The 72,089-nt window shown below is 33.7% G+C and overlaps 1 protein-coding gene across 1 annotated transcript; it reads right to left on the minus strand.

Moving 5' to 3' along the window:
- Positions 1 to 397: 397 nt before the first annotated feature.
- On the minus strand, positions 398 to 52,403 carry LOC137929830 (uncharacterized). Its single transcript, XM_068772943.1, has 14 exons — positions 51,767 to 52,403; positions 31,407 to 31,519; positions 24,449 to 24,589; positions 9,975 to 10,504; positions 9,278 to 9,503; positions 7,447 to 8,089; positions 6,631 to 6,807; positions 6,091 to 6,253; positions 5,885 to 6,000; positions 4,880 to 5,096; positions 3,278 to 3,398; positions 2,527 to 2,681; positions 1,304 to 1,448; positions 398 to 885 (listed from the first exon to the last, which is right to left on the minus strand). The coding sequence occupies exons 1-14, from the start codon at positions 52,401 to 52,403 to the stop codon at positions 694 to 696; spliced, it is 3,576 nt and encodes a 1,191-aa protein (XP_068629044.1). The 3' UTR covers positions 398 to 693.
- Positions 52,404 to 72,089: the final 19,686 nt, after the last annotated feature.

Here is a 72,089-nt window from a genome sequence, read left to right on the forward strand (position 1 = left end):
ATTAAGAGATGATTTTCTTTTATAAAGAGTCCTATAGAGTAGCAGCTAGTACTTTGTCTGGGTCAATGGTTCCGTCCAAATATGACATGGCTGCCATCAACACATCTAAATGTATCCTGAAGGCCCTGCCTCAAATTGGCATCTGATTAGATGTCAACGAGTATACATATCACGATTAAAATTATTCATCTTGAATAAACATGGAAAAATTTGACTTTTATAAGTCTATGCGAGAAAGCTTATCGTCATTCATATCTCTCATTATTTTAGCATCATATAGGCATCGCTTCGTTCTAATTTATTGCCTTAACAGTTTATATATCTCTTCGTGAAATTGTGTTAATAAAAAAATTGTTTATATTTTATAAATAAAACTATTCTTAAGTACCATGTTTATTTTTTAAGCATTGTGAAATTGAATCTTCTTTCGTCTTATCCTTGTCATATTTACTTCTGTTCATTATACTTGGTTAAGTGTAGCCTGGTATGGAAACATTAAGATGGTATTTTGGAATATCAATGTAGCTATCACTAGACTATCTACGTTATCTCTATGTAGTTAGAATGGGACAGTTGCCCCGGTGTCGCTTATTTAAAAATCAAACATCAAGTAGCCAGAAGTATAATTTTAAGTTAAAGTTACTGTCCAGGGTATGTAAATCTGGATGTAGTGGATCAGCTCCGGAATCGATTTTAGACGATAGCAAGCGTGGTGGTGGTGTTGTGGTCATCTCGCACGTGGTGCAGATCTTGGTGAATGCCAGCCTCCTTTAATATCCTCATCCTCGGCCCCAGTGGTACTCCGAGAGCTCTCAATTTATCTTCTCCCACGTAAGGCAGTTCCGCTGCTCCCACTTTCTCTTTTTCCAACAGCGCTGCGTATTTCTGTAGAAATAAATAAAAAAATATAATAGGATGAACACTAAAATTGTCAATATATCTGCCACATTTATCTTAAGTTTTTAACACATTTATAATATTTTGAATGGTTTTTTATTGTTAAGAGAAATAATTCTAGTAAAATTATTGTAGCAATAAAATTAAAATTAAAAGTTTATAGTTGATCGAAATATATGAAACTATTTATTGAGTCATTTACATTGTCAATATTATAATGTATATATGAAAAAAATGTTAAATTATATATAGAAATGGCTACTGTTGTGTTTCTTCTAAGCTCTCCTCTGCAGATGTTCCGAACCATTAGTAATTTACTTATGTTAAAATAATTGATGATTCAAAAGCTCATGTAAATGCCTAATTGATTAAAGATATTATGAATTTAATGTGTCTTAAGCTTTACCTCGTAGCCAAGCTTTTTAAGAAACAGCCTCATAAGCGGAGGTTCATCTCCAAAGAATTTCGTTAAGCGCTTCACTCTGTCAGGATTACTGAAGGAGTACGGGTCGAGGTGTCTTTGGTGACCTGAACGAATGAACTGCTGTGACCTGTGAATAAGCAACAGTAAAGCATATGTTATTAATTTGTAAAATTTCTAAAACTTAGACATTAGAAAGGTATATTTGAAAAGGTATAAAAGGATTTCCAAGTGCTTAAAATGGTCACTTTTTTAAACGTATTGACGAAGGTAATTTGAATACTTGGTCTGTTATATTTGACGAAAGTTTTCTTCACATACATGTGTTATAGCTCCAATCTTAAAATAACAATACCGTTGAAATATAACTATTGTATAGTTACTTATTTATATAAATATGATTATCTAAAAATATGAAATTTAAATTTAAAAATAGAAGATTAAAGCTTATTTCTAAAATGCAGATATTAGAAATAAAGTGCTATACTTTATTTGTGAAATGTGATAATTATAAGTTATGAGATAAAGTGTTATACAGTACCAGGCGATGAAAATTTCATATCGAACTTTAGAAAGAGACAATCGGCTAATTTCGGCTTCGTAGTGCGTTATCTCTATCAAACGAAAAACAACGACTGACAAAACGTCACATAGGTATTGTGGGACAGAGATAGTGCTCTACGAAGTCGAAATTAGCCAATTGTTTCTTTCCAAAGATCGATGTGCAATATTTCTCGCCGGGTATCTTATTTATGAAATTTACAAATTAGAATTTTACAACGTTTTACCGTATTCCTAAAATTTAGTAAACAGAAATTTAGATATAAAATATCATACCGTATTTCTAAAACTTGGAATTGAAGTGTGATATTTTATTTATAAAATTTAGAAATTATATATTATACCTTATTTGCAAATTTCAATAAACATTTAGTACATTGAAAACATACTCTTAAGCATAACAATAAGTAGCAAGTAAAAATTTATTAAAACTGCAACTGCTGGATTTACCGGCAAAGTTTTGAATAAAATTTTACTAGGCGTTTTCTAAACTTTCAGATAGTTAATGTTGCAACATAAATTAATTGTATTTCTTAATTTCATTTATTATATTTCTTTCTTACTATTTATTATTTAGAACTAATAACGCCACATAATTTTTTGTTTTCTTTTTATTCTTGTTTGTCTTGAACTAGTCTTCAACTCACTTATACATGTGCCGCAGAGCAGCGATCTCTGCACGTATGTTGTCCATCTCCTGCATGACCAGATGCTGTGTCCTCATCTCGCTGGACAGGTGGGCGACTGACCGTGCCAACGTCACCACATGCGACTCCAGCCTCTGGAATCTTTTATTGATACCCTGGAAATTAATTAAAAACCAATTAATTACTGATTTATAAAAAAAAAATTATAATTTAAAACAAATATCATCATCATGTAAATCGATGAACGCTGACTTCCAGTCATAGGCCTCCCCAAAAATAATCACGATGACGGTTCATCAGCTGCCCGTATCCAACGATTTACAGGTGACCTTGATCATCTCGTCATACCACCAAGCCTCGCCACATCTACAGGAAATATTTCATTAACCCTTTGGAGTCTGATTTATTTTTCTTATACTTGTGACATATCTGATGTCGAGTTTTGTGTAAATGTGGATACTATATAAAGAAATGTTAGTTTTATGAATGCAGTTTACGCCCTTTTTACGCTAAGGGTCATGTGTCCCATTAGACATTTTAGGTAGGACATATTGAAACCAGTAGTCTGAAAAAAAAATGGAACACGTATGTCTCGATAGACTCGAAATTATTTGCAATTGTCAGTAAAATTTTGAAAGACCAATTGTCGTCTCTTGTGGCATTTATGACAAATCTGTTTAACTCTTTCCTATAGTCAGAATCTGTAATATGTATCTATTTATTTATGCTAAATGGTAATAATTTGATATACCTTCAAGTCATGTTTCTTTCTATGCTCATTGGTACTGCGTCTCTTATCCCTGATGGGTCGACTGCTGACCGAGCTGGACGGAAGCGAAGACATGCTGCCGTACCTTCGCTTCGATGAAAGCCTCCTCGTGAAAAAAAAAATTATATCGTGTTATTCTAGAACGATCTAGATCAGGGCTTCTTAAACTTTTGTCATTCACAACCCCATTTATGATTGCGAGTTTCTTGACTACCCCATACAAATATAAAAGAAAAATAAATTAATATTTTTGATGATTTATTTATTAGGTAATAATATACATATACATATGAAGAGATATAGTTTTTTAATTCATTTTGAAACATACAAAAATCTAAAATTAAAAATTGCACAAAAAATTATAAAATTGTCTTTATATTAGTTTAAAACCTTCAAGAAATGCGCGTGTCCAGACACTGCAAGTCCAGTGTATTCCGCCACCTCTAGTGGTGTTATAAAATGGAATAAATAAATATTTGACATTAAAGTCTCTCGACCCCAGAATTTTGCTGCGCGACCCCATTTGTGGTCGCGACCCATAGTTTAAGAAGCCCTGATCTAGATGATAAGCGTGTTCGTTTTAATATCGCTTGGATATACATATTTTATTTCAGGATACATCCTACATCTGTGATTTTATATTACTTAATTTAAGAAAGCAATTACATTTAATTTTGAATCGTCAATTATTTTAACAATATAAAATGGTCAGTACAGTCAGTTTGTTATTAAGCTACCGTTGCTTATCTAAATAGAGCCAGAACTCAACAGTTGCTACATTTAAATTAAATTTAACAATTTTTGATGTATACATTGTAATATCAACTCTGATGAACTAAAAACTTGAAATGATGAATGTCTAATGAAACAAACTTAGAATTTTTTAAAAAGTTTTAAGGTAGAGAAAAATTATTTTAAACATTATTTTCGCTGTTTCTAATAAATAAACAATTGTTTTTTATTTCAAAGTGTCATCGTCGTCTACTGCTAGATATAGGCCTTCCATATAGATTTACAATACTTGGAACTGACATCTAGCATCTTTCGATGTTCTTAACAAGGTTCTGTACACATTATTTATTGTTTCAAATATTTATCTTTCTTGTACGTCGAAACGAAAATAAAAAAAACTCTTAGAGGATATGTATCACAAAAATATCTAACCAAATAAATACAATTGAATTGTCTGTTTGTAATATTAAAATAACTGCTTTTTACGGCCTGAATATGAATATATATACGACACTTATACTGAAATTACGTTTTTATAATTTTAGTCTGTCTGTCAATTTGTTTTGGTTAATCCCGGTGATGTCTGGACAGATTGAGACTTCTAATGGCAGGTAGTAGATGTAATAATGAGTAAGTTAGGCTACTTTGATTTTAGCAAATTCTTGAACAAAAAAAAAACGATATTAACTTTTTTTTTAAATTCCACGCGGACGAAGTCATGGGCATAGTAAGTTTTAAATAATTTAAGTAGAGGTGAGAGAAGAAATATACTATTTACATAGTTTTTATTTGAAAATATAGTTCTGCTTTGGACCAGAGGAAATTTGAGTGTGTTTATGTCTGTGCTCTCACCTGGCGTCCCAAGCTAGTGGCTGCGCTGGTGCTGGTCTTCTGACACCGAGCAGCTGCAGTACTTCAGCATACATGTTCTCAAGTCCACGCAGCTGTCGTCGGATTGCACGCGCATCGCCTCCTGACGCGTCGCTGTCAGACCTTGCTCCCAGGAGTGAAGATAAGTCAAGACTGCGTGTAGTTGTGGATGTCACGTCTGTTGTGTCCAGCCCGAATACTGGAAATTCATTGTAATTATTAGTTAATGCCTTACACCAGGGGTTAGAAACCTTTTAAATCAATGGGCCAATTAAATTTTTTTTTAGCGCGACGTACATAATGTAAACTTATTAAATATTATTAAATTACATAACTTTATTATTAATAAACATTACATTAAGAGAGTATACAAATTTTAATACCAAATATAAATAACATCAGTCAGTATATATTTCATAATTAATTTTAATATAAGTAAGAAAAGGGCCAATATTTAATTTTTTAAAACAGTCTCTGTGTTTGGCACTAATCGGTGTAACGTAACTCTTGAAGATACCCTGTGGAGGGGTGAAACACGTGTTGAGTGATTTGGTGGTGGCAATTGTGTGATTCGCATTGTTTGCCGCATACGCATTTATCAGCGGGCTGGCGGGCGGTGCACTTTGTTGCACGACTACCACTGCATGAGCGGAAGTGGCTAAATATTGGTCCTTTTCTTACTTAGAATGGACTTCCGCAAGGTAACGCCTGATTCCATTGATTTTAATATGTTTTGATTTGAATAATGGAAACGCTATTTTTACTATATAATCATTACATTGTTTAATATTTCTGGAACTGTTGACCTTTGATAGAATGTACCATACATTAATTTCCAGAAAAGGATTTCCTAAGCTTTCGAGATTTTACACCCTAGTTCCTCTATGTCTAATCACCATATATATAAATAAGCCTTACCGGTTAATATATTGAAAAAATCTTTTATCTCAATATGAATCAAATATTAATCTACTTTTGATAACTTACGGTGTTTCTTGTAATGGTGGTCCCGTTTGGAAGAGTGTTTCTTATGGGAGTGCCACCTAGGAGACTCCCGGCTTCTTCTACGCTCCTCAGGATACTCTGATGAGCGACCAGGTAGGCTGGAATAGCAATATTGATACAGACACTCAATTTTAAAATATCGTTATGAGTCAGAAAAGTTAGTACATAGTACAAGAGAAGAGTTTTACCTATTTCGCTTGTGCAGATCAGAAGAAGGAGATAGAGGTGGTAATGGAGGTGTAACAGATCCATCGGAGCTCGCGGAGGAGTCCAGGCGCAAAGTAGACAGCTTCGGTTCCAGTATCTGACGTAATTCGCATTCTACAAGATCTGCCCACTCGTTCTCACCACCTGGAATGTAAAATATATTTAAAGTTTACATCAGATATTTGTCAGTCTTTATTTAAATGTCATCGAGTATAAATCAAAGCAGGCCACATAGCGCTGGGGTCTTTTTCGTGTTTCCCAATCTAAGCAGGAACTTTTACTTTCTGATAAACATGGGCTAAGTTCAATCTATATCCACATTTCTACTTTGGACTTCGTGTTGTCAATACCTTCAAGACCTACTGGCTCTAAGAAAAATCCCACAAGGTCGTCGAAAAACATTGGAGGCAGGCCGCTTCTAACCGATTCTATAGGAAGTCTATATGATAGGTCTATGTCCAGCTGCGACTTAACTGATAAATCTGATCATAGTTTAAATCCACTATTACACAGGTACATACTTGGTCCAACTTGTTGTTGACTTGTACCAGGTTGAGGCTGATTCCTCGGATGTATTACGGCATCCGAATCTGCTGATGTATCGTGGGGACTGGCTTCAGGTCTTCGGCCGCTGGAATACGCAACGCTGCCTCTACCCGAGTCCACGTTGGATGACTGACCTCCGTTCTTATCATAATCTAAAATTTGATAATACTATCAAAAATCTTATGAAGTAATAATGATATAGCCTTATTTATTAATATAAAAGAAACTACACCAAACACCATGGGCTTATGGAAGTGGCTCGTCCGTGGTACCATGCCGAACAGGTCCCTATGCACACACACAAATCATACGCAACACACATACATACACACAGGCGGATACCATTCCGTTTTGAATAATAAATTAAACGTTTCCATATGTGTCTGTCTATTATTGTTATAGTTTTTGCATATTTGTGTGTTAATTTTTAGTGTTTTAAGTTTAATTACTGTAATTTTAATAATAATTATTATTAAACTTAACTATTGTACTTAAATTACAAATTTTAGCGATAAAATTGACAGTTCTGAGATGCTGATAAAACTCAACAGTGTTGTGCTTCTTTCTAATAGGGTCTGATTTAGTAACTTTCAACTTGCTTGCAAGTGAAATGAAATTACTGTCGCTACTCGCCGATGTGAAATGATACTTTTAAAGAAAAAGATATTTTAATTTATTTAATATCGAATATTTAGATCCTAGGAATCATTACTTTGTATCACAGTCTCTATTAAGCCTTTTTATGCATGTAGCGTTCACTTCTAGATTTAAAAATAACATTACTGTAGTACCTGAACTAGTACCTGAGCCATTAGCTCCTTTCTTTCCATGAGCTTTCAAATCTTCTATTCTGTTAGGAGTTTGTCTGGAGGAAGAAGGCTGAGGATGATACGTTTCAGCTTTACCACTGGAGTTATATACACTGTCTGCAGACTTTTGACTTGCACTTTCATCATTTCTGTCAGGCCCCTGATAACTACCTGCTTCTTCTTTATGCCTATGTGCTAAGGAATCTGGTGTTCGACGAGATTCTCTGTTACTTTCTGGTGTTCTTCTATAAATTTGTTCTTGTAAGCGTTCCTGTCTGTTTGATTCTATCGATCTTCCGCTTGTCCGAACCCGTTCCTCGTAGTTGGTACGTTCTTGCGCTGCTAATCTTAACCTAAATCCACCATCATCTGATTCTCTTTCTTCTATGGTATTCCTTTGTGGGCTATTCTCTATAGGTAGTCCGTCAAGAAGATTACCATGTGAATTTCTTCTTGATCTCTCGTGAAGTTGAGGAACATTAACCTCTTGCCTCTGAGGAGGTTCATCTAGCAGATGTGGGTGTGATGCAGCCCTCCTACCTTCTATTAAACCTCTTTGTCTTATTATTTCCCTCTCTAACTGTTGTGGACTTCTCAAATCGGGTCTTGAATGTGAATTGTCAAACTGAAAATGAAAAATTTTATTACGAGATTTTGTCATTTTTATCTAGGTTTGCGATGTATTGTGGTTTGTGATGTATTTCCGGTTTCATAAGTAACAATGATCTAATAAATTAATTGGCTTTACTATGGACATAAAATCTATTTCAGAGACACTCGAATCCCATCAAAAGCAAGTACATGGTGTAATTGCAGAACACCGCGTGGGAAGAATTATTTAATTGTTGGGAACAATTGTTCTTTGTGTGGATGTCGGTGATTGCACTGAGAATAGTACGGGGTCAAGTGAGAAAGGCGTTGCAAAGAAATTGTTGCTGTAATTTTTAAACCAACTCTCTTGATCATAGGTTGTGAATAGCACTATATTTATTTATTAATTTACAAAATGACATTCTGGCAAATAATCGCCGTGAATAGAGACATAAAAACTTATAATAACAATATGAAGAATTTAAAAGCAGAACTAAAGTTAAGCACAAAATATATCTATTATTGTTAATGTAACTGAACTATCAAACGTGACAAGTTCATAAGGAGAGAAAGAATTAGAGATATATAGTGAAAAGAACACTTTTCTTTTCCATACCAACAAAATTGTAATGAGCTGGTCATATCTCGAGGAATAAAGACAATAGGTTGACCCTAAAAGTGACTCGTATGAAAGGACCATTAGAAAAAAGAAATGTCGGTAAACCAGTTAAATTGTAGGCTGGTTATATTGTTGCAACGGAAGGGCACAACTAGATGACATTTACTAAGAACAGAAAATTCTGGAAAGTGAAAGAGGTGGCCTTCACCCTAACGGGATCCACATCGAAGAAAAAACTAACCATACTAAAATTTGATTAATAAGTTAATTGTACTAACAATATTGACTAACATTTGAAATTTAAATTATGTTGAAATGGAAATAAAAACAAGGTTTAATTCATTATAAAAAACTAAAAAAGAGTATGATGATTTAATCAAACAAAAAATATTTATGAAAAAGCTTTACGCAAAAATAACAATGATTATTTAACCACTTTTGTTCGTTTTTATCTAATTTTTATAGGTCTGCCAAAAGCTTGTAACATTTCACAATCCAAAATCTATAGAAAAGCCAGTTTTAAATATTTAAATCCTATCGTATATAAATAGATGAATATATAAGAAATATACTAGGCTCATCGGGTGTAACAAATAATTTTACCTGATTTGGAGGTCCAGATTTCAAAGACGTGAAGTTAGCCATAGACCTTACATCCATGTCTCGCTGATAAACCGCACTGCGCCTTCCAGGTGGACCGTATTGCTGATAAAGGGCATCAGCTCCAAGAGCCTGGGGACGTGAGTGCGGTGACGCCAACATCTCTTGTGATCTCGCTTGTTGGTTTAGCATCATGTGCTGTTGGACTATTTGTTGTTGCATCAACTGTCTGGAACGTGAACATGCAAATTGCATTTAAATGTCTAAAATGCATATATTTGAAATAATTTATAATCTTTTCACTTCATACTTGCAGTCTACTGTTGTTTTTAACAGTGGTATAAATAATTCACGTAAAATTTATGAGCACTCAAATTTTAACGTTCGAAATTATATAACCTTATGCTTAGCTGGTCTAATAGAGCGAATTGCAAATGAAGTAACAATTTAGACTCGCATACAATGTAAGACAAGTGAAAATTAGGAAATATTAACAAAAGTAGGAAATTTCAAGCATTTGATATATTTTTTTTTGTAATTAGAACAACTAAACAGTTATTAATTGTTGGCATATAAATGGAATCTTTGACTTCGATCTAAGAAATATTCTTAAAGAAATAGACTACCATTGCTAAAAGTGAATGTATTTATAGCAATAGTTTAAGTTGGAAAATGAGCAATGTTTGTGTCAGTTGCTTACCTATGCGGAGATGGGCTGGGATATGCTTGATTATGAATATTGTTTGTCATTCCATGAGAGTACTGCATATCAGGTCTCGCCTGTGGCATGGGCCTTCCGTAAATCCCTTGCTCAACCTTCCTTGTCGGTGTATCCCTTGGTGTTATTTGCTCTGGTTCAGGCCTCTTTCGCTCTTCAATATTATTCAGACTTGGTTCCTCGCTTTTTTCATTGTCATTACTATCTTTGCTTTTAAATCTACTCGATATCATATCTTTAAGTGTGTGGTATGTCTTGCTAACAGATTTTGCACTTTTGGGTGCATCTCTAGTGTTATCTTTACCGGTTTCAACTGTGACTGTTATGTGATGTGAATTGTTTTGTACGTCGGCTTTGGTTCCGTAGTTTTTGGCTGGTATAGGAGGTTTCGGTGATTCGTAGTTTTGTACGTTTCTCGCCACTGCACCTTGATTCTGGTTTTGATGCATAGTGTAACTGTAATTTTGATCGTGATATTGTCTGAAGTCACCCGAGGTGCCGGCTTGTTGGTTCTGTAAAGAAATATTTTACTTCATTTCATATATTAAAAAAAAATAATATCTATTTGTCAATTTTTTACGAACTAGCTTTTTTTGTGTGGAACAGGGATGTTATAATTTTAGGAATAAGTATGTCAGATTCATTTTTTATTAACATTAGTGTTCTTTATACCTTTACAGTATATTTCATGCTTTTTCTTTCTTTCTTTCATCCATCACAAAGTTTTTTATTCCATGAGCATTATTGTCATTCATCCATCGCCTTTCATCCTTCTTCTCCATTCCTAAAGTATCACATTATTATCTAATAGGATCAGGCGTTACCTCGCGGAAGTCCATCCTAACTAAGAAAGAGACTAATATATATACTTTATGACAATCTTATAAATAATATTAGGAAATATATAATAAAAATGCAATCGTTAAAGTTGTAGTACTTATTCATTTAAAATAAGGATATCTTCATTAATATTTTTTTTTCAACAATATTCAGGGTCTTTGTACAAAATTTTGTAAAACATGTCATTGATATGAATAGCTTTTTAAAATATAATCGAGAATACTGAGGTACTAAGATGTATAAAAATATCTAAAGCCTTACTAATGATCCATATAATATATATAGGTTTCTATAACATTTAAATCATAAAAATAGAAATCAAAAATAGATGAGGCTGTGATATTATGGGATTTGGAAATTGTAACGTCAGATTTCGTACGAGTCGCTTGGTCCAGAACAATTGAGGACGCAAAAGAAGCGTTTGAAAGCAAGTGTGTTGTTACGATAGTATTTTATGGGAACCGAAGTAACAATTGCGTATTGGCAAGAACTTCTACGCATGAAGAAATACGCGAACCTGTAAATCTTCCACAAATGGAACATAAAGGGGAAAATTATTCAAATAACTGTTTTGTATATACATAAGAAATGTATGGCTTTAAAAACAGCATAATTAAGGTCGCGGTAAGTAACTGGTATCTTGTCGACCTTTGGGAGAGGTTTATGCCTTACAACGGGCGTCTATCTATCATCACATGATGATGACGTGAATAATTCTTTCTGACATTAATACAGTGTACATACAGGCTACGTAGGTAGTAGAACAGATAATTGCTTGTGCTTTAAGGTTTTGGAGTGGAAACCATAAAGCAGCAAGCTCAGCCTACCACATCCACTTACAAGATGAACAGACGGCCTTGTTGTGGTTGTCTGAAGATCCGAAGGCCGCCTTCAATCGTTCCTACTGGAGATCTATGGGTAGTTTTATGTCCAACTGTGAAAATCTTTATCTGATGATCATATCAGTGAATCACTTTGAATTTAGAATATTAATATGTCGATCATTGGAAATATTTTTGACCTTTGCATGACTCATGTGGAATAATAGTGAAGTGGTTTCCCGTTGTAGCTTTTAGGTGGTATTTGGGCTCTAAGGACACTTGACTCTTCCGGATGGGTGGTCCCACCGGGTGTATGATAATAACCATTTGTCTAGAAGGGGGTATCCGGGAGCCCAATTGGTCGGCTGTCGCCATACGGTGCGTATTGGTGAAGATGACAATTGGTCCAGCTGAGTTGGTATTTGCTGTTGCTTCTTAACCCCCAATGAATGAATGCTCTTACTCCGCCAATCATTGAGCTACATGATGAAGCTCAGCGAAAGCAGTAGGCGCACCAGAACCGACAGGATATGACCACGATCATTCCTCAAGAGTTCACGAATAGAAGCAGAGGGGACAAGTTTTAGGCTTTAAAAGAGTTTATGTACACCATTTAGATTACTATTATTCATGTTAAAAGTATTGTTGACAATAGAAATTATTTGATTTCTAATAAATTTTATATATAATAATAGCTTATATACATATATAGTATTTCAGTATATTAGTATGACTGATAAAAAAACGTTGCGGATTCGGTTCTTGGCGACGTCGTATCAATAAGAGGATATTGCTAGAAATTACTAATATTTTAATACGAAGTATGAAAGGAACTAAAACGTATAAGCACGTGTCCCAGCAGTGGGAAATCACAGATGCTTTTAATGTTAATGAAATATTTAAAATTAATAGAGATGAAAATTGATTTTATTTATATATTTGTGGACATGTTAATATTAATCCAATATCGTTATAGGGATGGTCGATTTGATTAAAGCTTCTATCAAATTTGACTGTTCTGGTATTCTCGTGGTAGTACGAGTATACTATTTATCCATTAAATGTATGTAAAATAAATAAGTAAATACTAAAAATTTAAAACATTTAAAAATAAGTTCTTTCAATTCGCAATTATAAAGGAGGTAAATAAATCAAATATCATAGTTTTCATGAAGCTATAGCTAAACTATTTATGATAATAAAAATAAATTAAAAATATTTCGTACGTTTTCAAGAGCGAACTCGACCATTTTCTATGAACTGAACATTTCGACGATATCACTTATATATATTTCACAATTACTCTGTTACAATTAACACTTTTCACTGTTTTACGTGAACACAGGTTTAATTAAAAAATCATTACTTTTATGTGCTGCACAATAATATCTGTGGAACTACATATAAGGCAACAGAGAAGCGATGTTTGTGGAACTGTGCGATAAACAAAGAACATTTCGATTGTGTATCACAGTTCCCGGTGGTGTGGGGCTTGTGCGGCGTTCTACTGCGCGACCGGATGCGTGTGCGCATGTGTGGTGCCAGGGAGCTTACTCGCGTGCCGCTTCGCTAAGTCGAATTTATCGGATCGAACACGACAGTACTACAGTGCAATGTGTTTTATGAGTGCTAGTTTTTATTACTTATAAATTTTCTAATATCTAATAAATCAAGGGAAAGCTAATGTTAAAAAAATTTATAATTTGGAGAGATATTTTGTACTGGCAATCATTACTTACACAATTGTATTAAATTAGGGAGAAATACGTATACGTATCGGCAAGTACAGCGTTGGACATCCACTCACAGATGAAGTCCATCAACCCTATGGGAAATTTGTATGTGGAAGGTAATAAACCTTTTTATTTCAGCAGCGCAAAAGATGATGATGTCGATGATGACGTCATCACTTATATGAAATCGATAAAAATATCAATAATATATCCTTCAATACGTCTTTCAACTCACAACGTAACAATGTCTTCAAAGAATCTAACGCTCCAGCGGTTTTAATGACAAACACAATTCTTCTTCCATCCTCTATAAATACTCTTCGGACACAGCCCTAAGTATTCTTTTTCTTTTATTTTCAGCCCATGAATGCCCAGCAAGGGATAAGCTTCCCCCAAAGAACGTCAATGACCTGTCCTGCGGGTACCGCATCCAGTGACCTGAACTATGTCATCTGTTCACCTAAGTGGGTCTACCCAAGCCACGTTTACTGGCTCGTGGTCGCCACTCGAGAACCTTTCGGATCCTAATGCCAGCAGAAAGTATTTAAGTATTATTACTTAAAAATTTAACCAACAAGTTATACATACACTTGTACTCCTAGTGTGACTGCAAAAAGAGACTTAACTTTTTTATCTCATTGCTATAGTCCAATTTAATATTTAATTTTTTTTATTAAATTAAAAACTCCGGTAATTGCTCAAGCTATATAAATAAATAAAAATATCAAGAATTATAATATGTATCTACGTACAAAGGTAACTTATTTTATACGAATATATTCTGAACAAGTCTACGAGATGTCCATCAGTAGAACTGACAAGCGTTCAAAGTTTCTTAATTGCTTCAGTGAGCCACCATACAGTTTTCAATGGCATCTTTATCACGCATCAGCGATTTGAATTCGATACACTCCGTCCATGGGCTTATTTATGGGTTACTTTCACCGGCTGATAATGTTCGACTCTCAAAATGTTGGGATCGTCCGACTAATGTATTCGCTCATGGAATAGACATAGAGAGAGCTATGTTGAAAATACTTATGTAATATTTAATATTAATACATCATAATTCAAAACAATTAGGCAATTTTAATGATCTTCTTTCGAAGTTATTTTATTTTATATACAAAATCAATTTTCCAAACTGAAAAAAAGAGTACGAAAAGTTTGAAATTTTCAAATTATGTAATTCAATTTGAGGTTCGAAATCTTACAAAAAATTGTTGTTTCAGCTCATAGATGCCTGTCAATCATACATATGTATGGAGGATATACCATAATCGCATCACTTGGCAGGCGAGTTGGCGCTCACAGTGTGGTATTATGGTACGCAGACGACGCTGTTACCCATCCCTTGGAAGTTTGTTTTATGTGCAATTATGATACTGTACAATTAATGCACAAAGTGTGTATTATTCAAAATTGTATCGCGGGAATTGAACCCGTGATCTACTGTCGCAAGTCTCAGTCCTTTACCGTATAATTTTAACATATTAATATAGATAAATAAAGGAAAAAACGATTAATTAAATAATTATTGTTATATAATGGCTTGCTGTGACTCGTAATTATTACAGTGTGTTCTGGATGGATCTACGATCTCTTTTTGGTAAAGTTTTGTTATAGTTTGACTTTGATTCATTAAATGTTCTTAGTAGGATATTTATAATGTAACAATTGTAACTAATTTTATACTTCTAAGCTTCTAAGTTTGTACTTTCTCACTGCCTTTTGTTACTATTTATTTCCAATAAAGTAAATAAATATATACAAATATTAAATATAAAATTGTATAGAATAGTATATATATTTTAAATAGGTTTTTGTTGAGAAAAACATTGAATAAACCAGTAATCTCTAGTTTGGGTGGTATTTATTGATTAAATATGAAATTAATAAATTTAACACCAAAACTAACGGATCCGCGTGTTAAATGACAATAGAAATTTGCAGCGCGTGAACTGTCAAACGCAAACGTTTCAATCATTGTCATAAAAAAAATTCCAAAGTTTCTAGGCAATATATTTTTTAGAATAAATGAATGTAATAGACTATATTGTTTTAATTTTACGGCATTCCATTCGTTATGCGTATACTTAATTATTTAAAAAAGCAATGTTTATATAAAAAAAAGAAAAATATATACAATAAACATGTTAAAATTACACGTAGCGAGACGGCACCTGCCTTCACCGTTGCTTCGACGTAGGCTAGGCTCACCGAAGGGACGCGACATGAATTTATATTGCCGCATAGCTCGCTGAGGAAGGGTTTCGTTCCACGGACCGCTTCGACCTGTGTTAACTGTGCGATGTGCGACAAGGATGTCAGAAGTCAATTATCAGGTGTATTCTTTCACACGACCAAAAACAAAATTGAATGCCCCTGGATCTAAATTAACCGTGTGAATGTAGCCTAAAATTGTTGTAAAGCTTCCATTTTTACTATAATTTATTCAAATTTAATAAAGTTTGATTCACTGTGACCACATGTGTACACGTGAGTTCAATAACTAGAATAAAGTTGAAAGCTTTATATGGCTTGCTTCATGTTAAAACTACAGGCTATCCAAAAGATTCCTAAACTTAAAAACGTCTACAATAAATTCAGACGGTTTTGTTTTATTATTTGCACTGCATCCTCAATCTGCCGTATTTCAAAGTAAAGCAATTTATTTTAAAGTTTTAAATTAATACTTTGCAATATTTAAAAAGTTTATGTTCTATGATCTACTTCAATTTACATGATTCAGAGATCTAAATATAGTTACGGATATGCTATTGTTTCTGTTAAAAATTTTGCTGCTAGTTATTTTGGTTTTGTGTAGCTTTTCCGTATTGAAACTAATGTTGACGCCTTTTGAAAAGAGTTTGGAAGAAAGTTGCTATTGGTTATCAGCGATTGGTGATTTAGATTTAATTTCATGACTGACTTTACTTCTATCAGGCTTAGACTTTGTGTCATCTATATTGATTACGATGGATGATCGTACCGCAGTTACAACGAAGACGTTTTCATGAAGAAGGACTACACCCATGTAGGTGTATAGTGTTGTTACTGTAGTGTAGTGCAAGTTGGGGAAGTGAGGACTACTCGGCGGTAAGCGACAGGCGGGCCGACCCTTACCGCTCTTGCCTGCTCATGCCTGTTCGGTGCATTGCGTCCGACGAGGGCTCGATGTGTGTTTTGTGTCCTAGCGTTGCGATAGTTACGGATATTGTATACACTAAAAAATGTGTAACATATATAAACAGATATAATAGGTACACAAGTAAGATGGAATTCTATATATGTGCAACATATATACTTCGGAGTATTATGTGAACTTTGACGTCATTACATTTTGGTAATAACTAAAAAACTTCAGCTCGAAAAGAACATTATCATGGTATAAAGTTAAAATATATTAAATAAAAACTAGTGAAAATCCTACGTAGATATGTATTTGGTAATTTTACACGTTTTAAATCAATGCATTACTCTTATAGTTTTAATTTTTAATTAAAATCGTTTATGAGACTTAACAATAAAAAAAGAATTAAAAATAAATAAAATTTATAATATATTGTCGTAAATATATAAATAAAATTAAATTTGTAAAATTTAACTATATCATTTTATATTATAGTTAGTGGTGCTTCGTATAAACTAATTTTCAAGTAATTTTCGGAAATACGGGTACCTTGGCATGCGGTCGACTTTCATGCGACCGGTTTTTTCCGAAAAAATCCAGATTCGTGACGTCACAACATCGGTACGGTCATTAACATCGCATTATGAACTTCCCCGTGAGCTTTATTACCAAACAATAAGATTGATAATCTAACGCTTTGGTCAAATTGTGTAGACATTGGTGTAGACCAAAATCCCCGCTAACCGGAGCATTGGAAAATAAATAACATATTTTACGAGAATCGATCGCGTTGTGGACTATACATTGACGATTTTACATGCTGTTATTAATATTATGTACCACAAACATCCGTGATAGTCTTTGAAATAGAGTCGCTTTAGAAAATACTCGTTAACCGCGGGAAATATTCAATTAAAAGTAAACATAAAGTGAATATACTATCACAAGAATGCATGTCTCAAATTTGGATACAATTATAATATTTTAGCAATAATAATTTAAGATTTAAATCCAACAATTAATATATATACATATAGAATATTTGATGAAAAGTATAAATTTAAAATAAATATTGAAAAATATTATTAAATAAAGTTATAAAATTTCTGAACCAAGGCATGTATTTATTGACCACTTTTCATATAATACTAAGACACATGAAGCAGTTTTTTTATGCGATATTTTTATAAAGTCAAATGTTAAAATATTTATACTTTACATAACATTTATATTTTACTACGTTATTTAAGAATCACATATATGACACCATTTTGTAAAAAATTTAGCGCTTTTCAAAATTAACTATAAAATTCGGCCGCTTGTAAATCTCTGAACGCAGACATTCAGTTATTATAAATAGAAGCGTGAATGGAGTTTTTACTAACACTTCTCCCAGTACAAATGCTGTCCGAAGTAGAAATGTTAGGCAATAGCAACAAATTAAGTCGATGTTCGATCCTTTCGGATATAAACGAGTAGGAATGTATATGTAGTGCCAGTCCAAAACCAACTTCCCTTCGGAGATCTTTGAGCCAGATCTAGAAACTTCTATCGTTAATAGGGATACCGCCTGGTATGAACCAGATAGGCTAATGTTTAAAATAATACCACAGTTTTTAAGTCAAACATGATAACTCCGATTTAATTTTAAAGATATAGGTTAGGTTAGGTTAAGTCCCTTCGGAGTCTAGAAAGATTACGTCTATCCCGGGATTCCCCGCAGCTCACGCTCACCGAATGCCCTGCTTGGGAGTCCAAGCGGAGCATCCTGGTGCAAGAAATCGGGTAGGACCTTTCTTTGTCACTTGCAGTAGCGGCAGTACTGGCGAAGAGGTTCACTCTTGGGTGTCATGGCGCATAAAGAGGCAATCGAGCGGGTTCTGGAGAGGGTTGATCTTGCCCGAAGACGGTTGCGACGAGGTCCGGGTCCACTGGAATAGGGCTAAAGTATCCCTTGCCTGTAAGAGGCGACTAAAAGGACATCGTCCACTTAAGCCAATCCAAGAAGGACAGCAACGCGAAGTGGTCTCCTGTTGATACGGGGGAGGTGCAGCTTATCCTCGGGATGTGTCTTGGCATAGTATTGAAGGGCAGTTGCAAGTTCTGTAGGATATCCGGCGCTGCCTTCAAAGTTACCGCGACCATCTAGGGATTTCTAGTGAGTAGAACATCTTATAGCTTTATTCTTCCCTTAGAGTGCTGGGTTTCTTGTGTCTACATTGATGACTCCCTTCTCCCCGTAACATAAAAAGGAGTCTTACCAGAATAACTTATGTTGTAAGTTATTCAGGTAAGTTTCAAATCATGTCTATTCATGCGGTAAATGTCTTTAAAGTTGAAAGTTTGACGCAAATCATAATGTTTCCATGTTTAAAAAATATTATTTAAAAAAAATCAAAATGAAACTCTTTCAAAATATGATCGATATAATGAACGTGACACATATAAATATTAATTTATTTTGAACAGATCTGATCGAAATATGTTTTTTCAATTTTTGATATAATCGATGTGCAGTTCGAAATAAAAGTTATAATTTAAAATACGTATATAATAATCTTTTAGAGTTATTTATGTAATTATCATGTTTTGTTCTTTGACTTCTCAATTGAATTTATTACACATTTTAATCATATAAATTGTTATTTGATGATGAACTGGAATGCACCACTGTACGCGGATTTCAGACCTGTATTGCAAACCATATTACCACGGTATCACCGCATTATATTTTTAATGGGTCCACTTTTAAAGTGGTTTAACATAAATCAAACCTGCCACAGATGATAAACACAAATTTATGCTAACGACTCAATATATGACAGTTTATAAATATAAAAACGGACGGTAGAGTAGCTGTGTATATTAATAATGTTTATTTATTGTAATAAATTATCTATAGCTGGATTATTATATGTTTAATAATAAAAATTTGGACAAATATAATTTTGGAAGCCAGACACTATTATATATTTGCCAGATACATTCTTTAGTCTGTCTTTATTACTAACTAAAAAAAAAACAATGAAATAATCTTTGTTTTTAAAAATCCTAGACTAAATAGATTAAATTTTTAACTATAATTTATTTAGTATAAATTAAATAAAACTTTATTTGTTATTGCATGTATTGAACTACTTAAAAGTATAATATTACGGTTTATTTAGTTTTAACCGTTTGGCAGCCATGCGGCGCAAAAGCGCTGCGTCATTTTATCTCTAAAACCGCGACGGAGCGCTTTTGCGCTTGAATTTCAGTGTTGTTTCTTCTAGACATGCACTCCCCCCAATGCTACACCCATAACTTATTTTGTTTTTTTTTTTACCACAATAAAAATTAAAACTATTATAAGGGAAAAACGTACGAAATTAATTATTAAAATTATTTGATATAAGTATAAATAAGTGTTTTATTTGAAGTCAAGTCAAAATATGTTTCGCAGTTTTAGTGCATTCTTGCAAAAGATGCTGAGCAGTCAAGCTATTTGCACTTTTAAATCACGATAAATATTTGGAGACAATTTGTTTTTTAATGTATATAAATTCTTTTATTATTAAAATCGTGCTATTAAATACAACACAAAAAGTTATGTTCTATGAATAAAAAAGCGACATTTAAAGTTTATTATTTTAATATTATTTGATCTATGCTTTAAATGTTTAACATGTATTTTATGGTCGTTCCTGTATCGAGAGACTGTACTGTCAGAAATCACTGGCCAGTCGTGTTCGCATTGTAAAAAAAAATGACACATATTTCCCAGTGATCATTTTTTTAATTCATTAAATGTTTAATAAATATTAATAATCCATAAACGATCCTTTACCACATAGAAGAATGTCAGAGGATTACAATTTAATAGAAAATTCTAAATATTTAATGGAATCAGACGTTACCTTGCGGAAGTCCATCCTAAATAAGAAAAGGACCAATATTTAGCCACTTCCGCACATGCAGTGGTAGTCGTGCAACAAAGGTCACCGCCCGCCAGCCCGATGATACATGCGCATGCGGCAAACAATGGGAATTACACAACTACCACCGTAAAATCACTTAAGACGTGTTTCATCCCTCCACGGGGCATCTTCAGGAGTTATATTACACCGATTAGTGCTAAATACAGAGAGCAGGTGGGACTTTGTTACACGACTACCACTGCATGTGCGGAAGTGGCTAAATATTGGTACTTTTCTTATTTGTATTAATATTGTTAGACATTTGTGCGCGACTGTACTAAAGAGGTTACGACCCAACGGTCGCGCCTGGACAACCACCTCGCCTGTTAAGTTGTAGCAATGGAAACACTTCGTAACTAATTTCATTTTACGCGGTAGTAGGTTCGTAATGTAAGTTGATTTAGTTTCTTGTTCATTCAATAACATGACTACTTACATAGATTATTATATAAAAGTATGTATACATCTATTTACATTCATATATATAACATTTACTGTCAATAACACTACATGCGTGGCGCGTGGAATTTAACAAAAAATATATTTTTTCAATAAGAGATATTTTCTAAAATTAATGTTTAGTTACCCCCTTTATTACATGAGGTACTTGCCAATATAAGTCCTGTCAAAATTGGTCGTGCCATTTCAGAGATTAGCAGGAACAAACAGACCGACATACGGAAAAAAAATTAATATAATATATATGAAAATTTGTATTTCTTTGTAATTTAGGAGACTGTCTCTTGAAGTTACAAGAAAAAAAAATTGTATTGTTTCTGGTGTAGTTTTGTCGCTCTCTCTCTCTCTCTCTCTATATATATATATATATATATATATATATATATATATATATATTTATATATATATATATATATATATATATATATTCATAAGTATGTAGTAAAAAAACGGTTATTATAATATTATAAAACAGATATTGCTAGGGCATCATTAATGTAGAATAAGATACTTATTTTTTTTACTCAAATACTGTAATGCAAAAACGTGGGCAAAAATAACGGGAATAATTAACGTAAATATAAAACAAAGGCACGGACGATGATATCTGTGGAGCATTGATTTTAATAAAAAAAATTACAAACAGACACTTTAATTTTATATATTTGTATTGATGATTATTATGTCAATCGATAGACGCTCAACGTAAGGTATCGGTCTCCCTCATAGATTGTCACGATATTTCGTCTTGCACTGTCCGCATCCAGGGACTGCCCAGGACTTATGTCGTCGGTCCAGCTAGTTGGGACCAGCTCACGCCGCGTCTACCGACTCTTGGTAACAACTCAAGAACCTATCGGCCTTAGCATCCATCTTTATTCTTTATACGCGTTCATTCTGTGGTTGGAAACTGCCTTCCGTGCACGTATCTGCTCCTAAAAGCTAGCCCAAATGTAAATGATGGTAGCATCACTAGCGGCGTTCAAATTCAAATCCATGTTCGAATTTTGAAATTCGAATGCGCTCGAATTATTTAAGAAAAAAGTCTTGTGGCGATACTGGCCAGTAACACATTGCGTTTATAAATGAACGCTACACATTATTTAATTTACATTCTGTCACATCAATCGACACTCTTCTGTTATATATCATAACTTTTTTATTAAACGGTTTTATTTAGTTCGACCCGTACGGAATTTATTTGTTCATTTATTTGGGTCAAAATTAGAAATTGAAATTTAAGCACCTTCCCGTAGCCATATTGATCTGATATTTGGTACACACATTTAATTTAGACGACAATACAATATAATAAAATCAATAACATTATAAATCTAAGATGGCCGCCGAAACAAAATGGCGGATTACATATTTTTCTATAACCCCCTCAATATGGGTATTAAATAAAAGGGCTACACTAGTGAAACAAGATGATTATGTCAAAATTTAAAATTCAAGATGGACGTCGTTCCAATATGGCGGACTAGGTACAAATTTTCCCACAACCACCACAATATGGATATCAAAAAACCGTTTAACTTAAGTTTTTTAAATGTATTTATTCAATCCAAAGATTGTTTGTTTATAAATCGCGGTAAACTATTCTTCTGTTTTATATAAATTTTGCACAGATACACAATAGATTATTTCAAACGTAAGCATTTACCTAAACAACAATAAAGGCGTATTAATACTGTTTACAAAATGATTTTTATCATTGATTGAAATTGATGCTTGAGGAAAATGCTATTAAGTGCTGTCAGGGATTTCCAAGAAGCGTCAGTTAGGCTTCGCATTGATATGAATTAATGGGGACTCTAGATTATACATGAGGCGTTCGTGGTACGGAAGGCTTTGAGTGATTGAACCTTAAGTACTTTCACACGTTTTATTCTCAACGAGGCTTATATAGGCTTATTTAGAATATTTCAAGGTCGATGTGTAATAATTACACTGTAAGATTGCATTTCACTTAATTAATAACACGTTAATAGACTGGTTTTATCTTTAGTTACATATTTTTAAGGTAAATAAAACGCGAAGCTCTACTTTTCGTATTTATCAACATTTTTTAATTATTATAATCTATTTTTCACAGATATAGGCGTACGTACAGTACTCGGCGATTAATATTGCACATCGACCTTTGGAGAGAGACAATCGGCTAATTTCGGCTTCGTAGAGCGTTATTTCTGTAGCACGGAATACAACGACTGACAAAACGTCACATAGGTAGTGTGTGACAGAGATAGTGCTCTACGAAGCCGAAATTAGCCGATTGTCACTTTCCAAAGGTCGATTTACCATATTTATCGTCAGGAACTAAACCTTTGTTTTTATATTTACGTTTAATATTTCCGAAATATTTTTTTGCTTTTGTGTTTGCATGTTCTTCAGTCTCTTAATCTGTTTACTAACTTAAATCGTAAACTTTTTAAAACTAAGTTGAAGTTAACTAATTATAGCGGTTTTTTTTAAATCATGGGTGTCTTGTTTGTTTTTAACGACGACCTAACATTATTAAACCATCAAACTTTGTTAGTATTAAATTAAAACACGCATAGAATGAAAAATGGATGAACAACTTAAAAATCTTATAGATCTCATATAAATAAAAATTTATTTAAATAACCTCTTTTATTATTTATGCACTTAAAACATTACCTCCGTATAATATAATACGGATAGAATAAATAGGTCGAATTATAAATACTTCGATCTAAACGATCTATAATATATATTAGAAAAAAAAATTGTCAAAAAATCCATGTGTTAATATTTATGATTTTAAATAATAAATTTTAGAAATATATTGCTACATTTACTGTATTAAAGATATTAAGAAAACTATCACAGAAGAAAACCTGTCAGATTTTTTTGTTTGCAAGTTTAAAAACTTAGGTACTGCAAAAACTTAGTCTGTGAAAGTTAGACGGTAAGGATAATTTTTCTTAAGGATATAGACTTATCCTTGTGTTCTAATGGCGTGAAAAGTCTGGGCGGTAAAAATGAACACCAATGCGGTGCAAAGAATTCTCCACAGGTTAGGTTAGGTTAGGTTACTTTCACCTTTCGCGGGAGTTTAGGATGGGGGCCCTAAACTCCCACTAGCTTTGGCGACTCTGAGGCGGACGATGGTTCGACGTGGGCTCGAACTACCGTAATAGCACCACGAGAGTTTCTGGGGTAGAGTATCCACGCATACCCCGAGACGGGCTATCGAAAAATAGCACGGCGCGAGGGAAGACCGCGTGGCGATCCCTGACCGGAAGATACCGCGGTCACCCGTTTAGCGCAGAGGGCGACCAGCGAGGGAGGGGGGTTAGTGGGTAGGAATCCCACATACCCCTGTCCTCCCCTAGAGGCAGGGCATCTTGAATACCGGAAGATTTCCCCCACCAAAACAAAAAAAAAGGTTACTTTCATCTTACCCCTGCATCGCGACAGATTTAGGTAATTTAAGAAATACTAACAAATTACTTTACTAATATAAAAAAAATATTTTTAAACATACCTCAGCATGTGTCCACGCGGAGAGTGTCTTTGGCGGAGTATCTGGAGCAACTGCTCCAAGTCTCCCCCTTTTCCTCGCCTCTTGCATGATAGGCACCTTTGAATTCTTCTCTCCAGATGATAGTATCACTTCCCGTTCAATCTGCAAATGTTAGATTGTTTATTCTACTTTCTCATTCACACACACAATTGCTAGTACTACAGTAATAAATATAACCTCTAAATATTTAATAGAATCAGGCGTTATTTTGCGGAAGTCCATCCTAAGTAAGAAAAGGACCAACATTTAGCCACTGCCGCACATGCAGTGGTAGTCGTGCAAAAAAGCACCATGCACCACCCGCCAGCCCGCTGGTAAATGTGCATGCGGCAAACAATGCAAATTACACAACTGTCACCGTTAAAAAAACGTTAAATCACTAAACACGTATTTCACCCCTCCCCGAGGCATCTTCAAGAGTTATGTTACACCGGTTAGTGTGACAGACTATGCATTGTTTGCCGCATGCGCATTTATCAGCAGGCTGGCAGGCGGTGCACTTTGTTGTAAGACTACCATTGCATGTGCGGAAAATTGCTAAATATTGGTCCTTTTCTAAAATATAACCTTAATTTCGGTAATTTAAACACACTTCCAATGCAACGTTTTAGATTATCACTGTTTTGAGACACTCTATATAATGTAATACGTTCTGAAGAAATCCGAACGCACGGGCGGTTCTATCGATAACTCATTTCATTCAGTCTATTTTAAATATTTCGTCATTTTACAAGGCCATTTCAACAACGTTTATATGAAGACTTCATTGAGTTGTCGCTTGAATAGACGATTCTGTTCTAAGACAGGGGTGTTAAACTCCCGGCCCGCTGAAGAGAAGCTTAAGAAATATCTCCGGAAATAGGAAAGATTATATCAGAGAAAAAATATCAAGTTTCGCGAGGTAAATAATAATTTAAGTATTTGTGTTTATAGAAATGCACTAGTTAACATTGATTTTCATACACACCTAAAGTAAAAAATTGTAAGTTTTTTTTAGAGTTTAACGTCACCGTCCTAAGATTTCCTGTTTTTAGGAACTTTACTAGTATGGTGAAGCAGGGATTATATATACAATTAATAATTTTTCACTGAATATTTTTATTGTAATTCTTCTCTCTCATCCTTCTTGATATCTTCCATTCATTTGTATTTTTTTACTTTCGCTCACACATACACACAAATCTTGCATTAAAAACGGAATCAGATTTTTAAATAAAATGCCGCAAATCATTAACATACTATCATTAACGAAATTAAAAACGCAAATTAAAAATAAATTGACGGAAAGGCTTATTATTCAATTAACAAATATTTAAATGAACAGAATCCTCGTGACGTCTGATTATTTGTACAACTTTATTAAAAGATGTGTTGTTGTGGAGATTCTTCTTGTTTTTTCTACACAACTGTAACACCTTCCGAAGCAGAGTAGAGTCAAAAATAAAATTTGTAACTTCTATAAGTTACAAACCTTCAACAAGGTTCTAGTGTCTAGGTTCCTAAGCAGAAGTACAAAAGTCCGTATTTACAAAACCGTCATACCACCAATATTGATGTATGGCTGTGAAGCTTGGACGCTAACTTTGAAAGAAGAACAAAAACTGCTAGTGACGGAACGCAAAATCATGCGGAAGATCTTGGGACCAGCGAGAAATCAAGACGGATCTTGGGAGGCTCCGAAAGAATGCCGAAATAGAGACTTTAGTATCACATCCAAATATCATTGGCGAATATAAAGCTCAACGAATCCGCTGGCTTGGTCACTTGGAGCGAATGGGATCGGATCGGAGCGTGAAGGTAGTGTACCTGGAAAAACCGAGGGGTCGAAGACCAGTGGGTAGACCCAGGTATCGCTGGATCGATCGCGTCGAGGCAGACTTGCGCGAATTGAATGTCAACCAATGGCAGACGATGGCGGAAGATAGAAGAAAGTGGAAGTCCCTCGCTTCGGAGGCCAAGACCCACTTAACTAATGGGTTGTCGATCAACAGCAGTTCTGTTAAAAGTTACAACGTTGAATAAACTAATTTTATATTTATCTTTATATAAATAATATGAAAAGAGACTCCGAAACTGTGTCGGTAAAGCATCATCACTTTTTATAAAACACTACTGCAGTTTTTTTTCGACATTTGTATGATAATTCGTCGCCATTAACGATTTAGTTCCATTAACATTGCGTACGAATTATGAATATCATTTTTACTAAATACACTGAACGCATATTTTAAATTTGGAATTAATTTTGTATTTGCCTTGTAATGTTTTCTCTGTCATACTACACGGCCTAATATGTATATAACATTTTTTGATTATTACATAATCCACACTTTTTTGAATTATTATATGAAATTGCATTTCACACGTTGCGGTGAGATGCCGATCGACCAGTAGATCAAACGCCGAAAGTGGAACTGGATAGGCCACACGCTCCGAAGGGACCCTGATCACATATCGAGGCAAGCTCAAGAATGGAATCTTCAATCAAAGCGAAGACGTGACCGCTCTAAGCAAACCTGGCAGCGGACGATCACTGCAGAAGTGAAGGCAGTTGGAATGACGTGGAGCGAAGTAAAGCGCGAGGCTCAAGATCGCTCGAGATGGCGACGTACTGTGGACGCCCTCTGCCCCATCTTGGGGACATAGGAATAAAAGATGAAATGATCCCACTTGTCACAAAAATTCCAGAGGATGGACAGCTCCTATATTGCACCTAATATATTTATGGCATTGACGTAATTTGAGGCACTGATTTCACGACAATATATAAAAACCATGTGATATGGTTGAAGTATCACGGGCAGTAACAGCCCTGTATATCGCGGGTTCGATTAACGGAATACAATCTTATATAATTCAAAATAATGCATTAATTATATAGGATTACCACTGTTCACAAAAATCCCAGAGGATGGATAGCAGCGTCCTCTGCGTACCATAATACCACACTACAATGACCTGGTACAATGTTATGGTATATCTACCTATAGATATCTTTGGGGTAGACTTATACCTTGTGGTCGTCTACTGTCTGAAACGACAACAATGGTAACTGTAATATAAGATCACATAAAGTTTGGTGTACTTTGTGAGAAAACGCCAGAAGGACCCAATTTTATGTTAATTAGAATCACATATATATATATATATATATATATATATATATATATTTAAAAGCTAAGGTTGTTTAAAATGATTTATGATTTCAAGGAGAGCACATTAAATTCGCACGGGTATTTTCTGTTACTTTTGCAATATCCTTAATAAAGTTATTAGTACTTATATAAGTTACTGTATTACATTTCTTTCTTATGACATAAAAAATCTGACAACAATAAAAGGTTTTTTTTTTAAAATTTACGTCTTTTGTATGAGAGAGTCTTATTTATGTAGAGTTAGTTAAATCTAATATATAAAATTTCCATGTCAATGTTAGTTACCGTACTCCTCCAAAACGGCTCGACCGATTTTTACCAAATTTTATATGCGTATTCAATAGGTCTGAGAATCGGCTATTATCTATTTTCCATACCCCTAAGTGACAAGGGTTGTTCACCCTAAATTTTTTCTTAAATTTTTTGTTTTTATTTTTTTATGACACAGCTTACAAAAATACATACAACCCTAAATTTTCACCTCTCTACGATCAACCCTTATTTTTTATTTGTAAATTAAAAACATTATTTTTTTTGCAAAATGACGTTTGCGGGATCAGCTAGTGATGTTTTAAAGCCTAGAATAAGTAACTAGCTTTTCATTATATACTATGCTAAGCTTGCGTACATCGCTTTTTTAATTTGTTACTGAATTCCGTTATAGTATTTATTTTTATTCTGTATCAATCATCATTATCATTTCAGACGTGGCATGTGGAGACCAGCTGTATCTTATCAGTGGACGTCCTGCGCTGCGTTTGCTGTTCCGTCGTCTTCATTCCAGAACCTGAACTCCTCAGTGGGTATCTGTTCGTGCGATGTGGCTTGCCTATTGCCACTAACTTGCCTATGGCTATACTTTTTTGCCACCTTTAACCTTTACCGTCTATTCGAAGGGTCTTGTTTATATAAGGTAATAAGTAAGAAAAGGACCAATATTTACCAACTTCGGCACATGCAGTGATAGTCGTGCAACAAAGTGCACCGTCCGCCAGCCCGCTGATAAATGCGCATGCGGCAAACAATACTAATAACGCAACTACCACAGTTAAATCACTCAACACGTGTTTCATCCCTCCACGGGGCATTTTCAAGAGTTATGTTACACCGATTAGTGCCAAACACAGAGTCTGTACTTTGTCTTTACTTCCTATTTAAATGTCCGATCGTCCGGTTTTGGGTCTTATTTACATTTCATTAGATTCTAAACTATTTCTATATTCAATTTTTTTTGCTACGTAAAATTTTCTATATTCTTATTACTTTACTATGTACTAGCTTTTGATACTCGAATGGAAAGCCTTACAGCACCTTACACTATCCTAACACAATTTTATACACTTAAAAAAACTTATTTATTTATTAATTTATTATTCTCTATCAATTAACTGTCAGCCAGTACAGAGGTAAATTAATAAAGGTAGGCAAAAAAAGTTAATATCATAAAAGACAAAAAAATAAAATAAAAATGTTAAATTAAATTGAGAGAGATTATAATGACACCTTATACAAATATACCAATGATTACTAGTATAATTTAATGTAAATATACTATTACATATATAAAGATAATAAATAATAAAAACGAATTATCGTAATGATTTCCTCTGCTAGTCAAGCGACATTCCTAATCATCTTCATATCGAGAAGGAGCATGTTCCGGAGAAGAATAGTTTGTATTGTGAAGAAGTGAGTAAAGTCGGTACATAGGTGACATATAAAGACTGTGATTTAACACCTATAATCAACCATCCTGTATATCAATAGAATGTATGTTTATTTTTGTATTTCATTTATATATACGTTTTATAATGAAGAAGTGAGTAAAGTCGGTACATAGGTGACATATAAAGGCTGTGATTTAACACCTATAATCAACCATCCTGTATGTCAATAGAATGTATGTTTATTTTTGTATTTCAGTTATATATACGTTTTATAATGAAGAAGTGAGTAAAGTCGGTACATAGGTGACATATAAAGGCTGTGGTTTAACACCTATAATCAACCATCCTGTATATCAATAGAATGTACGTTTATTTTTGTATTTCAGTTATATATACGTTTTATAATGAAGAAGTGAGTAAAGTCGGTACATAGGTGACATATAAAGACTGTGGTTTAACACCTATAATCAACCATCCTGTATATCAATAGAATGTATGTTTATTTTTGTATTTCATTTATATATACGTTTTATAATGAAGCAATAAAATTGTATTGTAATTGTATACGTGTCGTATACATTCCAGCAATCGGACACCGACGTTGGACGCGAGCGAAATAAAAAAAAAATAACAAAACACTTTCAATGGTTGCCCGTCACTGATATAATCTTAGCCTTGTTAACGACCAGATGGCATGTGAATAAGACGGTGTCAACGACCTTGAGAACTAGTTTGTCTAGATTCTAGATTGTCCCCGAGCTGCGGACCTGCGTGACGGAAGGTATACTCTGTTTATAAAAATAAAGAAAAAAATCACTTCAAGTACATAGAACATGTTTGTGACGAACGAGAGGACAGATTGTCCATCAATATACAGAGTAATTGGTCATCGTTGTAAAAGTTTTAAATCATTTTGAAATATGCTAGATTAACTTATTTTTACATTGAAATGTAACTGGCCAAAAACTTCTACCAGTAAAAAGTCTGTACCGACAGATATTAAACAAAAAAATAATTTTAAAAAGTATTTATTCGAATTTTAAAAATACGGTTTCTGCGTATTAATTTTTTTGTTATTTTTGAAAATTTCTTTTGGGACATTTATTAAGTGCAAATGAACTATACATTCACCCTTTAAAGGTTTTACATGTATATACATATATTTATTATTTCGCTTGCTTGCAAACTGCAACATATTGTTAATTGTTTGCATAATGCTACCGAATTTTTTTTGTCTGCTTAAACAGGCACTCTATGGAGTGACAAGGTACAAGGCTAAGCTTTCGCTGTCCCTGAACACACGCTTAGCACTCCGAAGAGTGATGGAGAGGGTCGGACCTCGACTTGGTCTGCTATTACATCGTTTCAGACCATATACGCTCACTCTCAGGTATTGGCATCCCTTTAACATATACATATAGGCTCATGGGTCAGCAAATGCCTTTTTTCGTACAAAGTGAAGTAATATTATAATAATAATGAAATTTATTTATTCTTTTCGAAATTTCTCTCATCAAGAGTGGTTAGTTATATATTTACTATTAAAAACGTAATCATTTAGAAATATGGTCGTTTCAGCCCATAGACACCCTCACACACACACACACACACACACACGCACGCACACACACAAATGCGCGCGCGCACACATACACACGCACGCACACATCACGCACACACACACACACGTACACAAAATAACTGCCACGCCAGGCAAGTAGGATCGAATTCGATGGAATATACGCAATAAGCTGTTGGAGGTAAGTTACCAGCCGTGGTCGTTTCTGCTCCATCTACGATTGAATATACGTGATTAGCAGGTGAAGGTGAGCTACCACATGATTAAGTATTTTCTCCTTAAAGGCTAAGTGAATGTGGTGTTAAAAGTGGTATCTAGATGATGTATAATATTGTACACAAAAACTATTTACATTTTACATTTCTATCGGAACGCAATGGCAGCGTCATTTCAAATTCAAATCGGCATTCGAATACGAATGCACAAGAATGAGTTAGGACAAATAATGGCCTGCTATACGAAGAATGAACGCTACACGTTCTTAACTGTTCTGAAATAGATATAAGAAGGTAAATTACCGGGAATTTGGCTGAGTGCGTGTGCAGGGCGGCTGCGGGGGGCGCGGGGGCACCGGGCAGGGCAGCCTCGGGCGCCGGTGGCATCCTGTACGGCGGCACGCCTTCGACCGTACCTGCAAGGGAAATAATTCGAACATCTATCAATAAAAATTTAAGATTTTGAATACGGCCCTTTGTATCTTAACCCTTAGTGATTTATCTGATTATTTATCGATTCGTACTTCAACGCTTTCGTAAACTCTCTATTCGGAATAACAAACTGAAAATTTATTCATTCATATATAAAAAAATTAAGAAAGTAAATTTATATAAATAATATGGTTTTCACGTGGATAATTAAAAAAAAAAAATGTCACTGTGGTGACAATCAACAAATCTAAACGTACACACTTCTTGTATCTACACCATCAATTTGTTAAAACTTGCTATTATATTATAGTTGATTATTTATTAGTTTATTCGCATAAACGCGTTTCATAAGGTACATCTAGAGAAAAAATCTGTGGCGTGAGATCTCTTCTCAGAGACCACAAGATGTCTAGTCGACGCGATATCAGATATAAAGGATATCCATCTTTATGACAAAAAAAATAAAAAAATAAAATTAGTTTATTCAATATCGGAACTTTTAACAGGAACTTTTATTGATCGCAAAGTGTTATAGTTGTGGAGATAAAACAGTAAGAAACTCCACAACACATCTTTTAATAAAGTTCAACACGGATTTATACATGTAAACCATTTCAGATATAGCCTAAATAAAATCAAAATAATCAGACGACGTCACAGCCGAGAATTCCTATGATTTAAATATTCGTTTATTGAACCAGGTTCTGTTATTTTAGTCAAAATCATGTAGCTGTGAAAAAAAACTGTCTAAAATTTAAATTCGCTCGCCTGGGTCCACCTTGTATTAATCAACTCTAATAACATATAAAATCAAGTACGATTTAGTGAATTATTCACTAAACCTTAGCATAGTTAATTGTAGAGATCTAATTGAAGGTAATGATGTATAGTTTGATGCAATGTACATACAAGTCACGATTAAAACTAATGTTAACGGCAGACTGTTTTTTTTAATAATAGCCTTTGTTTTTAGGGCCTTTCGTTTGTGTGTGGGCAGGGACGTTACAGTTTCGATTTAAATATTTTTTTACAGTTTTGTATATTTATTAATCTTGCTACTCTCTTTCTTCATAACTTCTTATTACCTTCCTAACACTCTTTATTTCTCTTTCACACATCACCTTTTTCTACTTCATCTACATTCCTGGTAACATTTGGTTTTTATTACAGCATCTTTTTGATTTGATTGTCATTTGGTAGTTCATTACGTACTTGGAAGTCGTTGTGTACTAGATGGAAAAAGGTTGTTGATAACGAAAGTGAACATATAATTGATTAGAAATAAAAACTTGTTAAAAATGTAGTCGTGTAAATTTAACTTAAGAAAGCGACATTACTTTCCGGTCTTCCTAATATAATGTATTTTTTTTATCAATTTTAATTTACAATCTTTATTTGTACTTTCACTTTTATTTATTTATTTACAACGATTGTTATTTTGATATTATATCTTGTTTTTTGTTCTTGTATTTGATTCGATCTATGGAAATAACGAACTTATTACATTAAGTTATATTATAACATAAAGGTATTTCTAACTAGAAACTTTTCTTTGCCTAAATTGGAAAATACGTTCCAATGTTTTTATACTTGTTAGTGACATGGAAATTGTTCAAATGATCCAGTTATTTTCACATCGCTTTACATGAAGAGTTGTTTTAGAAACTCATTCGAAATCACTCCATAAATTACTAGCTCTGCACGCAAATTGCAGGCTACGTTTCCCTATGTTTAAATTAAACTTCTGGTAATAAATATAATTTATTTATTTGGTGTCTAGTCATAGCCTAGTGGGAAAGAACCATTGATTGTTCATTGCAGTTTCGATTCTTGGAATATTCTCGAATATTTCATATTTTTTCCATTGCAAGGCATATGTCTCCCCCAAAATCCGCCACTATGACGGGTCCTGATTGACTTGAATTGAATATGTAAATGACTACTCGAATAAATATATTTTGAAATTTAATTATGTGCACAGTAGTGTCACCGTACTGTTTCAAATGATAACAATAAACAGATGATAAAATGGAGTAGATATTTAAAATAAAAAACCAATAATTAAATCTTTGTCCATTTCAGATGTCACAAAAAAAACTAAATCAACTTAGACCTTTAGTCGTAAATTATAATTACAGTGCTTTGTTTCAAAACCAGCCAGAGCTTGCGTGGGTGATGACTATGGTCAAGTCACGACCATATCTATGGTGTTCTAAAATGTATAAATAAAATGTACCCAGCGATAAATATTGCACATCGACTTTTGGAAAGAGTCAATCGTCTTATTTCGGCTTCGTAGAGCACTATCTCTGTCCCACACTGCCTATGTGGCGTTTTGTCAGTCGTGTTTCGTGCGACAGAGATAACGCTCTACGAAGCCGAAATTAGACGATTATCTCTTTCTGAAGGTCCTGGTCCTGGTCCGCATCCTGCTGGTAACTTTTGTAATATGCACAATGTTGGGACACAATACTGTCAAACATACAGGGTGATTGGTTATAAGTTTTAGCGAATATTAATATCGTAAAATCTATGATTCCGTTATTAATAAATAATGTAATGTTTGTACAGTAAGAAGGATCCTTAATTATTATAATTATATTAGGAGGACCGGAAAGTAATGTCGCTTTCTTAAGTTAAATTCATACGACTACATTTTGAACAAGTTTTTATTTCTAATCAACAATATATTCACCTTCGTTATCAACAACCTTTTGCCATCTAGTATACAAATCAATGCCGGAGTGGTTTAATCAATCGGTTTTTCTGTAAAATATGTCGATAGAAACGACATTACTTTCCTTTTCCACTAATATAAGACGTGCTGTCGCTATCTAGTTTTAAGAAAATGATTAAGAAATATTTACTAGACCATTTATTATCTTTATTTTAATACGTATTTTTTAATCTGTTTCAAGTGCAAGTGACAAGTGCGATTTAAGTCAATTTGATGTTTTTATTTATAATTACGTATCATATTGTGTTTATTATAAGTATATATGAGTAAATGTATATTATATACCTACGTATGTATATATATGTATGTTTTGTCTATATGTAAATGTTAACTACCCGTTATTCATCCTTCTACTGTTTCCATATTACGGTTGTATGTATGTAATTGCCTTGTGTGAAAAGACCGCATATATTACTTTTTCTTTACTTTTGCAACTATGTATATATTTTCTAGCGTGTTTACCCCTTTATTGTAAAACTATAAAATTAAAATTAGAATTACTTAGTGTTTACTACATGTCTCTGCAGAATTTGTACTGTAATTTAAAGCCTTTTTTGAAAAATTAGCTACTCATTCACTTCTTAAAAGATTTTACTACTCATTTTCAATCAATTTTTATATTATTATTCAAGTTGTGTCGTTCTTTTGCGTATGATTTTGTGTTACAAAATATATAATATAACTTTATTAAAATTGCTGACCATACGCCATGAGGTAACCGCTCCTTTTATTTTTCACTTTCTAGTATAAAAGTAAAGAATTTGACACAAATTTAAGAGAGAAAATTATAGGATATTTTGTAGTACAAAGCCACTTTTGTTTATCAGAGCGAACATAATCACTAAGAAGAGCTCCATTTCCTGTCCTCAATATAAGGCATGTACATAACAATCATGTTAAAGCCGCAATCGACAACGTAAATTGGTATTATTATTTTATAGACCACTAACCATGATTTCTGAGTACCGGTCGCTCTACTTGTCACCGCTTTTTATCTAAGACAGTCACTTTATTTGGAATACTAGTTTTCGTTACAGACTTTGCTTATTGAGCTTGCTACATTCTACAAAATAGTGTTTATATATTTATTTATATGCAACCATTAACAGACAGTTCATATGTAATCGTTACATTTTCATTGCATATCTACTTAAATGCTTTGAAATTCAATCTTGTGTCTTACCTATCATAAATAAAATAAAATGGAATAAAAATATATATGGCCTTCATTCCACCACAAATCTAGATATACGCATTTCAAACATCTTTTAATATTATTATTTATTCAATTTATTACTATTATGTATATTGTAGATTACTTTTTCATTAATTTAATTTTATAGTGTAGGTATCTATTTATTAGTATAATTTATTTTAATTAAAATTGAAATGTGGTAATAGAATTTGAATTTGAATTACCTATTATAAGGTAGTATTTAACCCCTAAGCCTCCACAAAAAATTATCATTTATTTTAACAAGTTTATTTATTGGATAGCTTAAAGAGATTTCGAACTCGGGAAGGACGGTGTTATGACATGGTTTAGTGGTTCTGTACAACTACGGCGTAAATAAAGCCTCTCCAAGAGGTATATAATCATAAGGTTTCGATATTTCAAGGTATTAGTAATTAAAATAATAACCGAGAAGGTTGTATTGTAGAGATATTTCAAATAATTTTTACTTCAGTAAGTATAGATCAGGGGTGTGCAACATTTTTAATCAACGAGCCAATTTAAATTTTAATTTTTTTGGCGGGCCGCACATAAAGCAAAAGTAAAGATTTCATGTCCAATTTTTAAATAACTTTTTAAAAAAAGAAAACTAAAATAACTTGAAATTTATATTGAGATATCTGGCACTGTTGTTTCTATACAGGCTGATTAATATACGCCGGAATTGAATAGGTAGCAACATGTATGCAGCTTTCTAACAGCGCATCCCTGTCTTGATCCATGGTCATATTTCATTAATTGTTTCGGTTTAGTATGTACTACCAGAGATAATAGTTGAAATAAATTTAATTTTAGAAATAGCGGGTCGCGTAAGCACGGGCCGCGTGTTGATCACCCCTGGTATAGACGAAATCTCTACCAAAGTAAAAAATGTGTACTAAGTAAGGAAGGCTTGTGATTTGGACGTCAGCTGTCGAACCGGTTGCAGCGGTAAAGTTTGTAACTTAAGTTTGTAACATAACCCGGTGACAATTGGACGCAGCACGACGGTTACCAAACTTTTTGTCGACTCATTGTTTCGTTTGACCGCACATTATCGTCTCGTCTTTGTTAGTACACACTCGTCTGATTTTAATAATTCATTGCATCGTCGATCTGATATTATATTTTAGCTTCTAGTCTTGTCAGACAGGTAAATTGTTTTAATTACTTTCCAAAAATAAATATCGGTAAAAAACTTTTAAGTTAAACGGTTTTATTTGATACCCATATTGTGGTGATTGTGGAAAAATATGTACCTAGTCCGCCGTATTGGAACGGCGTCCATCTTGAATTTTAAATTTTGACATAATCATCGTGTTTTACTAGTGTAGCCCTTTCATTTGATACCCATATTGAGGGGGTTAAGGAAAAATATGTAATCCGCCATTTTGTATCGGCGGCCATCTTAGATTTATAATGTTATTGATTTTATTATATTGTATTGTCATCTAAATTAAATGCGTGTACCAAATTTCAGATCAATCTGCCAACGGGAAGGTGCTTAATTTCAATTTCTAATTTTGACCCAAATAAATAAACAAATAAATTCCTTGTGGGTCGAACTAAATAAAAACGTTTAATTACCATTTACGCCAGTCACCGATGTGTGGCGAATGAAATGACTGACAATGATTTCTTTTTTATTTATGTCAATCACTGATGACTGACGCTGTCGTTTTTTTTAAATCTCGTCAGTCATCGGTAACAGATGACTAAGAATGACTTGTATATTTTTACTATCTTTCTACTCTGCGTAATTCTTATCGATTCTAAGGATGAATTGTATGTTAGTTGAAAAATAATAAAGGTAATTTGCAGTGGTAGATCAGCGATAGAGGACTCGGGATACAATCTTATGTAATTCACACTTTGTACAATTATATACGATTGCAATTGCTCAAAAATAAGTTTCCAGAACATGACGTAAAGCATCTTTTGCGTACCATTATATCACACTGCGATTACAAACCCGACTGCCAAGAGTGGCAATTATGGTACGTACCCCCATAGATAATAGCCCTATGCTTTTTATAGGTGTCTATGGTCTGAAACAACAACATATTTTTATATATGATTGCCACTGCTCACAAATAAGTTTCTAGAGGATGGGCTACATCGTCCTTTACATTCCATAATACTGTAATACTATCGCCAACCCATCTGCTAAGTGTGGCGATTATGGTATATCCCCCTTTAGATAGCAAGTAGGTATCTTGACGTTTGTGTCTTTGGACTGAAATTACGACATTTTTTTTATATATGATTGCCACTGCTCACAAACAAGTTTCTAGAAGATGGGCTACATCGTCCTTTACATTCCATAATACTACAATACTATCGCCAACCCACCTGCTAAATGTGGCGATTATGGTATATCCCCCTTAGTAGCAAGTAGGTACCTTGCCGTGGGTGTCTACGACTGAAATGACGACATTTTTTTATATATGATTGCCACTGCTCACAAACAAGTTTCAAGAGGATGGGCTACATCGACCTTTACATTCCATAATACTATAATACTATCGCCAACCCACCTGCTAAGTGTGGCGATTATGGTATATCCCCCTTAGTAGCAAGTAGGTACCTTGCCGTGGGTGTCTACGACTGAAATGACGACATTTTTTTATATATGATTGTCACTGCTCACAAACAAGTTTCAAGAGGATGGGCTACATCGTCCTTTACATTCCATAATACTATAATACCATCGCCAACTCACCTGCTAAGTGTGGCGATTATGGTATATCCCCCTTAGTAGCAAGTAGGTACCTTGCCGTGGGTGTCTACGACTGAAATGACGACATTTTTTTATATATGATTGTCACTGCTCACAAACAAGTTTCAAGAGGATGGGCTACATCGTCCTTTACATTCCATAATACTATAATACCATCGCCAACTCACCTGCTAAGTGTGGCGATTATGGTATATCCCCCTTAGTAGCAAGTAGGTACCTTGCCGTGGGTGTCTACGACTGAAATGAAGACATTTTTTTATATATGATTGCCACTGCTCACAAACAAGTTTCAAGAGGATGGGCTACATCGACCTTTACATTCCATAATACTATAATACTATCGCCAACCCACCTGCTAAATGTGGCGATTATGGTATATCCCCCCTTAGATTGCAAGTAGGTACCTTGCCGTGGGTGTCTATGGACTGGAACAACGACAACATTTTTTTGTATATATGATTGCCACTGCTCACAAACAAGTTTCTAGAGGATGGGTTACATCGTCCTTTACATTCCATAATACTATAATACTATCGCCAACCCACCTGCTAAGTGTGGCGATTATAGTATATCCCCCCTTAGATAGCAAGTAGGTACCTTTCCGTGAGTGCCTATGGACTGGAACAACAACAACATATTTTTATATATGATTGCCACTGCTCATAAATAAGTTTCTAGATGATGGGCTACATCGTCCTTTACATTCCATAATACTATAATACTATCGCCAACCCACCTGCTAAGTGTGGCGATTATAGTATATCCCCCCTTAGATAGCAAGTAGGTACCTAGTCGTGGGTGTCTATGGACTAAAACGACAAAGGTAATTTAAAAAGTCACTAACATATATTAAGAACACAACGCCTTTTTACATTTCGCAATCATTCGCCAACAATATGTATTGTGTTCATGTAACCAACCTGTCAGAACAACTGTTTCCCCGTAACAGACCCGTCGCATACGTAACGCGGATTAGAATCTTGGACTTGTTCATTATATGCTAATCAGATGGGCTGCTGTCGAAATTGATGATGCATGGTGTTGCCACATCGGTAGTAAATCTTATTATTAAATGTTGCCATATCTGATTAAGTTAATATATGTATGTAAGTTATGTAACGAAAGGAGCTCTGTAGCAAAGGATGTTTGGCCCGAGGTGGGTTGTCTGAGTGGACTCGTGTCCATTTCTAAGACAATCTGATGGACAAGGCGAAGGGAGAGTAGAATAAAAATAATGTAACATATTTCAAAATGATTAATTTATAGACCTCATGGAAATATCGTAAAAATTTGAAAGCTTTTACCACTTGTAACCAATCATACTGTATAAGATTTCGAAAATTTCAATAGATAAACAGATTTAAATAATTATCGCGTTCAATAATTAACCGCTTTCGTCGGAAACAATACCGGATCGTATATTACAGGGGTGCCAACCTATCATTCTAGATAGAAACGTTGCAGGAGTTTATTCAGTCACTTCTTCTCCAAGTGTTAGGCTTTTTGAAGTGGTAGTGATATTAGCCAGACAATAGCAACCGAGTAAGCCAAGGTTCGACTCTCTCGTACACCCTAGTGTCCTGAGATTCCCTCATGGAGGCCCTTGAGTCTTGTCACTCCATGAAGAGTTCATCGAAGCGATCTAAGAGGTTTGCGCCCTTCGAAGCTTCCTTAGAGCTTCGCTACTTTTCACCTTGCCACTTTAAGTCTGTGGTCGCTGACAAATGCCATTTAAGTAAGAAAAGGACCAATATTTAGCCACTTCCGCGCATGCAGTCGTAGTCGTGCAACAAAGTGCACTGCCCGCCAGCCTGCTGATAAACGCGCATGCGGCAAACAATGGGAATTACACATCTACCACCGTTAAATCACTCAACACGTGTGTCACCTCTCCATGGGGCATCTTCAGGAGTTATGTTACACCAATTAGTGCCAAACGCAGAGAGACTCTGTGTTTGACACTAATCGGAAGTGGCTAAATATTGGTCCTTTTATTACTTAGGATGGACTTCCGCAAAATAACGCCTGATTCCATTAAATGCCATTTAGGTAGTAGTGATAGTACGGTTTAAAAATATTTTAGAAATACATTAAAAACAATGTAATGTCATATAGATCTTTCTGTATACGATCCAGACATTAAAATTGTTTTAAAATGTTAATTTAACAGAATAAATAATATAATTCTTAATAAAAATTCCTCATCGCATTGCAGACGATCTCAATGTTTAATTAAAAACCGATGATAAGCGATGATTAAAGCTAAAATAGGCTGCAAGAATTGATTAAATAACAAATAAATCGGCTATTATTTTTAATAGCCCGTTAAATTTGGTTGTAATCGATGTTATAATGAGAGAGAATTTAGGAAACAGTTAAGTTTAAGGATCCTTTAAGTGCTTTGCATGTTATTCAGATATATCTTTTATAATTTTAAACATTTATAATAAATACTACTATTAAAAATAATGTTAAGTAAGTTTTTATTTTAAGCGACTTTTTTTTTAAATTATTGTTATAGTTAAATTGTATGACATAGTAATCCATAACTAATAAAGCCTTTAAGTAAATTTTGTTACTAACTTACTTTTATTCTATGAACTCAAGTTAGGTTCCAGCGAAGCCATTACCTTTTCGTGCAGAGCTACATCCGTTCATTCAGCTTCAGGATGTTATGCCTTTTCAGGCGTTTGGCATAATTAGTAAATTAAAAAATGTAGTTAAAAAAAATAATTATCTTAGTCAATATACTTTAAACGTAACTAAGCTGGTAAACAATCTTTATCTATGACACAGAGGAGTAATAATTCACGTTTGAATTTCGAATTAAATTGTAATACAGATAATGAACGGACAATAAATTTCTATAAATTATTGCAACAGTAACAAACACCATTTCGCAATTGACGGCTTTTACAAAATGGCGGTAGGCGGGAAATAAATGACAATCGAAATGTTGTAAAATAGAGGTCGCCACTCGCCCCTCTATAATTTTAATTGCGCCCTTAAACTATTGTTAATTTAGACAAGAAATTCAAAACGTCGTATATGATCGATTATGAAAAAATTGCAGATGATATGGCAACTCAAATATCCCTTTAAAATAATTTTATATAAAAAATATGTTGCACTTGCCACCATCTTTAATATGCAAACATTCTTCTGTATTTATTTAAGATTAATAATTACCTTGTTCTGTAATTAAATGAGCATGTTTTATAAATATCAATACTATTTTTATATATTTGTTAGGTCAAAAAATGGTTGGCGCCAGCCATGGATTTTTAATTTAGTATTTCACTTTTTACATTAAAAACGTTGCCGACCTCTGGAGTAAAAAAAATCGATGGTTTGCCTGTCCAACATAGAGCATGTGAAGAATGATGTTATGCGATATTGAACTAACCTCAAATTTTTAAGGAAATTAATAAAAATATATGTTGTTTGTTCTCTGAATTATACGTTGCATTTTTCACTGAATAAGTTAATCTTTCTCTTTCAACTAGACTTGAGTAAGTGAAAGGGACAGGCGGTTATGATGGGCGTCAACGATTGCAAAGATGCGTTTACATAAAGATATTTTTTAAAACGTTATCAATGTAACAATTTAATAACGAAGATTGCTTTAAATAAACAGTACATGTCATACTACCAGTATAGTGGTGGAGTACTGACTTGTAACCATAGATCACGGGTTCGATTCCGGAGATACAATCGTGTATAATATACACTTTGTTAATTAATTATATAGAAGTGACGATGGGCAGCAACGCCTTCTGTATACCATAATACCACACTGCAATCGCCTACCCGCCAGCCAAGCATGGCGATTATGGTATATCTCACCATAGATATTTATGGGGGAGGCATATGCAGCGAGCGTCTATAGGTTAAAACAACGATTATTTATATGATTGCGAACCCATAATTAAATTATATAATATGATAGCTTGAAGTTTTTATTATTCTTCCTAAATAACAGTTAATTTTAACTTGAAAATAAATTATTTCAAAATGAGTACAGAATGACAATGTATTTTAAATAATTATAAATGTATAATAAACGTATTATAAGTTTTCCCACCATAGTTTCTTTATTTCTAAATCTTAACTCTCTCTCTTTCTTTCTCTATCTCTCTCTCTCTATGACGACGACCACGACGAGAATTTTAGAAAATCCTAAAATTTTTAATGAAACTAATAATAATACGTCGTATAACATTTCTTATAAAAGTGTTGAAAAATTTCATTTTACGTATTTTCTATAAATATTTACGTATAAAACCAGTTATAACTGGTTGTATAGTAGTGATGTGAAAATAGTTAAGTTTAGATTATGTGAAAGTTAAGATGCTCTATCTCCCCGGATGTTGTGCACCTTATAAAGGCACAAAGGCGAACGGTTCTACTCAGAGAAAACCAGAATCACCTTACCTGATATCTCCCATCGCGTGCACATCCTACCATATAACTTCCGCTGCCTTAAACAGTTATTGTATACCTTCAAACAAATCTCAAACCTACGCTAAATACTACAAAGGTTTAAATTTCAATAACGAATATTAAGAAAGGTTAGTTTCTAAAATAACACAGCCGAAACAATTTGTATTTTAAAGTATAACACACACGATTTATTTTAGAATGAAGGTTTTGTAGATATGACTAATGGCAGATGCGTTGAACCTTTTTTTATGTGTGTTCGTACAAGAATGCGTCTGTTATATCCCCGTCTATATCAATTTTAATTTACGTGAGAGTATTAAATATAATACATTATAAATAACAATATATTATCATACAATATTTATAAATGGACGAGAAATGTGTAGAGTTCTGCGTTTGGCACTAATCGGTGTAACATAACTCCTGAAGATGCCCTGTGGAGGGGTGAAACACGTGAGTGAATTGTCGGTGGCAGTTGTGTGATTCGCATTGTTTGCCGCATACGCATTTATCAGCGGGCTGGCGGGCGGTGCATTTTGTTGCACGACTACTATTGCATGTGCGGAAGTGGCTAAATATTGGTCCTTTTCTTACTGAGAAATGGGTAGATCTCCAGAAGAATCAAGGTCATAGACATAGGTCGAAGAATTGCCCATCTGAAGAGACAGGGAGCATGTCGTATCTCTCTTGCAATTGATGGCTGTTCAGATTAAAAGGATCTTGAATAGCAAGGCGGTAGATGCTGCGTGGGTAGGTCCCTTACTAGCAGGACCTACGACAGGTGAAGACAATCATCGGCGAAGGCTTACGCGGAGGCTTTACATATTTAATTAAATATAATCCGATATTGGTATTGAAAGTTAAAGGTAAGAATTAGGTTAACAACCTTCAGTCGGAAACTTCTCGAAACAAATTTTTGACCTCAGAATAATGACTTGCATTTATTACAGTATTTAAATATTAAAAACTATTGCGTATATTCGTCATGCATTCAGTGATCAAATTTTGTTTGATTCAATCTATTTATTTCTGAATACGTTGTTCTTTTAGTCGAATAAAAGAAGATTCTCCGATACTGTGTCGGACTTTTTTACTGTTTATAAGTGAAGTGTTTGACCTCTGACTCGCCTGATGTGCGATAATGAGGTCTGCGATGGTAGATGCTTGCCTAGAAACCTATTCACTCTTGCCTTGAAGACTCCTAAGTTACAGTTGGGAAGAACAAGGCTTGTAGGTTTTTCTACACCTTGGCTGTTCACTATATATGAACACCAAAACATTAGCAGAGATGTCCTATATATATATATATATATATATATATATATATATATATATATATATATATATATATATATATCACATTTCCGCGTGTACTGACTCATCACAATATATTTGGTACCATAAGGTTTTGAGACTTGAAATTTAATACAAATATGCCTTTTACTGTGTGGACAACAGCTAACAACGGATTTTATAAAATTCTGTCCACACGGTGGGCTGTGCGTCCCACAGCTTTCATAGGTGTAAATCTTGATCAGAATAGTGTTTCGGGTTTAATAGAACTGCACCAGTGAAAAACAGTGCGGACCATGTAAAGCAGGGTCAGCTAGTATATTATAAATAGTAAAATACACCTTTTTATAACTAATATTATTTTTAAGTTAATAATACAACTTGATTATAATATGGATTAGCTTTACAGCTTGTATCGTGTGGTTATAAAACTATTAAACAATATGTCTTTTGGACCGGACTACCACTGCTGCCCAATTGGGGTTTTTAGATTTCGCGAATTTGAGGTGAGTGGGAACAGAGAGCGTATAGCCTAAGATTGCTTTTAAAGTAGCAAAGGTTGAAGGCTCCCGGCGGAGCCTTTCCTCGGGCCGCTATGTACTACCTTTTTACAAGATTGAGAGGCCTCCATTAGATTTTTAGATCGCTTTGGTGGAAACTCCACAGAGTGACAACAATCAAGGGACCCCACGGTGAGGCAGCTTGAGCTGTCATTCAAACAATAATCATACTACCCACACTATAATTCGTGAAAAATATTAAGCACTTAAAAAGAAAAACTAAACGGCTCATGACAATAAATTTCGTTTTAAAATAACCGATTTAATTAAATAAATACTTATAGAACTCGTGAATAAATTAAAACCGTATTTTATTGGTCAGATATTTAAAACGGAAATTTTAACTAGAAGTTAAAGTAAATTATTCAAGGTTAACTACGGTTTCTTGTGTGCTTTATGCATATTAATTTGTAATAAAATTATTGAATGTTTTTTTTTATATTAACCTACACTGTTGCCTTACTGTATTGAAACATTACACAAGCTTTTGCAAAGACGGAGTTTAGTCCAAGGTTCTTTAACATCGTCCATATGTGATCCAGGTGTGGACCAGACCATGGTAATTAAAGACTCTGACCACCGGCGACAGGGGTTGATATAGAGGTATCAAAGACCTTAGCCTTAATGAAAATTTCCTATGTGGCGTTTTATCAATCGTTGTAGTTGTGCGACAGAGACAACGCTCTACGAAGCCGAAATTAGCCGATTGTCTCTTTCCAAAGGTCGATGTTCAATATTTATCGCCAGGTATTGTACGATAAAATGAGATATAATACTATGATCAAACAGTGAGGTGAATTCGTTAGTAAAATTCTTTATTTATTCTTATAAATCAACTTCATCCCCTTCAAATAAATTCACGTTAGATAAGACGCATTTTTGCTAACGCTATTTTAAGTTCTCGAAACAGTCGGAATATTCTTTTTCTGGTACTGCCTTCAAGACCTTAGATTCAGTTTTTATCTCCTCAATCGTGTCAAAACTGCGTCCCTGCATTGGTTTTTAGTTTGCTGAATAGCCAGAAGCCGCACGGAGCCAAATCAGCCGAATACGGTGATTGTGGAACAATATCAGTAGAGTTTTTTAAGGATTTCCTCCAAAAAAATTGTGCAATTTTGACACCAATCGAGACTTGAAAAGTTTGACGAAATTAAAACATTAAAAATGTATAGTATACTATGTAATTTATATTATCTGTAATATACAAATACTTATCGACATTTATAATTGGTCTTTATGTCTAAATGCTCAATAAGAATTAAAAGTTATTTGTTAATTATTTTTAGACACTTGTCATTGTTTGGAGTTGTCGCCTGGAGTAATTCCGAAATAATATTTGTTTTTATTTATAGTTTCATAAAACTAAAATTCAAAGTAGTTCTCATATACTAAATTAAAAAGCCATCAGTTTTCAAAAAAAAAAAAAATGCACGCAACACCTAAAATCCGCAATTCACAAGTCACGTATCTAACAAGGTGTAACGGAATCCGCATTGAGAGTGTGTACGCAAATGAGATTTAGCGCAGATCTATCGGTTACATTCAAAATGAACAGTTAAGATTTTTGAATTTCGAACGACCCGATTCCAAATTCAATTGTCCGAATTATTTCTGAAAGTGTCGTCTGTTTAAAAGTTTACCATTGAAGTTTACAATACTAAGTTTGGTTTTAATTATTTATTTATTTAAAAATGCTTATTCATGTTTATTAAACAAACCTTATATGTTTAATAATAGTTTTCTTATAAACTGTAAATTTAGTTTATGTGTACATCTATCTATTTACATCGATAGCCGTACCTTCTGTTTTTATTAAGTAATGTAATCAAAATAACTGGGTTATTAAAACCTCTTTTGGTTAAACTTACTTATGAATAGAATTAACTTTATGTAATCGTGCTGTACTAAAGCGTATGTCGCAGAGCTTATGATATCGGTGGTAAGTTAGGTTGCAAATAAATGCATTCTAGTGCTATAATTAAGAAAGAAAGTATATATAAAATTTTTTTTTTTGGAAAAATCTATCATCAAGGTATTCTCTAGATTTTCATGAATATTCTCCAAAACAACACTGAACGTTTGTAAAAATAAGTCTGCATGTTTAAGCTGCAATTTCTTAAACACATTTTTCTTCAACTTGTACTTTTTATAGAAGATCAATGACTTATACAACTCGGCGCAGATCACAACAGATCTAGCTTTCTAATGTCGAGACTTAGGTTCACTTTAGAAATTGTCATCGATAAAAACTATCATCGATTTCACTTACGTTTTCTGTTATAACTTAGCTAGAAACAATGTTACACAAAAATAACTTAAGTAAAAACTATCTTACGTAACTTAAAAGAAGAAAAGTAGAGATGTTTTCTTTTATAATTAAAAATGAAATTAAATGGATAGATCGGTACATGAATGTTAGTAGTTGATATAGTTTTCAGGAAGCTATAACTTGGGAGTTTTAAAGTTACAAATGAATAGGCATTATCTATGCAAGCATGTAGCATTACGTCTTAAACCTTCATCATCGCTTAAGATCAGACGGTACAGAGGTCAAATGCTTCGCCTACAAAGAAAGTGGCATGGCTCCTGGGGTCTTAAGTTTCTGGAGTTGGAACTATGAACCTCCGTTCAGAAGGTTCACGAAAGACCTTTTCAAGGACGTCTAAACACACTGGATCCAGGTGACGGGTAGCAGCGTCTTCTGTGTACCATAATACCACACTGCGCAGTGATTATGATATATCCCCTGAAGATATGGGGGGAAGCCGTCTAGGGGTTAAAAAGACAACGAAAGACGCAGGATGGAGGACGTTTCCTATGGATCCAATTGGGAAACTATGGGGGCAGATCTTTATCCAAAAGCGAACATCGTACGTGGAGTCTTTTAGTGAATATTTATGTAAAATATTTGAAATTAAAGTTTAAAATTTTAAACAGTTTTTTATTAGGATCTTTATTCGACAGATATTAGCATTCGTGCCTTTGTTTTTACATGGACTTCACATTGTTTACTAAGTCTCTTAATCTATTTTGACGACGATTTAACAATGTCCAGTTTTTAAAATCACATTTCGTGCGACCACTTCCTCATCCTTGCTCCACATCCTTACGTCTTACGCTATTATTTATGCGGTGATTGCCGTATTCACCACTGCGATCGCATCTTGAGTCTCGTCCGTGCAATACACGCACGAGTTCGTGTGACGTGATATTGCTACCGCATGATGGACACTGTTATAAAGCACGAAGGTGTCTATCGTTGGACGGACAGCGATGACCGTCTCACTCTTTAGTTCCTGAGCCTCGTTGATAGTGAGCATCCTTGAACCTGTCTAGATCTATGCTTGGTTGTGGCATAGGTACAGAATGTTTATCTATATTGGGACATTCTCCCCAGAGTAAAGAATTTTACTAAGCCTACATGGTTATGTTCTTGCTGTTTGTGTATGTAATATTTTAAAGAATTTTTTTTAATTAATAATAAAAAAAACAAAAGGTAGTTCTTTTCAATAAGTAAAAAATTAAAAAGGCGTTTGAACTATAACAATAGAATTTAAAGAATGAAACACAAACACCTTTTCAAACGAACATCATCACGAATAATAAAAAAAAAACTTTAAAGATTGTGCTAATAAATGACATGAGTTAAAATTATCGTAAACTTAAAACAAGTATCGATAAAAAATGTAATAGAGTAAGCTTTAAACGTCTAATATATTGGATACGTTTGAAAATAAATAAATATATAAACACTTAAGTTGCGAAGCACGAGAAAAGTGATAAGATGATTACATGTAAGTTATGTCCAATGGTAAGAATAGAAGAGAATTATTATTTACCGTGAAGTCATAACGTGGATATGACTGTTCATTAAAATTATTTTTTAACTCGAATTAAAAAGTAAAAATTTAAATAGATTCAAATTTAGAATGAAAAGCTTTTAAAAATTGCGTCATCGATACTAGTAGTGATTTTAATTTAAAACAAAGGTGTCACGCGGTCGGCATTTTGTTACCAAACGTGCACGTTCTTACTTCGATTGCGAGGAAATTTAAAGCCAGGTGTGATGGAAGTGTTTTATATTACACAGCCTATTTACAATATCGTCCTGAATACAATGGCAACGACTATCTCACTGATGGTGTTCGAATTTTAAATCGGCATTCGAATTTAAATTAGAACGCGCTGATATTTTAAATCTAAACAGTATTGTATTAGTGGCCAGTAACACCAAAAAGTTCTCATATGAATGCTACAACTATATTTATAATTTAAATGTAAGAGTAATTTTTATATGTATAATTAGTAAAGATATTCACATGATTGACCCTAGAATTGAAGCAATTTCACAACAATAAACGTTGAAATTTTAATCAAGGCAAATAAATATAAATGCATTTAATTATTTTTTATATACGAAAAGCACTATCGTTTCAGCTGAATTTACTGTTGGAGGAGGGCATTTAAAAATTTTCAAAATGATCTTTTTAAGCGGTCTGGATGTAGCATTTTTGGGCACCATACCAAGGTTGTCATTCCGCCTTGTAAGTGGAGGTTCCCTATCGGTCCAAGGACTCACCAGAACCTTGCCCATGCAGCCAACTGCTCGTAATGTAACTTGACCACGGCCACTCCTACTTGGCAATCTCCTGAGTTATGTCCAAGGGGAATCATATTCAAAATTGAGGTTAATTTTTAAACTTGATTAATCGATTAATATTCAATATCCTCTCGGCGCGCTTTTCGATATCGATTTTTAATCCAATCTACGTGAAAACAAGAACAAGAATAGCGGTCACATGTCAACTTAATGACTTCGAGTTCCGGAAATTCCGGAATTCAGGAGGCAGGTCCATATTAACATATTGTCGCAAGAAAACTAAAAACGGTAAACTGCCTTATCAAGATTGGTTTTTTAACACCTATTAAAATGTAATAAGTTTTCTGCTTACGATTTTACGACTTTCACAATTAATTGTTATATTTATTACTAAAAATTATACTAAAATTAGCGAAATTATTGCTATTAAAAATCATTCCATTTTGTTAGTTGGTTATATAAAAGATCTTCAGTAGATGAGTTTTACGACGTCTTTGTCTTTTCAGCCTACAGACTCGTACCGCAAAGCCTTGGCTTCTCTCAAAGATATATGGTAGAGAGGTATACCATACCAGGCGAGCGCGGTATGGTATCATGGTACGCAGAGGACACTGGGATGTGCAACCCTTGGATCCAGAGTCTTCAGGCGACCTTAACAAAGTCGTCCGTAAAGCTTGTTTATTATACTATAATTTCATTTGTTTGTCTATACATTTAGTATCGATATTTTAAAGCAAATTTTATCATTTCTTAACCCGTTTTATTATTTCAAATATTCATTTATGGTACTTCTAAGCTGCACCTCGCATGGTAAAATGTTTTTATGTATAGTTTATATATATATATTTTTTTTTTCGGAAATGTATATATATATATATATATATATATATATCCGAATAGAAGTTCAGTTTAAAACATTCTTTTGCATTCCATCCGTCACAGATAAAACTAAATTGAGACAGTAACACAATAGGCAGGACATAGCAAAAGATTGAAAACTATGATAGTAAACGCTTAAACGAAACATAATAAACGGATAGAGAGTGCTTCGACTAGACAATGACTTAATTAGATAGAGATAATGTCTGTAGACGGCGCATTGCATCTAGTTTTCGATCTTCAAAGAACTAAACGTAAAATATATAACAATAACCTCTATTGTTAACTGTGCGAATGCAAATCCTCAAGTTCTTTTGATATATCATCTGTAACCAGGACTCAGTGGAACGTTAGGTGATGTAAAGTTGAAGGCAAGCAAACTCGTGGACGCTCGCGAGAGAGATGGACAGATATCATCATCGAAACTATCACTAATAAGTCACTAAATTAATGCTGTCACTTTTCCAAATATCGAGCTACATGAATGATTAAGGCATGAACATTACCACTCGATAAGACTGCACGAATGTAAACAAGAATATGTCAATCTTTAAACACTATATATATATATATATATATATATATATATATATATATATATACGTACTTAATTGCATTTCTATAGTCACAGTAATTAAAAAATCGGTCAAAGAAAACATTATTTACAAAGTAAGAGATGTATGTGAACCAAAAAGGTTTAACTTAGTCAATAAAACCTTCTCTCAGCAAAACATTGATGAATAAACAGGCGTCCGTGCATTAGATACAGTTAACGTGGAGGCTTAAGCGCGTATTCACGTGGACACGGTTATTTCGATCACCATTGTAGTAGGCTGTAACGGTTTAATCAACATTTCTTTTACTAAAGACGTAGTCTCTAGTAACTTTGTAATTATTTAGTAAACTGTAAATATCACTTTTCAGATAGATAAAGAAAAAAAATGTTGATGGTGTGCCAGTATTAAAAATAAAAAGTTTTGTCTTAAAACAGAAGTTTTCTATGTTTATTCCACTAGTATTTTTAGGAGATTTCTATTTTATGCAATAAACTATAGTGATATAGAAAACAAAATATTTTTTTTTTATTATTCTCGGTGTCAATGATGACATATATAATTTTTATATAATCTGTAAAATCGCCTTAATGTCGCCATAAACTTGACGCTTAGAATAAGTACATAACCGGTCTGGAAATCTCTCTACTTAGCGACTTGCAAATCCATTCTTAATTGCATTCGAATCTAAAGTGTTTTGCATAATATCTAACATGTGTCATCTATTACACAAGTGCTTTGCAATTTTGAATTTTAACAACACAGATACAAGAGCTAAAACTATTTAACTTCATCTACATTCTAATCTCGTTGGAAATATAAATCACAAGATAATTCTTTGACAATAAATTACAATATAATCTATGTAGAGCTTGGTAAATGCTAAGCGATTTAGTGACATTAGATGTAAAAGTGTCGTTTTAAAATTTATAGGTTGATAAACGGAAATTTCTTAAAAGAACGTAAGCTGATTGAACGAAGTGAGGATACGAACAAGGACACATACCGGGCCGTCCGACTCGAATAATGAACTTGACGAAATAACCGTTACGAACACAACACCATCGGGTGCACAAGCATTGAACACAAACACAGGCGAGCGATGCGCGGATGTCGACACCGAAATCTCGAACCGAGTACTAAGTGCGGCACAAGCGGAATAATTGACTCGATGTGATAAATCGGCTGCGATAGATCGAAAAAGACATTCACCTCTCGTGGCAGCGGCCCGCGTACTGGCGGTCGCTCGCGCACCAGAACTCGTTTCGTAGAAAAAAATTCTTCCCGCGTCCGTCGCACCGACCCTTCGCGCGTTTCCCCGATCGCCGTTCGTAACTCCGACGACATTATTCTCCTCCAGCTTCTCCGGCACCAGCTGTGTGTCTGAATGACTTGGCTTGTTTCCCACTGGTTTAGCCATACTGTTAATTACACCATTCCTAGATGCCGGTATCCGGCCGTATACGGCTGTGCTATATTTCTGTGTAGCTGCAATTACTCTTGGTTCAACCGATTGAGTGTTTGTCAATGTGTTTACTTTCATTATTTCGTTCGCTTGCTGGAGCAGTCTCCTTTGTATATTTTGTATCTCGTTTTTAGACGCTTTTGAATTCTCTGATAAATTAGCTATCAATTGCTTAACACTGAAGTCGTTCATCTTACTTCTGTGTTCTTCGTTTTCTTTCTCATCTAGATTATCTTTCGTATTCTTTACATCAACTGCAATTTTAATTTTCATATCTTCAGTACCGTCGGGAGGTGTTACTATAATAGATGGTAGTTGGTTATTATTGTTACCAGATTCTTTAGTTCTGCCCCTCTTTACTTTCCTCACGGTCCTCCCGGCCATTACATGTTACAACACTGTTAATGATAATTACAGGCTCTTGATGTTTTTGCTCTGGACTTTTAAGTATCAAAGACGAGATCTAGTGCAGTTAAATAGAATTTAATTGGATTTAAAGAAGCTATAACCACGAGTTCATCAGACCAGTGGTATGTTTTATTGAGGCTTTAAAACAACTGACTATTTAAGGTATAAAAATGTAGCAAGTCTTTTATGGTTGGTCAGCGTGCTTCGAGTGCTGTTTAGGATTTTATTGCCACAGATGTATATAAAAGTGGGGAGTAAAACTTGTAAGTGGAATATGTCTTGAGATAAACACTAGATTTTTAACTAGCATCAGATATTTCTGAGAAATTTTAATAAGACACTTGTATATATATTTAACGTTTATGTAAGTAAATAGTTGTTTAATGTTTTCATTACTAGGATAAAAACTGCATTTAAAGAAATAGTACTCCAACGTTTGTTGATATCCGACTCATAATCTTTTACTATACACTATGTACTGCTTAAGTTACATTTGCATTTGTTAGGGCGTGTTGTAAAAAATAGTTAAGTTCAATTTAGTGTATAATAGTTTATGGTTTAAGTTATGAAATAGTTTAAGAAGAGACTAGAATAACTTAGCCTAGTAAACAATGAGACATGCGAAACCGCGAGAAATTTTTTTCGGAATTATTGGACGTAATAAAGCACAAATTGTGAATTGACTAAGTTTGTATTTCGGTAATCGAACCCAAATATATGATCGTTGTTCTCAGTTCTCTGCTGCTGGGATACCTTTCCTCGTATGGTATGGATGGGAAAAATAAACATATACTTGAATATTGAAAATATACGTCGAATAAAAGTTGATGAACTAAAATTCAAAAGGTAACTCGGACACATTTATTGAGAGCTTAAATAATCCTTCAAAGAGACGCATGTGACGCGTGAGTCGCAAGTTAGACCCTAGGTCCTTGCAATTTTTACTATAAATTTAATTGAGTCGTATCAGAAATATAAAAAACTGCTTCGATTGAGCCATTATCTAGTTTTGCGTATTGCTAAACATAGCGGGAATCATTCTTATTAATATCATTTTCTAATTCTACTTTTAAAACGTTATCACAATATAAATGATTGTATAAATGGTTACGAAATATATATGTATGCTTAATTTACATATGTGATAAATGAATATTTTATGCTGTTTATTTATTTGTAACTGACAAATATTACTTCTTTTTAGCCGATGGACACTCACTGTAAAGTGTCTCTGCGACTTCAGTCAAGTAATTAGATATATATATATATATATATATTTATAAATATTACTTGTTGGTATATACAAATATAGAACTTCGGAGGCTGAGCGATAAACCTCTTTACAGTGACCAAGCAGTGTTACTCCCTCGGGAACCACTGCCTAGGTTACAAAACTTACTTTATCATGTCCACAAAAAAACCTACCAGATCCTAAGGTGAATTAGGGGTTCAAATAAGATTTTTATTGATTTTTTTGGGAATAATCTCTTTTTTATATTTTAGGAGATACGAAGAAGAAAGAAATATGTCGTGTAGAAATGCTAGTAAGCCAGAGGAATGTGAGAAATTGTGATGGAAAGCAGACAATCTCAATTAAAAAAAAAAGTGAGAAAATTATTGAAGAATAAAAAAACCCTGTTCTTTCTACGATAGGGGCGAACGAGTGGTTCTTAAACAAACAATGAAATAGTTGTACTACATACTTTTAGCGATACATTGAAAATATTAGGAAAATGAAAATAAAATTAGTCCTAAATATACACAATTATATATTAATTATTTCGTAAGTCATATTTGCATGCATTTCTGCAGGAATAGTTATGTGTGATATAAATACTTAACAAATTTTACTATATAACAATTACAACGTAAGAAAGTCTTTTCTAAACTTTCGTTATTACATAACATATATAGTTAAAAATTCAAAAGCCTCATTTTGGCTATGTCATTCATTAAATATGCTGATATAACATTTATAAAGTTACATGTTGCTTTCTCTAACTTTTGGATAGAGATTTCAATCTTGATTTGATTGGATTTGGTAGCATGAACTTCATAAAACACTTGTTAGTATAAAACGTGACAAAAGTAACAACTCCTTTCTTCCATCTAACAACAAGGCGCACGGGTTCACGACATCGCACTAAGTGTTTTGATATTACATTTATAGTTAAAAAAAGATATGGAACAACCTTCCGGCATCATTTCCAGCCAGCTATAACTTAGGAGTCTTCAAGTTTATCAGTGGGCTGGCGGGCGGTGCACTTTGTTGCACGACTACCATTGCATGTGCGGAAGTGGCTAAATATTGGTCCTTTTCTTACTCAGAATGGACTTTCGCAAGGTAACGATTTAACCCGATTCCATTAAATACATATACTGTTCAATTTAGTCTTGCAAATGTTATGTATTTAATGCGTAGGTGTGTATCAAAATTTTTCATTGTTAATAAAACAACCATATTATAGTTTCAAAGAATTTCCTTCTAATATTCTTATTGAACACATAAAGATTTTCTAATTATATTTGAAAAGAGACATCAACGAAGGCAGGCTATTTCGTTCTTTCACTAAGCATAAAAGCGTCGAAGCGTAACGTTTTGTTTTGAAGGTTGAGACGCTTAAAACAAAGAGACAGGTGCTAATCTAATATATAATGTTTATTTATTAAATTAATGTATCATATTTAAGATAGTTATTACTAGCCACTAGCTCTCATAGATTTAGAGAAAAGTATAAATTAATATACCTATATATATATATATATATATATATTTAGTTAACTTATTTATATTTAGTTGATAAGATGTGTAAAATTGAACGAACTTGCTAGGATGCCTCCTAAAACGTGTTACATTAACCGTCAGCCCTGAGAATCGTCTTTATAGAAAGCGATAAACACAGAAATCGAATTTAATCCAAGCTTATAATATTTTTAATACCGAAACGGCATTATTGTTAGCGGATTTCAAAGTTTACAGGCATTTTAAGGGTCTAAAATTGAGACCTCAGACCGATTAGAGACTATAGATAGTTAGTCAACTATAGAAGTGATCATAGAAGCTTGTTAAGATAGTTGGAAAACATTGAATGCGAAATCTATTTTGATCATTACATCTAAAATTATTTAAATTTAACATGTCTAATACATATCAGTGTGAATTTGTAAGTAATTATAAATGATCTAAAAAATTCATTACGAAATCTCTAAGATATAGATTGACAGGTTTTATATTAACTATGATATTATAATTAAATCTGTGTTAATTTAGGTATATATGTATATGTAACTTGTAAAGTTTAAAACCTGCATAGCTGAGTGCGATAATCGGAGTCTGATTTCAATGAATATATCGATTATTTATGTAAATCAATACAAATCAATTCAATGCGGATTGCGTCTAGGCGCCGTGGCGCGAGGAATTTTCGTTGAGACTCTAATAAAGATAGAGAAATGGCAGCTCTTTGACGGCTTCTTGGAATATAAAAAAAACATCAAATGATTGTATTGCTAATGAGTAAGGAAGAATTATTTATGTAAGTATTATATAACGTACTGCTGTCCCGACAGACTTAAATCAGAGAAGGAGTTATTGACCTGTCGGATTTGAATAGAGAAATAAATAAATGTAACATATTTCAGAGGTATCACCTTACATATATTTATTGATGGATCTATCAAAGTACAGTATAATTTACAGTTCTTTCTATCTCTCTCTCTCTCTCTCTCTCTCTCTATATATATATATATATATATATATATATATATATATATATATATATATAAAGACTTAATGGCGAAAGCATAATTCTAATCTTACCGATAGAAGATTTTTATGAAAAATGAAATTATAAAATTGCCCAGACTTGTAAAACATAAAAGGATCTTATCGCACCTTAACACGTTTGACATATCGCGAGTTGCAAATATATGCTTTCGTTTACAAATTGCATATTAATTTAACATAAATAAATACATTTCTTTTCGTTTCAAAATTTTTATAACATGAAAGTGACCTTAGTTACTCCTTATTACATTAGATACCTGTCAGTATAGGTCCCTTTAAAATCGGTCTAGCCATTTCAGAGATAAGCCGAAATAAACAAACATACAAAGATATGCATGTAGTAAAAACCAATTTCTTTAGTATAAACAGTTTGTACAAAATCTGATTTATATAACATTGTATTCCGTTAATCGAACCCGCAAACTACGAATAAAAATCTGCGTCCTCCACCACTGGTTTATCGCTGCTCGTAATACTCCAGCCGTGTAATATTTTTTGGTACATTGTCGTGAATTGTACCTCAAATTACGTCACGGTCATAAAAATATTGGGTGCAGTACGCGTGGGTGGCGTTTTAAAAATGCTAATGCACGAAAGGCGATAATTAAACTCACCTTATTCTCTTTGTTTTAAGTAATATTTATGTTTTATTGTTAGCACATGGGTGCGGACCAAATTACTGCATAAACCTACTGAATATAGGCAGATTGTAAAGTAAAACACTTTTATGCAGTTTAAAATACTTCTCTCTCAAAAAGAACTATAGGTTCCATAGTACAGATATTTCAACACTTCCACAGACACTATGCCCATGTATGCCCATATATTCGATTGCAAAAGATGTAACAACATGACCCTTTAACAATACATTGATTTACTACCGCACAACTTGATGGACCTCAAGAAGAAAGATTCTTTTGACTAGTTGGCCCGGCACATTGTTTTAAACTTCAAGGCATTTAACAGTCTGTGGTGCTTGGGCAGTGACTTCAAGTAAAATATAAGTAAAGTAACGTAGAATTAAGCCATACACATAAATTATATTTTTATATATATATATATATATATATACATATATATATATATATATATATATATACATACACACATACACACACATATATGTGTGTATATATATATCAATTTTAACTTCCTGTTAGTAATATAATAAAAGGTTGTTGTGATTTACAGTTGGAAGAAATATCTGTATCAAATAGCAGAAAACCCTCTTTCAACTGCTTTCGCTCAGTAAACGCGAAAAACACATTGTAAACAAAACACTCTAGCCATACCGATCAGAATTAATAAAAATTCAAAACAAAGAAAGATATATTATATGGCAACACAATGTTACTAGAGATTTTAAAATAAAAAAATAGTCAATCACGTTTATCGTTTTTCTGTTTCGTTATGAGATGGTACCAGTATAATTTGGTATCAATAAATTTCATTCTCATGGAGAATAAAGTCGTTTTATTTTCAGGGACAGTTGATATATACATAGTACAGATGTATGTTTGTATATATATATATATATATGTATATACATATATATATATATATATATATATTTATATATATATATACATGTATGTATGTATATATATATATACAAAAATACATGTGGGGAACTTTTTCATTGACAAATTTAGGGTTGATATTATAATATACACATCAAATATTGTTAAATTTAATTTAAAAGTAGCAACTGTTGAGTTCATAGCTGACTCTTCTCAGCAGATCATCTTTACGAGCTGGTGGTTACACTCACGCCCTTTCCACACTGACCTTTTAATAATTTGAAAAATAATTGAATAAATATATTTAGAATTTGTATTATAAACACGGTATTAAAACTGTGATATTATATAAAAAACAAACACAGGTTCAGATGTCAAAAAATATCAACCATGAACTTTACATTACATAAATTATAATTCCAGTGCTTTGTTCAAAACCAAGCAGAGCTTGCGTGGGTGAAGACTATGGCCAGCTTACGACTACATATATGGTGTTCTAAAATGTTGAAATATTATATAATTATATTGCAGGTAACTTTTGTAATATTCACAATTTTGGGACACAATACTGCCAAACATACAGGGTGATTGTTGTTGTGAAAAAGCGTTAAAAGAGTGAATATATAGCTGATTTATCACCAGAAATCTTTAGTTTTTATAAATACTTTTTTCACCAAGAATCTTTAGTTTTTACAAATACTTTTAATAATTCTGCCTAATATAAATACTTTAAAATATGTTACATTATATTTTTTTCATTTTTGAATTACATCTTCATGACTATATATTTTAATTTAATTACAACTATTTAAAATCAACCTGTATAAATTGATCATTTCTAAAATATGTTACATTATTTTATTATATATGTATTCAATTTTATAAATGGAAGTCTAATAATATTTTGCGGAATTTTATTAAAAACATCTGTTTTTATTACAAATTAATTAGAGCATATTTTGTAGTCGACTCTTTGGTAAAGTCAGTTGTTCAAGGTGTCTTCTAAATACACTATGGTTATTGTAATATGGTGTAAATAGACCTATTAAGAGATACAGTTCTTATGAGGTATAGGAAAGGTATAAATAGCAAGGGACGGTACAGCGGTTCCGGTAGCAATACAATATAACTAATCGTACTTTAAAAGCATGACCAAGTATACTAAATAAAACCGAGTGTCATCGAATGCTTTTGCAAGTCTAGTTTATAGGTAGTGACTTTCTGCGAAATATCGAACCGGTTTTATCATTAAGAAATGAATTTAAATCGCTTCGTAAGTAACGGAAATGTGTTATTAACGAAATACGTACACTGACATATGAAATTTGAAAATTAGGTTATATTTTCTATATTAGCCAAGCTATGTGTAGTGTTTAAAACAATGTTTACTCAACATTTTTGTATGATAAAACTATATGATGACATTATTAACATAGCATTGCTTTTCAAATAACCCATATGTAATATTTAATGCATTAAGTGTATATTTCTTTTCAGCCGCTGGACTGCACTGGGTGTCCTTGGGGGTAATGAATGTAATCCTTGGGGGAGGCTTCTCCTAAGGATAACGTTGATGACCGCAAAGACGCAACTTTAACTATGTCTTTTAATATTTAATTGAATCAGGCGTTATCTTGCGGAAGTTCATCCTAAGTAAGAAAAGGACCAATATTTAGCCACTTTCGCACATGCAGTGGTAGTCGTGCAACAAAGTGCACCGGTCGCCAGCTCGCTGATAAATGCGTATGCGGCAAACAATGCGAATTACACATCTGCCACCATTAAATCACTCAACACGTGTTTCTACACGGGGCATTTAAAGAGTTATGTTACACCGATTAGTGCCAAACACAGAAGTGACTCTGCGTTTGGCACGACTACCACTACATGTGCGGAAGTGGCTAAATATTGGTCCTTTTCTTACTTAACTATGTCGTCGGTCCTCCTAGTGGGAGACCATGCCGCGCCTACTGGCCATCATATACTTAGTTTGTCATTAATACTTATAATTAAAAATAAAACATTTGAATTTAGAATTCATCAATTCAATTTTATATGATATATCATCGTGTCTTATTTTCTTACCAATATATTGTAAAATATTTAGATATATCAAAATGGAGTGGGCTGGATATCTATGAAGGAGTTAAGTTCAGCAGTAACGTTATTCGATTGAGATTATGATTTTTTTGAGAAAAAGCAGTGTTGTGATACAATTATTATAAATTTAAAAAAGATTGATCATTGAGAAATTAAATAATAATTTTTAATACTAACTTAACATGTATAAAATGAAACTTATGTAGCGAAGATAGATGTAAGCTAAATAATTAATCAATAAAAATAATAAATGAAAAATGGTAACACCCTGGAAAGGCGAAGGAAGTGCGGCGATGTATGGAAGGAAATCATGTAAAAAAATGAAAGATATTGTTAAGGAAATTAGAGTAAATAATGAAAGATATTGAGAAGAACGAAATATAAGTATGCAAATAAAAAAAATAATATTACGTAAATAAATAAATAATCTGTTCACCCATAGGTGTACCTCTTTGGACTTCACGTTGGACCTCTCGTTTAACTCCTATCACGATAGGAATACATAATAATAAACAAGAAGTGATATAAAAAAACTAGCGTAATATTATCAAAGATTAATTTTTGCTAGTGGATAAATTTCTCAGAGTTTTCAACAGGTCGAATAACAGACACATCATACAAACGACCTGAAAGTACTCCAATTATTTTTTATAACCCACGTAATTAATTATGATGAATGTTTCTCAAAAAGTGCTAACGCCCGTGTGAATCGACACAACGCTTTCAAAATATCGCTTTGTCTTTTTATAATACTGTTATCTGGCAGATTCAGTCAAGCTATATATATATATATATATATATATATATATATTTTTTTTTATGTCCTTTATAGACTCGTAAACTATGCATTTAATCATATGATGATCTTTAGCGAAGTTGTTGTGCATGAGCCCACGGAAGTTCCTAAGTTGGTATATCCAATTTTCAATAGATGGCACCACTGTCATCCAATAAAAATAATATACGAAATATTGTATTGACAGTTCATGATTATTTCAATTGAAACGAAATCAGTGCTCAAATTTTGACATTTTGATTTGTGTGGGTGACATAAGAATTTACATAGATTGTATAAATCATGTCTGGCACACATATTAAAAATAAAAAAAAATTAAAAAAACCACTTTTTTTTAATTCCTCACAGACAAAGTCGTGGGGCAGAGCTAGTAGATTATAATATAAACTCTTCAAATTAGTCAAGTATCCAACTTCCGTACATTTCGACCAACCAAAAGTTTATATATATATATATATATATATATATATATATATATATATATATATATATATATATATATATATATATATATATATATATATATATACCGAATTGATTTCAATTTATTTCATTACCAATTGCCTGGTGCGACTAAAAGTGTAGCGGGCTAAAAGAAATATACATAGGATGATTGTTTATTAGTATAAAAGCCTTACAGTGATGAATATATAGCTCATTTACTGACTAATATATGGAACACCCTATCCGAAAATCAGTTCTTTCAGAAATAAACAACGTATTTATAACAGAGTAAAAAACAGTTTTAAAAACACAGATTGCTATGTTTTAAAATTAATTATTATTTATCTGTACCCATAGACCATGCTGCCAGAATTTATTAGCATGTTACATTCTAACAGAAGAAATAAGTTAATGTAATATCTTCTTGAAATGAGCGGTGGTAGATCAGCGGTTGAAAAATGAGATTTGCGATAGTAGGTCGCGGAATCTATTCCCATGATACAATCTTATATAGTTCACACTTTGTGCATTAATATAGGATTGTCAATTCTCATAAACAAGTTTTGAAACGATAGGCAGCGGCCACTGTGTACTGTAATATCACATTGCTATCGCCAACCCGATTTTCAAGTGTGGCGATTATGGTCTATCCTCCCATAGATATCTTTGGGGCAGGGAGGCTTGCAGTGTCTATAGGCTTTGTTCTTGTCTATTTTAAATAGGTATAAAAGCTTTAAAACTTATTGCTGTCACCTATAACAAATCACTATAATGTTCAAAAGGTTTCTACATTGATAAGATTATAAAAAAAAACTTTATTGAAGAAATTAATATATTTCATTATTTTTATTATAAGGCAATTGATTCAAATTAGTGTATAGATTATCACCTATATCTATTCAACCCTTATGCATTTAATATTATACAGTACCCTGCGATAAATATTGCACATCGACTTTTGGAAAGAGACAATCGGCTAATTTCGGCTTCGTAGAGCACTATCTCTGTCCCACACCACACTATGTGGCGTTTTATCAGTCGTTGTATTTCGTGCGACAAAGATAATGCTGTACAAAGCCAAAATTAGCCGATTGTCTCTTTCTAACGGGTGTAATATTTTTCGCCGGGTACTGTACTTTTGTCTTAATAACTGAATGAAGACATTAAGCAATTGTTTATTTAGGTGCAAAGAGCGGATTCGAGGCTGACTACACGAGTACAATGAAAGCCGAGTAGATTAAACTTCAGGCTAATTAGCAACACAATGGGTTACCGTAAAAGCCTTTTGTCGGCAAGTTTTGTTTCAAATTTTGTGGTAAGAAATATTTCTTTATGTAATTTTTAAGGAATTATATCATCAATTTTAATAGAACCTTCTCTCATTTAAAGATTTTACAAACCAATAACCAGCCTCTGTGTCTTCAGGAATAGATAATAAACAATTATTAATTTTAATATACAGTGATTCTAATTTTGAAACAACTTTTTATTACTATATTATTATATCGTTATTTATTGTTTCTGAAAACCTTTTTGCATGAGGTGTATCATACATTAATTGATCCATTCGTCCATTTTCAGCTTTTACACCTATAAAACCTGTCAGGGGCGGCTTAACCTATAGTGCAGGGTGTGCAATGCACACGGGCGCTGCTATCTCAGGTGGCGCCGGGGCGAGAAGAGTTCTATTGGCAGCGAAACAGAAATTCGATACATTTCGCAAAACACAAGACGAAATAAGAAACTATCGCGTGTTATCTACAGGTATAAAAACAATGAATGTTATTCTGCCGTCATAAGAAGAAAGGCCGTATCTAATATCATACTATAAGCTATTTCTAATATATAAAGTTCTCGTGTCACGGTGTTCGAACTTGAACTCCTCCGAAACGGCTTGACCGATTTTTACCAAATTTTACATGCGTATTCATTATGTCTGAGAATCGGCTACTATCTATTTTCCATACCTCTAAGTGATAAGGGTGGACCACCCCTAAATTTTATTTTTAATTTTTTAGACAATTTTTTTGGTTTTTATTTTATTATGATACAGCATACAAAAATACATACAAACCTAAATTTTCACCCCTCTACGATCAACTCTTATCTTACATTTGTTAATTAAAAACTTTAATTTTTTTGCAAAACAACGTTTGCGGGATCAGCTAGTCTATTTATAAAATAGCTTGTTGGAATATGAAAAAGCTTTCTTTTTACGACGGCAAAGTTTATAGTTATAGCCGCGAGGGGGGGGGGGAGCTAGGGGGCGCTAGGGTTTCATTGCACACGGGCGCTACACGAGCTAGAGCCGACCCTGCAACCTGTATAATGATCAGAGACAGATGAAAGGATTTGCGGAAAATGATGTCTAATATTTACGTTCCTACATGAAAAGCACGCACGTTGTCGCTTGCTTTTGCACCCGCGCTGAATAAGTCCACTTGCAAATAAACAAACATATATGAACACTATTCCTTTCGAAACTTAGCTTTTTAATGAAATACTAAAGAATGGATACTTTGATTCTTTCTATTTTAATATTGTGTTAGTTTATAATTGGCTAAAATTAGTTTCTTTCTTTAAAGAGTTTAATTTCAAATTAAATAATATTTATTCAACTTTGGATTATCATCAAGTTTAAGCTATATAGCAAAGTATACGCTGCCAAAAGGCATGTTATTCTATTTCAGACAATGTTCGCGATAAATATGTTTGAAAATGAGTGGAATAATACAATCGTAAAAAAATTGTAATAATTTTCTTATTACGTCTTCACAATAATTTAATATGACGATTATCGATGATTGTAATGATATTATATAGCAAAATAATTTTGATTTTGAATCTACAAGCTGTTCGAAATTTAAAGATCTGAGAAAATAGACGAAATAAATCAGTAGAACCTTAACAAACAAACATATCTTAGAAAGAGACTAATAACATATATAGATAGCTACTTCCGCTATGCAGCAGTAGTCGTGCAATGAAGTGCAGTGTCGTGCAGTGCAATGAAGTCATTGCACGACTACTGCTGCATAGCGGAAATAGCTATATATTAGTCCCTTTCTTACTAAGGATGGACTTTCGCAAAGTAACGCCTGAATCTTTTAAAAACAAACATAATTTGACATTTTTTTTATAAATCTTCCCATAGAGGCTTTTTGTTATTATTAGGGATATTGTAAAAACGAATACATTGCGTATAGAAATATTTAGTGCTAAATGAGGTGTAGAAATGAGAAAATATGCACAAGAACCAAGATCACTGACGTAACTCGAAGAATTGCTCATCTGAAGTGACAGTGGGGGAAGCACATTGCTCGTGCAGCTAATGGCCGTTAGGTTCTCTAGTGGCGACCATGAGCGTGGCGCGGCATGAGTATGCCTCCCTCTAGGTGGACCAACGACATAGTCAAGGTCGGGGGAAGTCTGGATGCAGGCAGAGCAGGACTGGTCATCGTGGCGATCTCTGGCGGAGCCTATGCCTCGGAGTGCGCGTCCATTGGCCGAATAAAAAAGTTTTAAGAAGACAACGTTTATTTTTGTTTCTGTTATTTGAATGAAGTATATCACACTTCCTTGTATTCAATTTTTTGTCCTATTTTATAAAGTACCGTATTGTGTGTTGTTAAACAATACACGACACCAAAATAAAATATAGTATTATAATAAAATAATATCATATTGACCTTTATTTTGTATAACGACTACAGTCTTTACGTTACTTCATTTTTAAATACTTGTAATATATGACAGATATATAGACTAATCATACGCGAAAAAAGCATATTACAACTTCACGTATACTAAAATTAATAATTAAAAAGATGTACATATATACACGTACATAAAAATCAAATTATTTTTTTTTGTGTTCAAAAAAGTTTTCCGAAAAGAGGCGAGTAAAGTTTTCTTATCTAAGGCAGTAGGCATATTAATTTCAACTTTGACTGAACAATTTAAATAAGGAACTTTCTTTGACCTCGTGGATTGTGGATTCAGTCAGTTAGTTCAGAGTTCGATGGAGATATACTACAGTGAGTTGTTCCTTGACCCTCTGGATATCTGAAGAAATTGTAACGCTATAAGTCGAATATAAGAACATTCTTAAACAGTGTTGTATCGAAAGTGTGTTTTAATGACTCAAATTATGTTACTAACATTGACAAAGCTACCAAAAAATGGTGAGCATCAAATGTAGTGACATCAAACGTGGTGGCATCAAACGCGGTGGCATCAAACTTTGTTAATTCGAATGTGATTATTTAAATTATGAAGTTATAAATTTTGTCGATTGTTTTAGATGTGTGAATAATATATTCATCGAAAAGAAGGTGTTACGTTTAAATGTTTTTTAATGTAGTAAATACAGAAGTGAATAAAAAATTAATATAGTCAGTTCGTTTTTATAGCCTCAATGAAACATTTTTCTTATTTAATATGCATTCAATACGTACATTTCGTTTACCTCTATGGAGGTGTAATAAAAATAACATATGTTACAACCTCTAGAACATTTTGCGCACTTTCTATATTTGTAACACAATACACCTCGACTTTGCATTACGTAATCGCACTTCGAAAATCGTTTGAATTTGGAACACTGTGTCAAAATATTTTAAATTTGGAATACGAAACTTTTTTGATCGTCCAGTGTGCAGCGTGACACGGATCACGTTAGATATATAACTGGATGTGTCACATTGCGAGGACCTCGTGGTCCGCTTGCGGAGGGCGGACGGTAGAGCACGTTGAGAGTGCACAATTTGAACTGAACGCCTTTTGCCTCCGCACACTGGGCCACTGAGATTTGCTTTGGTAGTCGCAACTTCACTGTGACGTCGCAGAGCTGAGAAAAACTAGACACGGCCCCATTGTATAATCCACTTTACAATACTTTCATCATTGTTACAACTCAAGGATGGGTTTTTTTTATTTAATCAAGTTACCATTGTATTTTATTTACAACTCAATTTCAAATTACATCCGTGTCAAGGATTATTCATAAGTGTTTTTTTATTGTTGACTCCGTAATTTGTTAAACAATGATTTCGTATCTCAAAAATCGAAATGGTGGTAATATTAACTAGCCAATAACAACCAAGTCTATATACGGACACCATTACCCTTAATTCTAAATATATTTAGTGTCAGACCCCGCATCAACCGCCAAAGTAACATAAAACCTTATAATAAAAAATTAAGAACGCCGCGACAATTTTTTAAAACACTGTATGAACTAAAATACTGTAGAGAAAGTAATAGATAAAAATAAAATGAATCTATATGTCAACAGATATTAAATATAAGGTTATAAGAAATAAAAAAGGATTCTAAAATAAAAAAACAATAACAATTCTTTTATTACATTACATACAAAGACGTTATTAAAATATGAACTAAATTGTCACCAAAAAAATGTGGTGAATGAAAAGAGGCGATGCGTGTGAGGATTCTGAATGAAAGAAAAGAGTATACAAGAAAATGTAAACAATAAAAGAAGACTTGTGAAGGACGACATAAGTGAAAGCTAATAAAAAATATACTGAAAATTATTTGAAACAATAGTCCCTATCATAAATGGAATAATAAAAAAAAATCTAAATGGTTGGCGGCCTCTGAATCCGTTAATAACATTAAATAACGTCGTGAGCCTAGGCGTTTGAAGGAGCCGTCTACCTTAGCTACTTTTAATAAAATAAATAGTTGTTAACAAAAAGATACTGGCTGTTAAATAAGATTTTTTGTACGTGTATTTACAGCGATAATCGTAACATATGTTATAAACTTGATCTTAATAGCTGGGATTTTAACAATTTAAACTTAAAACTAGATCTAGGCACATCTAACTTTCAGGCTTGCAATCGAACCTCCCCGGAGGAATTGGAGCCGCAGACGTCTCTTACTCGACAGTTGCTACTAGGATAGTGGAAAGAAAGATTAATCAATCCAAGAGTAGGGATCAGCAAGATCTGATCAGACAACGCTATTCGTCCGGACCTGGAAGACTGGACGAACAGGCGATACGGTACTCCAACATTCCGGATGGTACAGGTGCTTTCAGACTATGGATGCTTTGGTAAGTACCTGTGTCGCATAGGCAGGAAACCGTCAACGATATGCCACCATTGTGGTAACGAAGAGGATACAGCTTAACACACGCTTGAGGAATGTACAGCTGCGTCTAGAACTCGCCGAAACTGTGGGGAATGATCTCTCGTTATTAGGCTTCGTTAAGGCCATGGTAAAGAACGAGTAATCATGGAGCGCTGGTACAACCTTTTGCGAAAAAGCGATGTTGCAGAAGGAGACTGCGTAGAGAGAGACAGAGAATGTACACCCGAGCTCTTCATCTGCAGCCGGAGACCTGGACGTCGGAGGGTGTTATACCGCGTCATTCTCCAACCCCATTAACATGGCTTAGGCGGTGGATTTGGGATGATCCACCGCAAGTAAGTCACTTGGCCACCACTGTTGAAACTAAGGTAGTATGGGAAAGCGTTCCCGTAGTTTCAACAAAAGGCGATCAAGGAAACAGTAGGGTTTTAGACGGTAGGAGTCTGACATAACCTTTTCGTTGTCACCGCAGCGGAGAGGTAACTTATGCAGGATTTCCCCATGAGTAAAAAAAGGCTTCTTCTTCTCAATCTAGTTCTAGTTGTTCAAGAGTATGTAAATGCCTATAAAGCAACATTGACTTTTCATCAAACAAAACCTGTATGAAAATACTTTTTTATGACCTTATTGGCATTTTTACATTGCTATATTTTTAGTTTCGTTGCTTTTGCTGTCTGGACATACACTGTTTTTTTTACAATCGGACTTTCTCACGTCTGTTATGCAGCAAAAAATGATATATTTGAAATGATTTAATGAACGGACGTAATGAAATTAAATCGGATATAACGATATAATCGGATATTAAACTTTGTTATTCTTGAATATTAGCAAATGTAAAAGATATATGACTTTAACCTAGTTTCAATGAGGCTGTTCTAAAATTTGAATGCTGATTTTGATTAATATTTCCTTTGCAATTTAATACAGGAAGTCGATTGATTTAAGTGACTTTGAATTATAATTTTCGCAAGTTTAATTATTTTTGTCAAATGAGAGTCCATACTAACATTTTTTTTTAATTAATTTAATTTAAAGTCTTTACTATTTGTAGGAATACTTTAAAATTGCAAAATATCTGTCAGGGTCCAGTTTCACTTGAATACTCTAGGTATACGAATTTTTAGTTTTGATTAGCATCAAATGTATGACAGGGGCAAAAATAAGTATATTTTTAACTGTTTCCCTGTTTTGAAAATTGACCTATTTAAAATCGCCGTGTCTAATATATTCGAAGGTCTCCATCGGTTGTGCTCTACCGTCTGTCACACGTGGCTGCACCAGCTAATGTGCCGCGGTCTGGGTCCGATGGACACGTAGATGGTCAGGGGAGTCCACTGCCCACGGAGATAGCAGGGGAACGTACCGAGCAAGTTCAACTTCCTTGACGTTTTTATCATTGTTAAAGTTATGTAGATTTATTTCACTATTGTTGTAACGCTATTCCGTTGTATTTAAAGAAAGCAATGTAATGCTGTTATAAGTTAGGTTAGTTATATTTCAGGCCATAGAAAGCTTATAAAATCAACACATAGATTGTTGCTTTGAAATTTTATTGAAATTCTATAGTAGGACTGGTGATTCGGTTCATTGCACGTGGCTGCCTTCCTCCATCGCTTCCATAGGATTCATACTCTACGTTAGATTATCGAATGGTAAAGCTACACGCATACACAACACCATACGAGTAGTCTTCTACTCTTGCACTTACAAGTGTGGCTGCCGCCTTAGTGCAAAAGTCATCGTTCAACTTAAATACGTCTGATCCAGTAATAATTTTTTATAAGTTCACAGAAACTTTCGTTTCGTGAATGCAATTCCAATGAAGCTGTAAAATAACTAAAATATCAACAAAAATAGTTTTAGGTGATGAAATTTAGATTGCTTTAAAATGATCCTGAAACCAAAAGACAATATTTACAGTTGGTGTTGGTGGTTACCTTTAGAATTGAACAAGCACGAAAATAGGAAGAATAGTAGAGAAAAAGATGATCGCTTTGTTATTTGGTAGAGTAGGCAACAATTTTACAGAAGCAACAAAGTATAGAGATTTCTCTATTCCAACTGAAATTAAACACTTGTAAAGTGAACAGTATCAATATTCCATACGAATCTTTTACAATAGTTATGTTGAAACAATTACATAGAATCTGTACACAGGAATAATGAATGGTTCTCACAGTTATGTGGCGTATAAATGGCTTGTTGTGGCAACATTAGTAAAAGCAATGCATATAAAGCGTTACTCGAATATCATATACCATTATTTCTCTCTTAAGTTAAAGTGTCTTTCCTGTTGGGACTCACAAGTTATCATATCTAGATGTGTGTGTCTGATATAAATTGTTCACGAAAATAAATAATCAGTAAGAGAGTGTTTTTTGAACTAGACTCTCTCTGCTTGGTCAATGGCACTTGTTAATTCTTCTGGTTTTTTAATATGGCCTCCGCTATCAGGGACGTCCCGTACACCTGTCCTGGATTCGCAAGGGCAGTTTTGCTTAATCATTTATTCAATTTTTTTTCTCATTTCTCTTACGTCTTTCTTAATATCTCTACTCTACTCTTTTATTGACTCTAAGGGTTTAAAGCATCATGGTGCAGAGGGCGGCTAGTCTAAGATCTCTTTTAAGGTTATGAAACTGAAAGGCCTCCGAAAGGTGCCTTGGCTCTGGCCACTTCATGCCGGCAGTTTACCGGAATTGGGGGGGCCGCCGAGATCTTAGATTGCTTCGGTAGATGCTTTATGACTAGCATTTGTAAGTATAATATGCCCATTAAAAAAATGTCCAAGAAGCATACTCGTTGTTACAGCCCATAACGGGCGTCTGCACGGCATAGACCGAAGATATATATGGGGGGATATACCTTCACCACTTAGCTGGCAGATTGGCGATCACAGTGTGATATTATTATATGCAGAGGACGCTGCTGTACATTCTTTAGAAACTTATTGCTCATGGCTTAATAGTAGATATATAAATAACTAATATATATAAGCTCAACGAATCCGCTGGCTTGGTCACTTGGAGCGAATGGGTTCGGATCGGAGCGTGAAGGTAGCGTACCTGGAAAAACCGAGGGGTCGAAGACCAGTGGGTAGACCCAGGTATCGCTGGATCGATCGCGTTGAGGCAGACTTGCGCGAATTGAATGTCAGCCAATGGCAGACTATGGCGCAAGATAGAGGAAAGTGGAAGTCTCTCGCTTCGGAGGCCAAGACCCACTTTGGGTCACTGAGCTAGCGGAGTAGTAGTAGTAGTAATATATATAGAGTTGAAATTATAAAACCTTGCTTCCCGGGAATTGAACCCGCGACCAGCGATCTCTCAAGCCCTATATCACTGGGTTACTACTACTCAACAAAGCATACGGTACGTGTAAAACTTAAAACTATGTTTCGTTTCACAAGCACGTTTTAAGTTTAAGTTACATGTAAACACTAACTTACTTAGAAAATGTTGACTCATTGGTTGTCAATTCAGTTGCACAACTGTGTCGTGAGTCCAAATTCTATTTTATGTAATTACAAATCCAGAAATCATTTAACAAATAAGTAATTTCGAATGATTTTGTGCGTTTTATATATAAATATATAGCTATAACCTTTCTTGTTAATATAAGGGGGATCGGAAAATAATGTCGATTTCTTAAGTTAAATTCACACGACTAAATATTTAACAAGGTTTTATTTCTAATCAACGATATATTCGCCTTTGTTATTAACAACTTATGCCATTAAAAAACAAACTTTCATGCCGGAGTGGTAAAAATTAATAGATATTTTTGTAAAATATATCGACAAAAACGACTTTTTGTTTTTTAACAAATTTTTATTTAATTGTATTCTTTATTAGTTCTATTATAATTAAATAATTATTTAATTAATGTTGTATATTCATGAAAGTGGGTTGCGTGCTGGTTAGTTATTTATATAAAATCTTTGCCTGTACATATAGATATATATGTTGTTTTCGTGTATGATTTAATAGCATTAATAAATGCTAAATAGCACAGCTATCTATGAAGTGAAATGTTTTTGCTCACATACTTCACTGCTATTTCTCGGGCGTAAGGTAAAAAACTCGCTCCGTTCTATCAGGGACACAGATTAAATAATAAAGAAGTTCCTATTAATGTGACCATGAAATTTATTTATATTAGGAAAGTCTCATGAAGAAATATTTATTTATTTTGTCAAGGGACCATTATTTATACTTCTACTGTTTTCATACTATTGTACTCTTCAGTTTATTTTTATGAAAGTATTTATATAAGGGGAACTGGAAAGTAATGTCGCTTTCTTAAGTTAAATCACACGACTACATTTTTAGGAAGTTTTTATTTCTAATCAATAATATATTCACCTTTGTTATCAACAACCTTTTGCCATCTAGTATACAAATCAATGCCGGAGCGGTAAAAATGAATCGGTTTTTCTGTAAATTATGTCGAATGAAACGGAATATCGCAACCGACGGAGATTTGAGGCCAAAAGCTTTTAGAGTGGCAAACATGAGCCAGTAGACGAGGTGTGGGTAAGTTCCCAATGGATGGAGTTACAACCAGGTCAGGTCTTTCGACAGTGTAAGACAGGTCATAATGAAAATCTTTGAATGAAGCCTACATCTTGCAGAAGACGTCCATTTCCTGATACGATCATGAAGATTGATATTACGTATTAAAAAAAAAAACTTAAAAATGATGGTGATTGTAGCCAAGAAGCAGATCGCCACGCGTGGCCGTGCGTGACGTGGCGTAACCGCGCATGTGAAGTAACTGGCCGATGTGTAACGTACGATGTACTTATATATGCATATCATCACGCTAGTTATCCTTAACAGCGTCAGCAGAATCCTATAAAAACTGGCATATACTTTGCTGTAAACCTTACCCTT

This window comes from Battus philenor, unplaced genomic scaffold, assembly GCF_028537555.1.
Source record: "Battus philenor isolate CCGP_79_NKW_IND1 unplaced genomic scaffold, ilBatPhil1.0.hap1 SCAF_11, whole genome shotgun sequence".
In the NCBI taxonomy this organism is placed as follows: Eukaryota; Metazoa; Arthropoda; class Insecta; order Lepidoptera; family Papilionidae; genus Battus; species Battus philenor.

Excerpts from the sequence above, each read along its gene's own strand:
- LOC137929830 (XM_068772943.1), bottom strand. The coding sequence starts at position 52,403 with ATGGCCGGGAGGACCGTGAGGAAAGTAAAGAGGGGCAGAACTAAAGAA. Across the intron at positions 10,505-24,448 it reads CCGCGTGGACACATGCTGAG|AACCAACAAGCCGGCACCTC; the intron begins GTATGTTTAAAA and ends ATTTCTTTACAG. Across the intron at positions 2,682-3,277 it reads GAAAGAAACATGACTTGAAG|GGTATCAATAAAAGATTCCA; the intron begins GTATATCAAATT and ends ATTAATTTCCAG.